Source organism: Vipera berus (assembly GCF_964194415.1).
Source record: "Vipera berus genome assembly, chromosome: W".
In the NCBI taxonomy this organism is placed as follows: Eukaryota; Metazoa; Chordata; class Lepidosauria; order Squamata; family Viperidae; genus Vipera; species Vipera berus.
Genome location: NC_138210.1, coordinates 73,256,658 through 73,320,406, shown reverse-complemented (window position 1 = coordinate 73,320,406; position 63,749 = coordinate 73,256,658). Strand labels below are relative to the sequence as shown.

General features: G+C 47.5%; 5 protein-coding genes across 17 annotated transcripts in view; 4 read left to right on the top strand and 1 right to left on the bottom strand.

The window, feature by feature from the left end:
• The first annotated feature begins 6,948 nt into the window (after positions 1–6,948).
• Positions 6,949–16,795, top strand: LOC308676197 (TERF1-interacting nuclear factor 2-like). 10 transcript variants are annotated; one of them, XM_081341971.1, is made up of 10 exons: positions 6,952–7,293; positions 7,802–7,906; positions 8,032–8,133; positions 10,313–10,423; positions 11,397–11,496; positions 11,594–11,738; positions 12,397–12,434; positions 13,564–13,613; positions 15,184–15,209; positions 16,527–16,795. In XM_081341971.1, the coding sequence occupies exons 1-10, from the start codon at positions 7,087–7,089 to the stop codon at positions 16,534–16,536; spliced, it is 894 nt and encodes a 297-aa protein (XP_081198097.1). In that variant the 5' UTR covers positions 6,952–7,086; the 3' UTR covers positions 16,537–16,795. The 10 variants fall into 10 exon arrangements, 6 of the variants coding, with proteins under 6 accessions (XP_081198097.1, XP_081198095.1, XP_081198098.1 ...); XM_081341969.1 differs by having other exon boundaries at positions 6,953–7,293; positions 16,475–16,670; XR_014028279.1 differs by having other exon boundaries at positions 6,955–7,293; positions 15,184–15,401; positions 16,475–16,670.
• A 78-nt stretch (positions 16,796–16,873) lies between these two features.
• Positions 16,874–32,600, bottom strand: LOC308676201 (GMP reductase 2). The gene is made up of 11 exons (XM_081341977.1): positions 32,429–32,600; positions 31,643–31,749; positions 30,184–30,279; positions 26,557–26,676; positions 25,097–25,180; positions 24,421–24,588; positions 22,783–22,864; positions 22,536–22,642; positions 21,824–21,866; positions 20,392–20,551; positions 16,874–18,731 (listed from the first exon to the last, which is right to left on the bottom strand). Exons 3-11 carry the CDS (start codon positions 30,268–30,270, stop codon positions 18,536–18,538), a joined length of 1,047 nt encoding a protein of 348 aa, XP_081198103.1. The 5' UTR covers positions 30,271–30,279; positions 31,643–31,749; positions 32,429–32,600; the 3' UTR covers positions 16,874–18,535.
• A 216-nt stretch (positions 32,601–32,816) lies between these two features.
• LOC308676200 (ubiquitin-like protein NEDD8) lies at positions 32,817–42,874 on the top strand. Its single transcript, XM_081341976.1, has 4 exons — positions 32,817–33,317; positions 37,353–37,400; positions 38,992–39,074; positions 42,396–42,874. Exons 1-4 carry the CDS (start codon positions 33,300–33,302, stop codon positions 42,481–42,483), a joined length of 237 nt encoding a protein of 78 aa, XP_081198102.1. The 5' UTR covers positions 32,817–33,299; the 3' UTR covers positions 42,484–42,874.
• Positions 42,875–46,337: 3,463 nt separating this feature from the next.
• MDP1 (magnesium dependent phosphatase 1) lies at positions 46,338–51,474 on the top strand (the record flags this gene model as incomplete). Of its 3 annotated transcripts, XR_014028283.1 has the most annotated exons (7): positions 46,338–46,374; positions 47,070–47,130; positions 47,919–48,029; positions 49,096–49,203; positions 49,840–49,925; positions 50,281–50,392; positions 50,833–50,913. XR_014028283.1 is itself a non-coding variant. In XM_081341974.1 (6 exons), 6 exons carry the CDS (start codon positions 46,338–46,340, stop codon positions 50,937–50,939), a joined length of 510 nt encoding a protein of 169 aa, XP_081198100.1. In that variant the 3' UTR covers positions 50,940–51,474. The 3 variants fall into 3 exon arrangements, 2 of the variants coding, with proteins under 2 accessions (XP_081198100.1, XP_081198101.1); XM_081341974.1 differs by lacking the exon at positions 50,281–50,392 and having other exon boundaries at positions 50,833–51,474; XM_081341975.1 differs by lacking the exon at positions 50,833–50,913 and having other exon boundaries at positions 50,281–50,775.
• Positions 51,475–56,221: 4,747 nt separating this feature from the next.
• Positions 56,222–63,749, top strand: part of LOC308676059 (charged multivesicular body protein 4a-like) — a 22,777-nt gene continuing 15,249 nt past the window's right edge. The window contains exons 1-3 of one of the 2 annotated variants that reach the window (XM_081341768.1): positions 56,222–56,317; positions 57,755–57,904; positions 63,507–63,594. In XM_081341768.1, the coding sequence (XP_081197894.1) occupies positions 57,884–57,904; positions 63,507–63,594 (109 nt within the window). In that variant the 5' untranslated portion in view covers positions 56,222–56,317; positions 57,755–57,883. The remainder of the gene's footprint in view (positions 56,318–57,754; positions 57,905–63,506; positions 63,595–63,749) is intronic. The other variant, XM_081341767.1, reaches the window with a different exon arrangement.

Below are 63,749 nucleotides of genomic sequence, written 5' to 3'. Positions count from 1 at the left end.
AATGGTGCAAAAACCTCTGGAGAAGTTCTGGAGAACTCCCCACGGAGAAGTTCAAATTATTGTTCCTCCTAAGATGAGCGGTGGGTGGTCTTCTCACTTGAGCCAAAAGGAATTATTTTCTAGGAATTTTTCCCCCACGTTTTTCCCCCTCTCTTTTTATTGGGACAGATTCAGAGGTGGGGGAGGTTGGGATTTTATTAGCTTTTTTTTTTCTTCCAAGATTTGCCCTGGAAATGTATTTAAAGGGGAAGTAAGTCGAAATCAGATTGCTGAGGAAGGTTAATGCAACATAAGTTGGCTAGCCACGCTTCTTCTGCCATTCACGCACTTAAAATATAGGCAAATTAAAAGTGTGAGCTGATCATGTAACCCTAAAGCGGAGTTGAGAAGGTTTTTAATTACTATCCAGATTCTTGCTCTTAATTATGTTTCTATCATCCTGCATTTAACCTATATGGAAAACGAATGAAGCAAAAAAAAGAAAGAAAGAAAGAAAAGAAAAAAATGCTGTATTTTTTTGTGTGTTCGTACTAATATAGGTATTTATTTGAAAATAAAATGATTTTTAACTCTTTAGCGTGCTTTTTAAATAACGGCGTGCTTTTTATGTTTTTAATGAGACCCGAGTCATTCTGAATTGTCGCTCAGCTGCGAAATTGGTGGGTTGCAGGTCGACCAAAGTCTTGAAATTGCTTGCCACAAACACTGAGAAGATTATTTTAGCCCGGCGTGCTAAAACAGGCCCCAAACTGTACAGGTAGATTAACGCCTTTTGACAGGCGATTTGCAGCAATTCATTTAGTGACCCGTTCAAAGTTACAAGGGTGCTGAAAAGAGGGACTTAGGACCGTTTTTCACACTTAGTGACCATTGCAGCCTCCTCAGGGGGATCAAAATTCAGACGCACGGCCACTGACTCGTATTTATGACAGTCGCCGTGTCCCCGGGTGGGTGTCTTGCGATCCCCTTTTGCGAACTTCTGACAAGCCAAGTTGAAGGGGGAAGCCAGCTTCATTTCACAACCGTGTTAAGAACTGCAGCGATTCACAACAGTGGCAAGAAAAGTCGTAAAGTGGGACGAAACTCACCTAACATTTGGGGCTCCATTGTGGACGTAAATTGAGGACTGACTGCGTTTATGCCTAAGCAGGGAGAGGGACCCCAAGGATAAGAGCCACTTTAATATGCATTTGAAACATATTGAGTTTAGAATGAGTTCTTTCATTAATCAGCATCCTTTGATGTGTCTCTGATGAAGCGCATGCGTGCTCCATAACGTTACATGTGCCGTGTAACGCTTCATAGCCCCCCACAACATCCTTAGTATGGTCTAGTTAACGTTCACCCTCGTATTCGGAGAGCGGGGCATTCACACTGCAATGAGATATAATTGAGTTTGCAAGTTACTAACGCAGGGGTCCCCAACCTGCGGTCCGTGGCCCACTACCGGTCCGTAGCCTGCTGACCACCGGGCCGCGGAACAGGCTGATCCGTGTGTGCACATGTGTGTGCGCACTCACGCCCCCCCGCTCATGCTAGCGCCGCCACTATGCAAATGGGGCGCCGCGTGGCGAGAACAGGACAGTACTAGTGCCCGCGCAGCAAAAATGGGGCAGTGCTAGCGAGTGTCACCCGGGTGCTGCCACCGCCCTGTTTGTGTCGCGCGTGCTCGCGGTCGCATTGGCGTGTGTGTGCGTGCGCAGAAAATGCTTCCCCCTCCCTTTCCCTCCGGTTCGCCAACTGAGAAAGGTTGGAGAGCTCTGTGCTAGAGTTCAAATCGACGCACAGGTAGTCCTCAACTCATAACACTTCAGTTAGCGACCGTTCAAAGTTACGACGGCACGGTTACGTCAACTCCCAGCGTTCCTCCGGCAGGGGGCTTCCAGCCCAGCGTGCTTAAGAGGGCAGCGTGACGTTTAAAATCAACTGTCGTGTTTTTGATGGGGCTTTCGCAAGGGTCAGAAACAGGTCCTTGACTTACAGTGGTTTGTTTAGTGACCGTTCGGATTCGATGGCCATCATAAGTTGAGGACTCCCTGTAACTTTGGCAAGTTTTAGCCAGTTTTTAATCAGACTCTACATTCTGTGGGGAATGTGCTTTGTGACTTCAAAGAATTAGAACACATTAATAAAAGAAAGTCCAAGTTACGGGGAATCATGCGTCATCCGAACTTTTCACTTGTCATTCCGGCCACTTTTAATTCTTTGTTGCACTATAAAATTCAGAATTGCGAGTCAGAATCCCGGCTGCTGCATTTTATCGGAATGGCACTGTAGTTGCTCGGCTACTGAACCACAACTTTGTGCAACTCTTTGTTAAAGCTGTTCTGTCTTTCGCAAGATGCTGCCTGTAAATGTCTGACTTCTACTTCCTTGATTTTATGATCACTGAACTAACCGTTTCTGAGAAACCTTGGCAGCGACTTGTCCAGACGGTCTTCAAGAATTGGAGACACAATTTAATGGAAAAATATATATACCAAACGGGAGGAGAGGTGTTACCTCCCGTTGATAGGGCGCGCAACTTAGGCGTCCTTCTGGATACTCGACTCAGTTTTGAAGATCATATAGGAGTTGTGGCCAGGGGGGCATTTGCCCAGGTTCGCCTGGTGCGCCAGTTGCGCCCCTATCTGGACCGAGATGCCCTACGTACGGTCACTCACGCACTCGTTACCTCCCGGATAGATTACTGCAATGCTCTCTACATGGGGCTGCCCTTGAAGACCACCCAGAGGCTCCAGCTGGTGCAGAATGTGGCCGCGCGGGTAGTGACGGGAGCATCCCGATACTCCCATATTACACCCCTCCTGCATGAGCTGCATTGGTTACCGGTTGCCCTCCGGCTGAGATTTAAGGTGCTGGTACTTACCTTTAAAGCCCTACATGGCTTAGGCCCGGGATACTTGCAGGACCATCTGCTGCCGGGAACAAATTCCCATCGTCCAGTACGCTCACACAGAGAAGGCCTCCTCAGGGTACCGTCGGCTAGACAATGTCGGCTGGCGACCCCCGGGGGGAGGGCCTTCTCTGTGGGAGCGCCAGCCCTGTGGAACCAACTCCCCCTTGAGCTCCGGATGGCCCCGGATCTCCGGTCCTTTCGCCGCGGCCTCAAAACACTCCTTTTCCATCAGGCTGACCTGGACTGACAGGGATTTTTAAAATGTTTTTAACTTATTATTGGGGCTGCTAGTTTAATTCTTTTTAACTTTTGTATTATTGTATTTTTATTGTTGTTAGCCGCCCTGAGTCCTTCGGGAGATAGGGCGGCATATAAGTCCCAAAAATAAATAGATAAATAAATAAATATAATCATATAATAATTGTCTGAAATGTTAGGTTCTCCTGCTTGAGCAGGGGGCTGGACTAGAAGACCACCAAGGTCCCTTCCAGCTTCTATTCTATTCTATTCTATTCTATTCTATTCTATTCTATTCTATTCTATTCTATTCTATTCTTTATTATTCTATTCTGTTCTGTTCTTTATTATTCTATTCTGTTCTATTCTATTATGTTCTATTCTATTCTATTCTATTCTATTCTATTCTATTCTATTCTTTATTATTCTATTCTGTTCTGTTCTGTTCTTTATTATTCTATTCTGTTCTATTCTATTCTGTTCTGTTCTATTCTATTCTATTCTTTATTATTCTATTCTGTTCTATTCTGTTCTGTTCTATTCTATTCTATTCTATTCTATTCTATTCTATTCTATTCTTTATTATTCTATTCTGTTCTGTTCTGTTCTTTATTATTCTGTTTCATTCTATTCTAATTCTATTCTATTCTTTATTTTTCTATTCATTGTTCTATTCTATTCTATTGTATTCATTATTCTTTATTATTCTATTCTATTCTTCATTATTCTATTGTATTCTATTCTATTCAACTGCAGTGATTCGCTTAACAACTGTGGCAAGAAAGGTCATAAAATGGGGCAAAACTCACTTAACAAATGTCTCGCTCAGCAACATACATTTTAGGCTCATTTGTGGTGGTAAATTGAGGACTATCTATATATGTAATAACTATTAGATGTCTTATAGGAGAGCAATCTTGCGTATTGCATTGAATTTTTGTTCGAGGCCCTGGCAAATGAAATTTCCTCTTGCAACAGCCTCAGCTGGGATGTTCTGTTTTTCTGCCGGACAATCTAAAGACCCAGAAACAGCTGCCCCACCTCAAAATAAAGTGAAATTGTCCAATGTAGCCGAAAGGGGGTGATTAAGACAAAAAAAAAGATTTTCTTCCCACGGTACAAAATGTCCGTTGGATCTCCAAGAACTGGAGAGAATTGGCAACTTGGTGGACTTTAAAAAGGGTTCTTGGTCACCATAGTTTGACTTACGGTAATTTATTGCTTCAGTTTTTTATAGCTGCCCAGCTCACCTCTCCTGACCCTGGGCAGCTTACAGTGAACACAAAACACAGTACCAAAATTGTGTAAAATCACCCTAGCAAAGAATACCACGCTCAAGGCAATCGAATGCCATAGATTTGAGGTGATGGGTTCTAGATTTCCCTTGCAAGCAAAGGCGCCTGGAGGTCACCAGTCCCGGGAAGAGAAGAGACCAGGTGGATGTAATCTCCAAGCGGAATCTGATTGAATCCTGGTTTTTGCTGACAAGGTTGTTGTTTTTTCTTTCAAAATTGGGTTGCCATTCCCTCCTTCTTAGGGCTGGGATAAGGTGACTGGCCCGAGGTCCCCCCCCCCCAGCTGGCGGATCCTACTCAGAACCTTTAAAAGGTTTTGTTTGGAATGCGGCTCATTTGGGATTCCAGGGACAGTTTTAATGAAGGAAAGCTTTTTGCAAAAAGCTGGTGGCCTCCAACTCACGTAGGAGGAAATTAAGCCACACACAAGTTTTTAAAAGCACATATTTCTATCCTCTCACAAAGCTGGTTCCCCCCCCACAACACCTATCGAACTCAACAGCCCACCCGCTCATCCCGATCAGCTAATCCGAATCTAAAGTTAAACATAATATATTTCAGTTCATCCCCTCCCGAGAAAAAAGCCCTTCTAATTTCATATACCTGTTAACCGTGACGTTTTGCTGGCATTGGCCTTAACTTTATTTTTATATTTCCTCCTGCTTGCGCTTACTTCTAGCTTCTTACAGAACCTACATATTTCAAAGTAATGATCCTGCACACCTCAAAGCCCCTACTTCTAAAAACCTAAGTTACTCCATTTTTGCCATTATTCGTTAAAACAGATGGGGTTTGTATTTTTTATTTATTTTTTTATTTTAATTCCATTTATATCCCGCCCTTCTCCGAAGACTCAGGGCGGCTTACAAGCTTAGCAGTAGCCTTCATTCTATGTATATGTATTTTCATATCGCCCACCTTACAAAGAATGTCGTTACACAATTTCTGATATTATCTCTTTTATTTCTTACAGTTTTCTCCAAATTGCCTATGTGAAAATGAAAAGGAAGACTTTGAGCCAGCAATTCTCAACCTTGGCAACTTTACGTTAGGTGGACTTCAACTCCCAGAATGCCCCAGCCAGCACAGCTGGCTGGGGCATTCTGGGAGTTGAAGTCCACCTAACTTAAAAGTTGCCAAGGTTGGAAAAATAGCACTCTGGACCAATTTAGTGCAATAAACCAGCTTTGCAGGTCAGTATGCCTGGGAGGGGGAGATTAGCTTTGGGAAATCCCTGGGAGGGGCTTTGGGCCCGCCCCTCTTTCAGCTGAGCCTGCCTGGCAGGGTTGTTGTTATGGGGAGAACTGTAAGGAGAGCCTGTCACGCAAGGCGCCCTGGGTTTTGGAATGGAAGGCAGACAGAAACCAAATAAAATGAAGAAACAAAAAACCAGGAGCCACGTTGGGGATGAATTTAGTCATCCCTAAATCCCATGAGCCTCAGACCCGCGGGACTACAACTCCCATCAGCGCCTAGGAGACCTGCAAGAGGGTGGAAGCCCTGTTGGTGCTATATCCCTCAAACAACCACCAGGGGCCGCTGACGCTCAAGCGGAGGAGGGAGAGAGAGTCCGTCCCACCCCCAAAACCGGAAGTGACGATGCCGGTGGTGGGAGTAACGCGAGGCGGGTTTCCGTGGCAACAGAGCGGAAGTTTGGCTGCGGGAGGAGCGGAGGTGCGGGATGAGTCCCGAAGGGGAGGCCTGTTCGAAAGTAGCTCGCCCTTCCGTGTGCGGAGAAGCGGGGCGGAGGCGGGAGGGGAGAGGCAGGGCGTAAGCCCCTTTTGGGCGTAAAGCTGTCGTTGAACGGTGAAGGCCCGGCGCCATTTGCTTTAGGGGCGGAGCCTCCGCTGATTGGACGACAAAGTGGCTGGACAACAAAGAAGGCGGGACCGGGCGCTCCAAGGGGCGTGGCCTCAGCTGGGGAGGGCGCCACAAAGGCGGGGCCTCCGCGCAGTGGAGCGCAAAAAAGGCGTGGCTTCGGGTTGTGCGGCCTTGACAGGACAGAGAGAGAGAGAGAGAGAGAGAGGGAGGATTGCGACGGGCGATGTAGGGGCGGGGCCTCCGCTGGGGCGGGGCGGGGCAGAAATTGAGCGCTTAGAAGGCGGAGCCGAGAGCCAGGGCGGTGCGCGGAGGAGGCGGGACGCCGGCAACGTAGGAGGCGGGGCTTTCGGAGAATGGCGCGCGAAGGAGGAGGCGGGACTGAAGGGGGCGGGGAGCGGGCGCGCGCGCGCGCGCGGGGAAGGCGTGGCTTCGGTGGGGGCGGCCTCCTGCCAGGGCTGGAGCGCCAATAAGGATTGGGTCCGCTGGTACGCGGGGCGTGGCTGCGGAGCCTAGGGGGGGCGGGACTTCAGGGGGCGCGGCCCGCGGGGAGGCTAGACGCCGGCAACGTAGGAGGCGGGGCTTTTGGAGAATCGCGCGCGAAGGAGAAGGCGGGACTGAAGGGGGCGGGGAGCGCGCGCGCGCGCGCGAGGGGCGGAAAGGCGTGGCTTCGGTGGGAGTGGCCTCCTGCCAGGGCTGGAGCGCCAATAAGGATTGGGTCCGCTGGTACGCGGGGCGTGCCTTCGGGGGTGGGCGTGGCCCGAGCCGACAAAAAGCAGCGCCCGGCCGCCCGGGCTCTCACTCCGGCGTCGCTTCGGCAGCCGGGCGGTTCTTCCTATGGGCGACGGCCGGGCGGGCGAGTTAGCCGCCACCGCCGCCGTCTCCCTTCGGGTGGTGGCCGCGGCCGCTTGGCACGTGGTCCGCCAGCGCCGCTTCTCGGATTTCCCGCGCGTCGTGACCTTCCTGCAGAGCGTGGCGGAGGCGGCGCCCGAGCTGGTGCCCTTCCAGCACCTGGCCAAGCTTCGCCTGGGGCTGCAGGCCAAGGTAGGCGGCCGCCGGGGAGGACAGGGACCCCCGAGGGGGCCGGGTGAGCTTCCCGATCAGGACCGAGCCAAAAGCTCCTCGGGGAAGGGGATCGTGGGCGCCGGAGGGAGCGATGGGTTCGTGAACCCTCTTTTGCCCCGTTTGGGGTCGACTAAGCAAGGAGGGCAAGCTATGAGCGGGGGGGGGGGGTCTTTCTCCATCCGGGCAACTTTGAAGCCTGCTGGACTTCAATTCCCAGAATTCCCCAGCCAGCTGTGCTGTGCTGGCTGGGGAATTCTGGGAGTTGAAGTCCAGCAGGCTTCAAAGTTGCCCGGATGGAGAAAGACACCCCCCCTCCCTGCTCTAGTTTGACGGATTGCACTCCCTTCGTTTTTGACTTTAGTGGGGAGCCAGTTTGAGACGCTTATTAATTAATTAATGTTATTAATTTTAAAAAATACACTCAGGTGGTTTTTAGGAAGAAATCGTCCTGCGCAGGCCCTCTTCTCGCTTTCTCTTTTTTGCCCAGATTGTCATGAACATGCTGAAGGAAGATGAGCCCCCGGGGAAAATCTACCATGCGGTGGACACCTACTTTCCAGAGAACGCGACGCCGCTCGGCCACACCACCGCAGTCAGTCTCCCTTCTCTTTGTAGAAAAGATCCTACCCTGGGATCCTCCACGCTGCCTTTGTGGAAAAGAGCCATCCCGTCTGTCTGTCTGTCTCTCTCTCTCTGATTTTTTTTTCCCATCCATAGACAGCCCAGGACCTGAAGATGGTACAAAAAGCCCACGAACAGTTCAGAAATCTGATGTTGAAATTGCTGCGTGACTGCGTAGAGAGAGAAATCTATGTGCAGGTAAGGCTGGGAGGACAAGGGTTATCTACAGAAGGCTGAACCCCTTTGTCTGTCTGTCTGTCTGTCTTATCTAATCTATCCATCCATCCGTTCAGCCATCTCTCTGTTCACCCATCCATTTATTCGTCTGTCCATCCATCCATCAACCCATCCATTTATCCATCCATTCAATTACCCATCCTTCCATCTATTCATCCATCCATCCCAGCTATCTAGCTGTCTCTCTAGCTATCTCTAGCTATCATCTAGCTATTATGTCTATCATCTGTCATCTAGTTATCTGTCAACTAGCTATTATGTCTATTATCATCTGTCATCTAGCTATTATGTCTATCTCTATCTCTATATCATCTGTCATCTAGCTACTATGTCTATCATCTGTCATCTAGCTATTATATCTATATCATCTGTCATCTAGCTATTATGTCTATATATCTATATCATCTGTCAACTAGCTACTATGTCTATTGTCATCTGTCATCTAGCTGTTATGTCTATCTTATCTAGCTATTATGTCTATATATCTATGTCATCTGTCATCTAGCTACGTCTATCATCTGTCATCTAGCTGTTGTCTGTCTACCTATTCTATCACTTATATCACTTCTCTATTTCTCTGTATCATCTCTCTCCCTCTGTCTCTCCCTTTCTTCTCTTTCTCTTCCTCTCTCTGTCTCTCCCGATCTATCTATGTCTCTTTTTCTCTCTCCCCTCCCCACCCCTGTCCTTTTCCTCCTCTATCTCTCCCTGTCTAATTTTTACTGAGATGATCAACGTAGAAATGAAATGGAAAAAAGAAGAAAAGGGTCTTATCATCCTGCCCTTTTCAGCCCAGCATAACCCAGCTAAGAAACTTGCAGCCTCAGCTTTTTTTTTAACTTTTGCCCAGTTAGTCTAGAACCACTTTCGATAGCAACAAATCTTGTCCACCAATCCCAAAAGTCAGAATTTCATTATTGTTGTTGTTGTTATTATTATTGTTGTTGTTATTGTTGTTGTTGTTGTTGTTGTTGTTATTATTATTATTATTATTATTATTATTATTATTATTATTATTATTATTATTATTATTTTGGTTCCCTACTGTCTCGAGCCCCAAAACCTACAAGCAGTTTGCAACCAGGGACAAAGCTGGATGTGTTCTTGGATGAAAGCAGTGAAATTTTGCCGCTGCCGCCATCGGTTTTCCCGGCCATTCCCCCATTCTGGGGCTTGGTGTCTTTTCCCACTTGGGCGCACGAGGCGTTTCTTGCTGCCGGCTGCAGGGCACCCTCGAACCACGCGAAGGAAAACAGGTCACAGCGAAGGCACCGGTTGCCTCTTTGGCCAGACGGGCTGAATTGGATAACACAGCTTCAAAGGGCAAATTTTAAGATGACAGAGACTGCTTCGGGGCCTGGACAGGTGTCTGGCTTTAAATTATAAAGCCCGGTGGGTCGGGCATCCCTTTAGGCCTGACACAGACTGAACAGACATTTGTCTGAAATGGTCTAGGGCAGGGGTAAGCAACCTCGGCTCTTTTATGACTCGTGGACTTCAACTCCCAGAATTCCTGAGCCAGCTACGCTGAGGAGAAATGGAGAGGTTTCCATGCTGAGCCATGCTGGCTCAGGAATTCTGGGAGTTGAAGTCCACGAGTCATAAAAGAGCCCCAAGGTTGCCTACCCCTGGTCTAGGGTCTCCTACCTGAGCAGGGGGTTAGACTAGATGACCTCCAAGGACTCTTCCAATCCTCCTCCTCTTTTTCAAGAAGAGAACGGACAGCCATTTTTCTGGACTGGTATCAGGTCTCCTGCTTGAGCTGGGGGCTGGACTAGAAGACCTCCAAGGTCCCTTCCAACTCTGTTATTCCTCCTCTTCCTCCTCCTCCTCCACCTCCTTTTCAAGAAGACAATGGACAGCCTCTTGTCTGAAATGGGCAGGGCTTTTTTTCTCATAGAACGCTCAGAACGGAGTTCCGGCACCTTTTTGGGATGGAACCTTGTAGGTGTAGGCAAGGGCGGGTTGTATGACGTGTGTGAGTTCCGGCACCTTTTTCTTTTACAAAAAAAGCACTGGAAATGGGATAGCTTCTCCTGCTGGAGCAGGGGGTCAGACTAGATAACCTACAAGGTCCCTCCCAACTCTGGTATTCTGTATTCAGTAAAGATGGTCCTGTTTGTTTGTTTGCGGCTTTTAGGAATTTCTGGAAAGGGATTACGGGGAAGCTTTCGTGGAAGCGATGGAGGAACTCTTCTGTGATTACCTCTGCCAGCTGGAACACCTTCTCCCGGAGCCCCAATTCCAGCAGGTACAAAAAAAGGGGGCTGGGGGGAAGAGCCGGAACGATAGGTGATGGGGCGAGGGGAAGGAACGGCGCTTCGGGCAGTGGCGTTGCTGCTTTGTGGCACCTGGGGTTTGCGGCCCTCCCACATCAAAAGCCACCAGCCTCAGCTGAATGAATTGCCGGCCTCAACTTACCCACCGTCGTCGAGCGCCACGTTTACGTTGCTAAGTGAAACATTGGCTCACTTGAGTTTTGCCCCATTTTACGATCTTCCTTCCCTACATTGTGAGGCGAATCCCTAGTTGTTAAGTTAGTAGTCACCGGGAGACTGGGAATTCCAGTGCCTCCTTTGCCATGAAAGGCGGCTGGGTGACTTTGGGCCAATCACCAGGAGATGGTGAGTTCTAGTCCCGCCTTAGGCGTGAAAGCCGGCCGAGTGACTTTGGGCCAATCACCAGGAGACGGTGAGTTCTAGTCCCGCCTTAGGCGTGAAAGCCGGCCGGGTGACTTGGGGCCAATCACCAGGAGACGGTGAGTTCTAGTCCCACCTTAGGTGTGAAAGCCGGCCGGGTGAGTTTGGCCCAATCACCAGGAGACGGTGAGTTCTAGTCTCGCCTTAGGCACGAAAGCCGGCTGGGTGAGTTTAGGCCAGTCCTTGCCTCTCAGCCCAACCCACCTCACAGGGTTGTTGTCCTGCGGAAAATAGGGAGGGGAAAAGTCTGCTAAAATACGCCAATCCCGCCTCGGAGTTCTTGGTTAAGACAGTAACGGCGAGCTACACACCGAAGTAAAAACCAGCCCCACAGATTTCTTTACGCAACTCTGGGCTCCCCGCACAAGGCGGCACCAGTGGACAGAATATTCCACAGGGCCGCGCCTGTCGGAGTGCTTTAACCGACGGGATCCGCACCACCCCTTCCTTGCCAGACCGGGGGGGGGGGCGGGAAACGGGGGGGGGGAGAAAAAAATCCCCTCCTTCTCTCCCTTTCCTTCCCAGCTGTTGGAGGCTGCCAGCCACCAAGCCCACCACCAGCTTCCCCAGCCCAGTGCCACCATTTTAAACCAGTACTTCACCGCTATGGGATACCAGCCTGCAGGTAACTCTTTTAATGGGAGCCCCTTTATGGGAGCCCCGGGGTGGGGTGTATGGGGGGGTCTTCTGTGGCCCCTTCACCTCTCCTCCCTCTTCTCTAGGCTTTGCTGAGCCCCCCTCCACCCCTCCCCATCCGTCACGCGCCCCACGCCAGAGCGAGGACGAGGACTCCCCCTCCTCTCCGCCTTTGTCCCCCCAGCCAGGCAGGAGCCGAGGAGAGGATTCCCTTTCCTGCATCTCGGAAGGGTAAGGGTCGGCCTGCGCGGGTGGTCCTCGGCTTACGACCAAACTCTGTCGGTAAGCGAGACAGGTTTTCTCCCCCGTTTCGCGACTTTTTTTTTGCCCTCCCCCTCCGCAGTTGTGGAACGAATTTGGTTCTCCCCGTTGATTTTGGCTCGTCGCAAAAAAGGGATCACGCCACCCCCCCAGGATGCTGCCGCTGTCACAAATACGAGTCATGTTGCCAGGCATCCAGATTTTGATCCCGTAACCAGTGGGAGGGTGGGGGAGGGCGCTGTGAAAAAGGACCACAAGTCACATATCGTAACTTCAAAACGGTCATTCAAGGAACGGTTTGTAAGTTCAGGATGACCTGTAACCCGGTCGTTAAGTGGATCCGGCTTCCCCCCACTACCACCACCATTAAGTTCGCTCGTCAGAAGGCCGCAAAAGGGGGATCACGTGACCATCGTAAATACGAGTCAGTTGCCGAGTGTCCCGAGTTCGATCACGGGGATGCTGTGACAGTTATGTGAAAAACGAGCCCCATTTTCCAGTGCCGTTGTAGCTTTGAACGGTCAGTAAAGCAATGATCGTAAGTCAAGGACTTCCCTTTATTATATTTCTCTTTCCCAGGCGTACCGCTTTTAAAATAGCTCACCCTATCCCCTTTTGTCACCTTCAGGGAATTCCACAGACAGTCCTCGGTCAACTCGGAAATGGGTAGGTTTCGAGATCCCTCCCTCAACAACCCTGCAGAGTTACACAAATGTACAAATCCAGTCCCACCTGAGGCGGTTGATGTTCCAATCTCCAAACCCGGCGCAAGAATCCAAGCGGATCTAACTCCTGACTCTGCAGGGCTTTTTCCTCATTCTCGACGTGCAAAAAAAAAAAGCTTGGTTTGGGCAGAGGGGGAAAAAAAAAAGCAGGGCTGGGGGAGGCAGGCTGGGATGGGGAGCGATGGGTCAGCGAGCGAGAGAATCGATACGCTTGTGATTTGGGGGTTGCGGCCGTCTTCCGTTTTTGAAAATCTATTTCCTGCTCGAGTCTCGTCTCTCTCCCATTTTGGGCCCATTATCCCCTGCTTCCAAAATAAGGAGAAATCGGAGCATCTTCGGTGAAAGGATGACGGCTCGGATCAGAGCTGTGCAACTTAAGTTTTGTGCGGTCTGTGTGTGTGTGTGTGTGTGTGTGTGTTAAAAGAGGCTGGGATTGTGAGAAACTGCCACGGATAGGGACGCTTTGTGTCTAATGGAAAACTCCCCGGAAAAAGATTTTGTCCAGCTGGCATTTCCAGAAAAAGGGAACTCCTGGGACGTGCTTTTTGCCGAGAGTGTAATACTTTACTGAAAGTTTATATTAGCAAAGAAGAAGCAAAACCACCTCCGGTTTTCCCACTCGAAAGCTTGCTTTATGAAACAATAAATTCCCTCACCCCCCACCCCACTGGGTGTTCACCACGTCCAATAGTAAGATTTCTTCTTGTTATGGGGACTGTCCACTTCTCCATCAAGCGCCTGCGTTCGTGGCCTTGGCGTTCCTGCGGGCTCTCAAAAGACACTTCTGCTGGCTGGGGAATTCTGGGAGTTGAAGTCCACGCATCTTCCAAGTTGATTTAGACCAGGGGTCTTCAAACCTGGCCCTTTTAGGACTTGTGGACTTCCAGAATTCCTCAGCCAGGCACGCTGTCTAAGGAATTCTGGGAGTTGAAGTCCACAAGTCCTAAAAGGGCCAAGTTTGAAGACCTCTGATTTAGACTCTAACCCTGGGTAAAGGCTTGGCCTCGGGGGTGTTCTGTTTAGGAAATAAATCTCTTGTTGTTGTTGTTGTTTTTCCCCCTTGGATGCAGCTGAAGATCTGGTGCCGGATTCAGAAAGCGAAAGAAGCACCTCTTTCCAGGTGAGGAAGAAGCGGAGCGATGGTTGGGTAGCGGGCGGGATTGAGACCAAGAGGAGGAATGGAGGGGCAAAAACGCTCTTGGCTCACCTGCTGAAAGCCTGGACTGCTTGGCATTAAAGCCAAGATAACCCCTTAAAATGTGGGGTCCTGGGTGCTCTCTGAGCTTGGTTGTTTTCTGGCGGACGTTTCATGACCCAACTAGGCAACATCATCAGTGCTAGGAGGAGGAGGGGAGGGGGTTGCTCTCTGCTTACATACTATTGGCTTGGCCTGCCAATGTTTGTGGGAATGTTCTTGAGGCCTCCTTAAGCCCCTAGCCTCCTGCCTCCTCCTACCTCTTCTCTCCCTTTGGGTTAGCAATTGCACTTAAGACTTATATACCGCTTCACAGCTCTCTTTAAGCCGTTTAAAGAGTCGACATATTGCCCCCTCCCCAAAAAAACACCAATCTGGGTCCTCACTTTAATGACCTCGGAAGGCTGAGTTCAACCGCGCCAGACCTTTGGAACCGTCTACCGGTTGAGTTCTGGATGGCTCCCGACCTTCGCTCCTTCCGACGGGACCTAAAAACACATTTATTTGAACAAGCCGTCCTGGTCTGATGGGTTTAGGGGTATTTTATAGTTTTGTATTAATTTATTGAATAGGGCTATAGTATTTAATATTTTTAATTTTTGTACATTGTATTTTATTGCATTGCCCTGTACACCGCCCTGAGTCCTTCGGGAGAAGGGCGGTATATAAATTAAATTAAATAAATAAATAAACCTTGAGCCGGTCAGGATCGAACTCCTGGCAGTCGGCAGAGTTAGCCTGCAATACTGAATTCTAACCACTGGGAAGGGAAGGGGAGGAAGGAAGGAAGGAAAATGAAAGGAGAAGGAAGGAGAGGGAGGAAGGAAACGAAAAGGAAGGAAAAACAGGCAGGAAGGGAAGGAAGGAGATGGAATGAGAAAGGAAGAAGGAAACGAGAAAGAAGGAAAAGCAAGCAGGAAGGAAATGAAGGAAGGAGATGGAATGAGAAGGAGGAAAGCAAGAAGGAAACGAGGAAGGAAAAACAGGCAGGAAGGAAAGGAGATGGAATGAGAAAGAGGAAGGAAGGAAAGAAGGAAAACGAGAAAGAAGGAAAAACAGGCCAGAAGGAAACGAAGGAGAAAGAAAAGAGATGGAAGGAAAAGGAGGAAGGAAGGAAAAACAGGCAGGAAGGAAACGAAAAGAGGAAGGAAGGAAAGGAGAAAAAGCATAAACTTATACTCTGCTTCACAGCCCCCCTCTAGGCGGTTTGCAGTCAGTGTCTTGCCCCCCCCCCCAAACAATCTGGGTTCTCAGGATGGGAAGGTTGAGTCCACCCCAAGCCAGTCAGGGTCGAACTGCTGGCACTGGGGCAGGGAGTTAGCCTGCAACCCTGCACTTTAACCACTGCGCCACACTGCCCCACCCCGGGGTGAGATGGCGTCTCCTTGAGGCCAGATGCTCAAGTGTTCCTCCCTTTTTCCCCCCACCCCCCCCCCCACCTCACCAGGGCGAGTACCAGGGCACCCATCTCCGCACCCTCATCCCCACTTTTCAGGAGCACCTCAGGGACGGCGGCAGCCCGTGAGTGACACCCGCACACCTTTCAAAATCGCTCAACTTGAGAAAACACGCAATCTCGACCAAAGTTTCCGGCCAGGCTGGTCCTCGGCTTACGCCATGTTTGCCCCGACGTGTGGGGCAGGAATCGACAGGGCCTCCTCCGCTTCCGACCGCCGCTGAGCCCATCACTTCCGTCGCGAAGCGCGACCCTCCGTGAGCTTGGCCCCGTTTTGCGACCTTCCTCGCTGCGCGGGGGCTAAGCGTGTCACGGTCATTAAAAATCAGCCGTCCAGTCGTTAAGCGAATCTGGCTTCCCCTGTTTGACCGTCGCTTGTCCAAAGGTCACAAAAAAGGGGATTGCGGGAAGCCAGGATGCTGCAACCGTCATAAATTCAAGTGGGTTGCGCGAGCGTCTGAATTTGGATCGCGTGACCGCAGGGATGCTGCACTGGTCGTTAGGTGTGAGAAACTTAAAACTTGCAGCATCCCTGCGGTCGCACGATCCAAATTTGGATGTCAACGCTGCTAACCTCAGACGTTTCTGCATTGACAACTGATGAAAATGTAGCCTTTTTCCCTTTTAGAGTTAGATGATGCTTGGGGGGGATGTGAATGAGAGTCCAACTAGAAATAACAACACTAAACCTAGCGTGAGAATCAAGGTTATTGAGTCCAGAACTGATAAAAGAATTGGCAGGCTGGAGAATTGGAGAGGAACCCCGGGATTCAAGCTAATTGGGGAATGTGATTGATGACTGTAAATTGGAGGAGGGAATTGTGCTTTGATACTATCTGTCCAGGGGAGGGGGAATTCAGGTTTTGGCTCCGATTATGTTAAGTGCCGATATTAAGCGACTCAAATAAAAAGATCCTTTAGGGTAAACGACGCCTCAAACGTTCTTTTTAAGTTTCATCTGTCAGAATGATGACATTAGAACGCTTGTGGAACCGACTCATATTTACGACGATCGCAGCACGGTTATATCTTTGAACACTCACTAAACGGACTGCCGTTAAGTCGAGGACTACCTGTATTTCAGCTGACGGCCACCACAGCTGCAGTGTCCCACAGTGGAGAACACTGACTTGAGGGACGGGGACAAAGATTTACCTGCTGTTATTTCCAGGCACTCCTGAAACTCAAAACGATGCTGTCCAATTCAGCGCCCGTTAATAACGAAGGGTGCCTGGGAAGGCTAGTTTGGGGACAAGGATAGGCCCTGGTGGTGGCTTGTCCCACCTCGTTTTAACATTCCGGCTTTTTTGATTTATTTATTTCCTTCAAGATTGAATAGTTCTCCGTTGTGATTTGACGTCTCTGGCTGTCCCCTCCAACAGAGACTTGTGAAGCCCAGCATGCGCCAACGATTTTAGGCCTTTATTCAGAAAAGACGATAAAAAGTTTGGACTTGGGTTTCATCTGGACGGCGGAAGAGGAAACGGACGGCGGAGTGCATTTTGTCTCCGGCCGAGGCGGCGCGTCGAAGGGCTCACGCGTTTCGTGCATTGGTCTCGGGAACGCGAAGGACAGGACCGTGAGCGGTTTCAAGGCGCCTTTGGGAACTGGAATGTTGGAAAGCACTGGAAAAATAAAAAGTGTTTGCAAATGCCTTTCTCGGCGGGGGTCCCTGGGGGTGGGGGAGGGGAACTCTGAGCTGGGTTACTTCCTTGTGGATGTTTCGTGACCCAACAAGGGAACATCATCAGGACTAGGAGGGTGAGGGGAGGACTGATGGGTCCTTGGTGGTCTCTGAGCTTGGGGGTTTTCTTGCTGACGTTTCAGGACCCAACTAGGGAACATCAGTGAAAGAAGGGAGGAGGAGGAGGACTGTGGGGGTCCTTGGTGCTCTCTGAGTTGGGTGGTTTTCTGGCAGACGTTTCATGACCCAACTAGGGAACGTCATCAGTGCTAGAAGGGAAGGGGGATTGTGGAGACAGGAGGAGGAGGAGGACGACGACGACTGTGGGGTCCTTGGTGCTCTCTGAGCTTGGCAGTTTCCTTGCAGACGTTGCATGACCCAACTAGGGAATGTCATCAGTGCTACAAAGGCAGTAGTGTTTGCGGAGGAGGAGGAGGAGAACTGTGGGGTCCTTGGTGCTCTCTGAGCTGGGTTGCTTTCTTGCAGATGTTTCGTGACCCAACGAGGGAACATCATCAGGACTAGAAGGGTGAGGGGAGGACTGATGGGTCCTTGGTGGTCTTTAAGCTTGGGGGTTTTCTTGCTGACGTTTCAGGACCCAACTAGGGAACATCATCAGCGCTAGAAGGGAGTGTGGTAGGAGGAAGAGGAAAAGACAGGAGGAGGAGTGTGGGATCCTTGGTGCTCTCTAAGCTGGGTTGCTTTCTTGCAGATGTTTCGTGACCCAACTAGGGAATATTATCAGTGCTAGAAGGGAGTGTGGGAGGAGGGAAAGGCAAGAGGAGGACTGTGGGGTCCTTGGAGTTCTCTGAGCTTGGTGGCTTTCTTGCAGGCATTCTGACCTAAGCAGGTAACATATCAGTGCTAGAAGGGAGGGGGGTTTTGCGGAGAAGAGGAAGAGTCAGGGAAGACGGTAGGAGGAAGAGGAGAACTGTGGGGTCCTTGGTGCCCTCTGAGCTTGGTGGCTTTCTTGCAGGCATTTCATGGCCCAACTAGGGAACATCATCAGTGCTAGAAGGGAGCGTGGGAGGAGGAAGAGTAAGAGGGAAAGACAGGAGGAGGAATGTGGTATCCTCGGTGCTCTCTGAGCTGGGTTGCTTTCTTGCAGACGTTTCATGACCCAACTAGAAAACATCAGTGTAGGAGGGGAGCTGGTTTTGCATGGAGGAGGAGGAAGAGGAGGAGGACTGTGGGATCTTTGGTGCTTTCTGAGCTTGGTAGTTTTCTTAAAGACCTTTCATGACCCAGGTAGGTAATGCCATCAGAGCTAAAAAGGGGGGAGGTTTGAGGAGGAGGACTGTGGGGTCCTTGGTGTTCTCTGAGCTTGGTTGTTTTCTGGCAGACCCAATTAGATAATATCATTGGTGCCAGAAGGGAGTGTGGTATGTGGAGAGGAAAAGGAGGAGGATTGTGTGTTCTCTGAGCTTGGTGGCTTTCTTGCTGGCGTTTCATGACCCAACTAGGGAACGTCACCAGTGCTGCTGGCAGGGAGTGTCTTCCACGGAATGGAAAAGGGTGAGAAACTGAGGTTGGTGGCTCCCCTCGGAACCAGAAGCAGCAGCAGCAGCAGCCCTGGCTTCACCACCACGCAGGAATCCGCGTGTTTCTAAAGGAAAGAGCTATCCTGCCTGGCTTGGCGTTTGGGGATTAGCCGAGAGCTTTGATTTCTTTCCCCAGCAGCCCGGATGGGGAGGGAGCAGGGCCCCCTCAAAGCTGATCCTCCCCGCCAAAGATGGGGTTCACTTGCTGGGTGACCCGGATGAAGGTGGTCCGTCGGCTGAGCTCCTTCAGCTTGGCGGCGCCCACGTAGGTGCAGGTGGAGCGGATCCCGCCCAGGATGTCCCTCACGGTGTGCTCCACGTCCCCCTTGAAGGGCACCTCCACCACTTTGCCCTCCGAGGCCCTGCGGGGGGAAGAGAGAGGGGGTGTTGCAAGGAAGGCCTTCTCCCGGCGGACCTCCGGGGTCTCTTCCAGCCCTGTGGCTCTATGATTGTGCTCTCTGTGAGGGCAGGGGTCTGCAAATTTGGCCACTGGAAAACTTGTGGACTTCAGCCCCCAGAATTCCCCAGCCAGCATGGCTGGCTGGGGAATTCTGGGAGCTGAAGTCCACAACTCTCTTAAGTGGCTGAGATTGGAGACTCCTGGTTTAAGGCTACCAATGGGATCCTGGGTGAAAGTTAACCCTCCCTTTCTCCTTCCCATTTATATTTTCTATGAACTCTTTTATTTATTTTCTCTTAAGCTTTGCTTTCTCGGGGGCGTCTGGAATGATTTCCCGCCAGTTTTAGATTGATTTAGTTGTGGGTTTTTTTTGGCAAAGTTGGAAAGGAAAGGAAAAGGGGCATTGTAGGATGGTCCTCCACTGGCTGACCTCCATGGTCCCTTCTAGCTAGGATGGTCCTCCACTGGCTGACCTCCATGGTCCCTTCTAGCCCTAAGACTCTATGATCAGCTAGCTGTGTCTGTGTATATATATACATACATATATACACATACACGTTACGCACACATATATATATATACATACATATGTACACATACATATATGTATGTGTGTATATGTGTATGCAGGGACGTGGTGGCTCAGTGGGTTAGGACGCTGAGCTTGTCGATCGGAAGGTCGGCAGTTTGGCGGGTTGAATCCCGAGTGCCACGTAACAGAGTGAGCGCCTGTTACTCGTCCCAGCTTCTGCCAACCTAGCAGTTCGAAAGCACGTAAAAATGCAAGTAGAAAAATAGGGACCACTCCAGTGGGAAGGTAACAGCGTTCCGTGCGCCTTTGGCGTCTAGTCATGCCGGCCACATGACCACGGAGACGTCCTCGGACAAGCGCTGGCTCTTCGGCTTTGAAACGGAGATGAGCACCGGCCCCTAGAGTCGGAAACGACTAGCACACATGTGCGGGGGAACCTTTACCTTTTACCTTATATGTGTATGCATATGTGTGTGTATATATATATATATATACACACACACATATACACACACATATTCAGGTTGTACTGTGGAATGATTTTTTTTATGAATTTTAGGTTTTTCGTGTGTTTTTTTTGCAAACCTTAAAAGGAGAAGTCTTCCACTGGCAGACCTCCAAGGTCCCTTCCAGCCCTATGACTCTATGATGCTGGCTGGGGAATGCCGGGAGTTGAAGTCTTAAAGGGGCCGAGTTTACAGACCCCCGATCTAGTCTAAGCCCCCTGATCTGTGCCAAAATCCAAATGAAGCAGAGGGGAACTGCCTGGAAAACCCATCTCTTCGTCACCTGGGAGTGGATCCTACTGTCCTACTCCTCCTGTAGTAGATGGAGAGAAGCAGGGATCCTTCCCAGGGGAAAATCCACCATGGGGGCGGAAGGGATGGGAATCCAATGGCACAACGATCCCGTGGACCGTTTCCTGCTATCGTCGAGGGAGGGGTGCTACAGGGAAGTCCTCCGATGGCAGACCTCCAAGGTCCCTTCCAGCCCTATGGCTCTGTAATACCAGTTGGGGAATGCTGGGAGTTGAAGTCCGCAAGTCTTAAAAAGCGTAACCATTAACGTTAACCGCTTCCGTCTTCCGTACCGATAGTCCGCTACTCCTCCGGCGTATTTCTTCATAGACACCTCGGAGCTCATGCCGTAAAAAAGCTTGTATTTCTTGCCTTCCTTTTCAATCAGGTCCCCCCCAGATTCGGTGTGTCCAGCCAACATGCCGCCCACCATCACAAAGTCTGCCCCGGCGCCTGTGGGGCAAAATTCAAATTATACAGGCAGAGCCAGCAGCAGCTCTCCCGCACAAGAGAAGAGGCACCAGGTCTTATTTTCAGGATAGGTCTTACCTCACCTCCAGCACTGACAGCTCCACCCAACCGGTCCACTTTTTCTGGGGCCAAAGTTCTGCAACTGTATTCGGGCCTGCGTCTTGCAGTCAGGCCTTTCCGCAAAGGCCTAAGCAGCCGAGTACCGAGCTATGGATTCGATCCACAGCTTGGTGCTCAGCTGCAGAGATCTTGCAGAACCGAACTACGGATTGAACTCATAGCTCGGTTCTCGGCTGCAGAGGCCTTCCGGAAAGCCCCGTGACTGAGAAATGCAGGCCTGGCTGCAGCAGAGGCCTCAGAAGGAGAAGTGGGTTGGCGAGGAGAGGCCTGGCCACCAGGTAAGTGGGTGCAGGGCAGATCCACACCCCCATCCCTGCCCTAGCTTGATTGTTAAGTGTGTGCCTCACCCCAAAACTAGGGCTTATTTTGGGGGCAGGGCTTATATTAGGCCCACCCCACCCCCCCACAAAAAAATCAAGCTAGGGCTTATTGTTGGTGAAGGCCTTACTTTTGGGAAAACAGGGTGAGTCTGACAACCTTTCTCGCCGCAACTGTTAAGTGAACCGCTGCAGTTAATTTGGTAACACGGTTGTTAAGTGAATCTGGCTCCCTCCACTTCACTTTGCTCGTCAGGAGGTCCCAAGAAGGGATCACGTGACACTCCCCCCCCCCCCCCGGGACGCTGCAACCATCCTAAATATGAACCAGTTTGCCGAGCGTGGCTTCTGGCAAGCAATAGGGGATTCCGGATTCCCTTAACTTTAATTTAATTTAATTTATTATCATTTCTATACCGCCCTTCTCCCGAAGGACTCAGGGCGGTGTACAGGGCAAGAATAAAACACAGAAATTTACAAAAATTAAAAAATAATTAAATGCATGCCCGATTAAAATACAATTGATACATAATAAAAACCCCAATAAAAATGATAAAAACCCCACCAATCCCCCCTCAGGCCAGGCCGGCTTGCTCGAACAAGTATGTTTTCAGATCGCGGCGAAAGGAGCGCAGGAACGACCGCCTGACTCACTTAAAAACTGCAGAAAAGGTCATAAAGTTGGGCGTGCTTAAACTGCCCTGCTGAACGGCAGAAAGCATAGTCTCAATTGCTGTCGTAAGTCGAGGACTGCCTGTAACGCCCCAGCACTACCTCAACAAACCGAACTGGCCGAATATGGAAAATGGGATTTTACCGAAAGCTTTGGCCACATCCCCTGGGCAATGGCAGCCTCCATCCTGCAGAAAAGAGAGCAGAAAGTTAATCTCAGCCTGCCCGTATTTTATTTCAGGCCTCCGTCCTAAGCAGACGTCAATTCCTGCAAAGGCGTGCAAAGAAACAGGCAGAGCAAGATTCTAGTCCTCAAGGGCAGTATAAATATGAGCCAAACAGAGAAGCAATGATTGCGCTGGACTTCTGAGAATTATACTGTTTGCCCAGATCAACAAGGATTCTTAAACCGGCTTGTTGGGTATGGCAACAGAGAAGGAAACTGTGAAAATCATGTCAAAAGACAAAGAAAGCAACTTGATTCCAATATAAACATGTTTTTTCCTTTATCCAACACTTTTATCCTATAAAACGTTACTAAAGTCTCTGGTAACTTCTCCCCTTCCCGGAACAACTACGGATCTCCAATCTTGGCAACTTGAAGAACTGTGGACTTCGACTCCCAGAATTCTCCAGCCAGCATACTCATCGTGGCCCCGCTTACTCTCTTATAATCCCTTCCTCTCCAATCTCCCCGCTTCAAGGGATAGGAGGGGAGGGGGGGAAAAAACAGGCATGGCTGGCTGGGGAATTCTGGGAGTTGAAGTCCGCAGGTCTTCAAGTTGCCAAGACTGGAGACCTCGATCGACAGATTGCTGTTCCTAGAACTGAAATACCGTAAGGTTTCGCTTTCTCACCGAGATGATGTGTCCCCCGAGACCGTGGGCAGCGTCCGCACACTCCATGACGGCGCTGAGTTGAGGGTAGCCCACTCCGGTCTTCTTCCGGGTGGTACAAACGGAGCCTGAAACAAGCCAGGATTAAGCCAGGCAGATCCCTAGCAAGAATCTAACGGCCCCCAACTCTTTAGAGGGGGCAACCTAGCTTGAAATTTTCCGCCCAGTTATAAGCGGAAGGCCGACTTCTGCTGGGATCCAACATTACCTGGTCCGATCCCCACTTTGATGATGTCGGCGCCTGACAAAATGAGTTCCTCCACCATTTCGCCCGTTACGACGTTCCCGGCCTTTGGAGAGAGAAAAAAAAAGAGAGAGAGAGGGGCAAGAAATGGGTGAGACCCACATGAAAGCAGGTAGGTGACTTTGGGCCAATGACCTGGAGATGGTGAGTTCTAGTCTCCCCTTAGCCAGGAAAGGCAACTGGGTGACTTTGGACCAATCACCAGGAGACAGAGTTCTAATCCCGCCCTAGGCGTGAAAGCTGACTTTGGGCCAATCACCAGGCGATGGGGAGTTCTAGTCCAACCTTACACATAAGAGCTGGCTAGGTGGTTTTGGGCTAATCACCAGGAGGTGGTGAATTCTAGTCCTGTCTCAGGCACAAAAGCTGGCTGGGTGACTTTGGGGCAATCACCAGGAGACGGTGAGTTCTAGTCCAACCTTACACATAAAAACTGGCTAGAATGATTTTGGGCTAATCACTGGGAGGCAGTGAATTCTAGTCCTGTCTCAGGCACAAAAGCGGACTGGGTGGGGCAATCATCAAGAAGCTGTAACTTCTATTAATGCCTTAGGTGTGAAAGCCTAAGTGGCTTTGGACCAATCCCTCTCTTTCACCCCAGCCCACCTCACAGGGTTGTTGTTCTAGGAGAAAGAGAAGGAAAGCATGTTGGAGATATCGGCCACTTTGATTTATTTGTAAAAATAAAGACGAGGGAGAGGGGAGGAGAGAGAGATGGTAGATAGATAGATAGATAGATAGATAGATAGATAGATAGATAGATAGATAGATAGATAGATGATAGACGGATGGATGACAGGATAGATAGAAAGAAAAAAGATATAGACACAGAGAAAGATGATAGAGAGGATAGAGATAGGGAGATGAGAGAGATAATGAGAGATGAGAGAGATGATAGAGATAGATAGATATAAAAATAGGATAAAGATGGATAGATAGATATAGAAAGAGAGAGTAGATAGATAGATAGATAGATAGATAGATAGATAGATAGATAGATGATGATAGATAGATAGATAGATAGATAGATAGATAGATAGATAGATAGATAGATAGATAGATAGATAGATAGATAGATAGATGATAGATAGATAGATAGATAGACGACAGGATAGATAGAAAGAAAAATAGATATAGACACAGAGAAAGATGATAGAGAGAGAGGATAGATAGAGATAGGGAGTTGAGAGAGAGATGAGAGATGAGAGAGATGATATAGATATAGATAGAGAGATGAGAGAGAGATGAGAGAGATGAGAGAAATGAGATATAATAAGAGAGAGAGAGATGATATAGAGATAAATGATAGAGATAGGGAGATGACAGAGATAGATAATAGATGAGAAAGATGATAGATAGATAGATAGAGTAGATAGATAGATAGATAGATAGATAGATAGATAGATAGATAGATAGATAGATAGATAGATAGATAGATAGATAGATAGATGAGAGAGAGAGAGAGCGATAGCCAACTCAGGACCAAAAGCAGCGACAGACCACGCAGCCGAGTCTGCAAAGGGGAAAACTTAAAAATACTTTTTAAGAAGTCTTAAAATCTTCCCTGCCGGCCTCAAGCGGAACCGTGGGGTGTCCACATACCATGATGGTGTGATCCGGGTACCGCTTCCTCAAGTCCCTCAAGAACTGGACGAAGTGTTCGGAGTAACCGTTGGCCACATCCAGACAGATATACCGGATCTGCGGCACAGCCTCCAGGACTTGCTCCAGCTGCTCCAGGTCGGAAGTGCCAGTGCTGGCCGCCACGTTCTAACGGCGGGCAGCGAGCAGGGAATTTGTAAACACGAAAGGAGGAGGAGGAGGAGGAGGAGGAGGAGGAAAAAAAAAGCTAGGAAAACTACTCACTCAAGTACAGTGGACTGAGTTGAAAAGTCAGGCAGAGCCATTAACAAGACGTTAACAGAATAACAGAGGTGGAAGGAACCTCAGAGGTCTTCTAGTCTAGCCTCTTGCTGGAGCAGAAAACATTGTCATGCCATTCATGAATGAATGAATAAAAGTCAGACAAGTGTGACTGGGAATTTGGAGATTGGACCACGAGTTATAAATCGATCAGTCAAATACATTTGAGCCCCATGGCCAAGCGCAGGCGGGGCCGGCAGTCGTAACTCTGAGGAGGGGTCCTAAGTAGCATTTCCGAAGCCGGTCACAGGTTTGAACGGTCGTTAAACGACCCATCAGTCGCAAATGGAGGACTAGGGTGTGGGGTGGAGACGAGAGGGGGAAGCGAAGGCGAAGGGCAAGATCGCACGCCTACCTGGAGACAATCTGGATTCTGAGCGGCAAATTCCTTCCAGTCCTCCACCGTGCAGTGTTTGTGGATGGCTGTGAAGAGAGAGAACTGGGGGAAGGGGACAAAGTCGAAAGAAGAAAGCTAGTGGTTAAGGCACTTGGCTAGAAAGCGGGAGGCTCTGAGTTCAAGTCCCGCCTTAGCACGGAGAGCCAACGGGGTGACATTGGACCAGTCCCTGTCTCTCAGCCCAAGGCACCTCACAGGGCGGTTGTTGTCGGGAAAATAGGAGGAGGAAGGTGTGATGGAGAAGAAAGAAAAGAGAAAAGAAAGAAAGAAAGAAAGAAAGAAAGAAAGAAAGAAAGAAAGAAAGAAAGAAAGAAAGAAAGAAAGAAAGAAAGAAAGAAGAAAGAAAGAAAAGAGGGAGGGAAGAAGAAGGGAGGACGAGCGAGGCAGGAAAAGATAGAGAAAGTTGAAAGAGAAGAAGGAAGGAAGGAAAAGATAGAGAAGTTGAAAGAGGGAGGAAGGAAGGAAGGAAAAGATAGAGAAAGTTGAAGGAGGAAAGAAGAAGGAAGGAAAAGATAGAGAAAGAAGTTGAAAGAGGGAGGGAGGGAGAAGGGAAGGAAGGAAGGAGGAAGGAAAAGATAGAGAAAGAAGAAAGTTGAAAGAGGGAGGAAGGAAGGAAGGAAAAGATAAAGTTGAAAGAGGGAAGAAAGAAGGAAGGAAGGAAAAGATAGAGAAAGAAGTTGAAAGAGGGAGGAAGGAAGGAAAAGAGAGAAAGTTGAAAGAAGGAAGAAAGAAGGAAGGAAGGAAAAGATAGAGAAAGAAGAAAGTTGAAAGAGGGAGGAAGGAAGGAAGGAAAAGATAAAGTTGAAAGAGGGAAGAAAGAAGGAAGGAAAAGAGAGAAAGAAGTTGAAGGAGGGAGGGAGGAAGGAAGGAAAAGATAGAGAAAGTTGAAAGAGGAAAGAAGGAAGGAAGGAAAAGATAGAGAAAGAAGTTGAAAGAGGGAGGGAGGGAGAAGGGAAGGAAGGAAGGAAGGAAGGAAGGAAGGAAGGAAGGAAGGAAGGAAGGAAGGAAGGAAGGAAGGAAGGAAGGAAGGAAGGAAGGAAGGAAGAGATAGAGAAAGAAGGTTGAAAGAGGGAGGGAGGGAGGGAGGAAGGAAGGAAGGAGCAGCTTGCAGATGAAGTTAGTGACAACCCACTTGGACAATCCGTGAGTCTCCCTCCCTTGTTTCTAAGAAGATCCATCAAGGAGAAGAGGTCAAGTGACAGAAGTCTCAGCAGCCACCAGTCCAAGCCAATTCATGCCTTTGTCAACCTTGGATACTTTTCAGGCAGGGGGAACTCTGCTCCCAGAATCCCCTAGCCAGCTATGCTGGCTGGGGGATTCTGGGAGTTGGACGTCCACCCGTCTGAAACTACCCAAGGTTGACAAACGCTGCCTAATTGGCGTTCTTTGTTTTTGTTTTTGTTTTTGCAGAGGCGTACCTTGCCCAACACCTTGGCCATCTCAAAGGTGCCCACCGTATCCATGTTGGCGGCGATGATGGGGATCCCCCGGTAGGTCTGCTTGGAGTTACGGAAGGTGAAGGACCTCAGGAGATCCACCTAGACGAAAGGGGACCCAATGCAGAGAAGAATCACTCCCCCCAAACCCTTGAAAAGCGGATTCTCCCGGCCTCCAGCCAGCAGGAAGGACAGCCTGTCAATCACCCGGCACACCTAATGCTGGCTGTAAGGAGGAGAAATATCTCAGCCTTACGACGGGCTTTGTACCGGTCGTCCTTCACTTATGACCACCTCAGAGACCGGAAATTTCCATTGAGGTGATTAAGTGAGTGGAGCCCGGCTTTCTTTCTTTCTTTCTTTCTTTCTTTCTTTCTTTCTTTCTTTCTTTCTTTCTTTCTTTCTTTCTTTCTTTCTTTCTCTTCCTCTCTTTCTTTCTTTCTTTCCTTCTTTCTGTCTGTCTTTTTAAAATATGTTTTATTGGAGGTTTTTTTCTAAATATCACCACCAATATTTGGTAAACAGTGAATTAATTGCAAACAATAAGTAACAATTAGTTTCTATAGTCCCATATCCCACCTAGTAGCTTTCCTTCTTTTTTCTCTTCGGCCCAGAATATTCTCTTTCATCACCCTTAAATTAGGACACGTCTTGATGGTTTTAGAAGATAACAATTAAATGCCTACGAATACCCTCCACCTCATTATGAAGCTTCTATTCTAATCAACCGTAGGTTCTCCTACTTGAGTAGGGGGCTGGACTACAAGACCTCCAAGGTCCGCTCCAACTCTTGTTATTCTGAAAAAAAAAGGACTACAGGAGACATGATAGTAACGTTCCAGGGGACGGGGGGGTAGGTGTCAAGCTAGTTTCCAAAGGACCTTAAGGCGGGACAAGAAACAACGGTTGGAAACTGACCAAAGAGAGAAGCAACCTGGAATTAAGGAGAAACTTCCTAACAGTGAGGACGATTAGCCAGTGGAACAGCCGGCCACCAGAAATCGTGGGCGCTCCATCACTGGAGATTTTTAAGAGGAGGCTAGACAGTCGCATGTCTGAGATGGTATGGGTTCTCCTGCTTGAGCTGGGGGGCTGGACTAGAAGACCACCAAGGTCCCTTCCGGCTCTATTCTATTCTACTTCTTCGCCCGCCTACTGTTCCATCCTCAAGAAAGAGCTACAGGAAGCCGTCCACTTACAAGAGCTTGCTTAGTGACGGTTCAGAGTTACGACGGCATTGAAAGAAGGGACTTGGGACCGTGTTTTTTTTTTACAGTGATGCCCTTTCCGGCATCCCCATCGTCACGTGATCCAAATTCAGACGCTGGGCCACCGATTCATACTTATGACCGGTTGCCGTATCCCGGGATCACGTGGTCCCCTTTGGCGACCTTCTGACCAGGAAAGTCAACGGGGGAATCCAGATTGACTTAACGATCATGTGACTAAGTGCGGCGATTCTCTTAACAACGGAGGCAAGGAAGGTCATAAGCTGGGGGCAAAATGTCCCATTGTAGCTGCCTAAAAAAGCCAACACGGTGCTAGGCTGCATTAACGGAGGGATAGAATCAAGATCACAGGAAGTGTTAATACCGCTTTACAAGGCCTTGGTAAGGCCACACCTGGAATACGGCGTCCAGCTTTGGTCACCACGATGCAAAAAAGATGTTGAGACTCTGGAAAGAGTGGAGAGAAGAGCAACAAAGAGGATCAGTGGGCTGGAGGCTAAAACTACGAAGAACGGTTGCTGGAATTGGGTATGTCTAGGAGTAGGCAACCTTGGCTCTTGTATGACTCGTGGACTTCAACTCCCAGAATTCCTGAGCCAGCCACGCTGAGGGGAAAGGGAGAGGTTTCCAAGCTGAGCCATGCTGGCTCAGGAATTCTGGGAGTTGAAGTCCACGAGTCATAAAAGAGCCAAGGTTGCCTACCTCTGGTCTAGTAGTTTAATGAACAGCAGGATGAGGGGGCACGTTATAGCAGTCTTCCTGTAGCTCAGGGGTTGCCCCAAAGAAGAGGCAGTCAAGCTATTCTCCAAAGCACCCGAAGGAAGGACAAGAAGCAACAAATGGAAACTAATCAAGGAGAAAAGCAACCTAGAACGAAGGATAAAACAGAAAGATCCATCAGATCAAATTGGAGGGCCTGCTGCCATTTTCTCTTGTGGCTTGAAACTACAATAGTTTCCTCTCTTATGTGGACGTGGCCAACAGACACACACCAACACACACATGTCCATGGGATATCTCTAGACCAGGGGTAGGCAACCTTGGCTCTTTTATGACTCGTGGACTTCAACTTAAAAGAGCCTTGGTGGAGCAGTGGGCTAATGCCTCCTTAAGTAACACCTGCTGCCTGCAATTAGTGCAGGTTCGAGTCCCACCAGGCTCAAGGTTGACTCAGCCTTCCATCCTTCCGAGGTAGGTAAAATGAGGACCCAGATTGTTGGGGGCAATAAGCTGACTTTGTAATAATGCCGCTTGGGGGGGGCGAAAGCCCTAATAATAAGCAGGCATATACATAGAATGAAGGCTACTGCTAAGCTTGTAAGCCGCCCTGAGTCTTCGGAGAAGGACGGGATATAAATGGAATTAAAATTAAAAAAAAATTAAAAAAATAGAACAATTAACCAGTGGAACCACCTGCCTCCAGAAGCGGTGAATGCTCCAACACTGGACGTTTTTAAGAAGAGACTGGACAGCCATTTGTCTGAAATAATATAGGGTTTCCTGCCTGAGCAGGGGGTTGGACTAGATGACCTCCAAGGTCCCTTCCAACTTTATTATTGACAATAGAAAATGTTGTGCTCCATTGTGGTCGCAAGTCAAAGGACTCCCTGTGTCCTCTCAATCAACAGAAACATTAGCAGCTGCATTGCCGTAGCAGTTTTTGTTAAAGCACAGAGGTAGTTTCATACTGCTGAGTGATACATTTGCTAAGTGAGTTTTGCCCTATTTTATGACCTTTCTTTGCCCCATTTGTTAAGTGAATCTCTGCCATTGTTTACGTTGGTAACACGGTCGTTAAGTGAATCCAGCTTTCCCCCCCTTTGACTTTGCTGGTTAGAAGTTGGCAAAAGGGGGACCACGTGACCCCGGGGACGCTGCAATCGTCATAAATACGAATCAGTTTCCCGAGGATTTGAATTTTGACTGCAGCGGTTGTTAAGCGTGAAAAACAAGTCATGTCCCTTTTTTCCAACGGCGTCGTAACTGGGGTCACTATATAAATTGAGAACTATCGGCACATAACAAGGTTTGAAAAAAATGGGAAGGATATTTTAAGCATATTTTAAGCCCCCTCCCCAATCTTGACAATCTCTCCTCTGCTTTTTTGCTTCGGTCACTAAATGAAGTGTTGTAAGACGAGGACCCGCCTGTGTTGAGAACCGAGGATTTCAAGGTTGCCTCATTTAACGCACACATTCCTTCTGCCTTTCTACCTTGCTAGCACACTCACCTTTCATCCTCGCAAACCCTTATTCTCAAGTCCCCTCTGGGAAGAGGCACGCGCTATGTAAACATGCCTTTCTCTGATTTAAGAGCCATAGATACATTTATTTATTACGATTTACATTTATTTATCTGTAAATAAACGAGGTCCCTCTACCTCACTCCGGGATTTGAGCGTACTCCGTTTTGGTCTCAAAAGAACGTCCTTGAAATCCAGCTTAATGTCATTATCTATGTGGGGCATTTTGGATTCCTGTAAATTAAAAAAATAATAGTAATAATAAAAAGCAAGAGTCCCGAAAATGTGAGACAAAATCAGGGACAAAATCCCAACCTTTTTCTTCTCTAAACCTTAAAGTTAAACGATCTCTAGTGCAAACAATTTTCAATAGGACTTGCCAGCTAAATATTTATTCTCTTAAGAGTGCAGACATTTTACAAACAAGCTTTCTTAGAACGCTCATTGATATTTTTTTCTCTCTTCCAAATAAACATCCATTCACGCACGCAAACGCTGTGCGGTGTTTTTGTTTCCCATATGCAACAAGTTGTGCTTCTCTTCAATCCATTTTCCTGTCTTGCGCTTAGAGCTGCCATATTGAATATAGATTGCTTAGTTATTCAATTTATACGCTAATCCATTGTTGCAGACTATGAGCAGCTACTCAGACATGTGGTGTGTGTTTTTCCAAAAGTCAACTGGACTTTTGCTTTTCCTGAAATATGTGTCGCTTCTCATCCAAGAAGCTTCTTCAGTTCTGACTGAAGGGCGGAGGTAGAAGGATTTATATTTCTTTGCAGTCATCTGGTTATTAGTACTCTCTGTGAGAGCTCTTAAAGCCACTGGGAGGTTTATTTGGGCCCTCAGGGATACCTGAATAGTCCAAATGGTGTGGATGAAATGTGAAATGTCTTCAAGGAAAAAACAAAGTCCAGTTGCCTTTTTAAAAAAAAAAACCCGGTTGTAAGGCTTTCCACTTAGCCTCACAATTGTCCCAGCCTTACTCAGGAATTTAAAAGAGCCAAAAGGAACTCCTGAGCCGAGGTTTCAGCAAAGAATTACAACTTTATTTTGATCAAAACAGAGAGGGGTGACCATATGCCTCTTCGTGGCTGGTAGAGGAATGAAGGCAACAACCAGGAAAGATGTCTTCCACCTTTTACACCTTTCCAGAACAAAAAGATCAGGTCCTTGTATCAGGAACGAAAAGGGTACAGAAAAATAATTCCAAGATGATGACTCATACACAGCAATCCAGGCTCCATCCGTAATCACTTTTTCCCCTCCCCTTACCGTGCTCTTTTCATGTAAGCCATCTCCTGTATATTGCTTTTATGTAAATAATTTCCCAACATAAGGCACTTTGCAAAGCTGCTCGCCCTTGAACAGTTATATATAAAAGGATTACAAAATATCACTGCTAATGTCAAGCTTAAGCATCATAAAATCGTAAGCATACTAAAATCCCTTCACACTTTTGGGACAACTATGTCCCCGGATGGCCGAGAATCCCCATAGATATTTTCCATAGGGTTGCAAGACTTTATTGCCCAAGGTAATTAACGATAATTTTCAGCTTACACTGTCAACTTTGTGACCCTTTCATTTCTCTTACTGTGGGTGAATTGTGTTGCTTTCCGGAGCCAAAGGTTGCTGCCAATGAAGATTTACGATCTCTGTGTCACCATCAGCCTCGACTTCCCTGTGAGCGTTCCCGTCATTCTAAACACACACACACACAAATTGAATTTCAAAAGTTCAGCTTTAGCACAGGTGACTCTCTCCCTCTCGTAAATCCCTTATCAGCCCTCCTCCTAATCTCCAATCTCTCCAAAATGCCATTACCTCAATGCACAGAGTTACAAGTTAGGGCTCTTTTAAACGTCCTCTGCCCATCATGCTAAGACTTCCTCTGCCCATGTTAAGAGTTCCACCCTGGGGCGCAATCGCTTCATCCCAAATCGGAGAAGCTTTTAAGTGGGCTTGGACCACTTAAGACTCTCGAGCGTCTGTCTCTTCCATCTAGGGAAGCCCTTGGCTTCGCACTTTACCTCTCCAATCCGGCGGGACTCCCATGCACCCCAGCCAGCGTGGCCTATGGGAGTTGTAGTGCTAGCCCACCTGGAGAGCGTGAGATTGGAGAATGACAGATTAGCCTAAACCAGCCAGCCTGACCCAACCTTGGTCGTTTGAAAGAGAGTTGGACTTCAACTCCCAGAATTCCCCAGCCAGCGATGCTGGCTGGGGAATTCTGGGAATTGAAGTCCACCCATCTTCAAGTTGCAAGATTAAGGAAACCCTTGCACCCCCAATCCAGGATGCCCAGTTTGGATTTCAAAGCTTGCATCACATCCCAATTGTCCAATTTTAGGGTGCGGAGCATATAGGGGAGCGCACGAACCCCACTTCCGGTTCCCCGTTTTCGCTTTCCGCCAGCTTCCGGTCTTTGGCGCTCACCGACCCGGGGTGGGGAGGTGGGCGAAATAGGCGACTGCGACCACCTCTCGGCCTCCAAGGGCTCCGCTAAACCCCTCGCGGCTGGCTGCCGTTCGTTTTTTAAAAAAAAAACAACAGCGGAGCAATGCCTTGTGGGAAACGTAGTTATCTCTCCAACCGTCTACATTAAGCCCACGAGAATTATAACTACAGCTCCCATAAGGGAGCGCGCTCAATCGGGATGACGTCACGCGCAGACGAAAAGGCGGATCGGCCTGCTACAAAAGAAAAACTACAACTCCCAGAGGTCAAAGCGTCATAACTCTCTCTCTCCGAGCGGCCATGTTAGTTTTCTTTTCAGTTCAAAGGTACTGTCAGGTACTATCTTTAAGTCAGCTTTAAATAATTATGTAGGAACAGAATTATAGCTCCTTCCTTCACGATATCGGCGGTTCTGTCTCTCTCTCTCTCTCTCTCTCTCTCTCTCTTTTTTTTGGAAAGGAGCCTATTCGAAAAGAAGAGCCGTGACAGAACCGCGGGGCGTGCTGGGAAACGGAGTCAGCCGCTCCATTCGTCACGGCGACTCTAGTGAGGGAAAAGAAAAAAAAAAGACAGCGTCTCCCATAGTGCACCGCGACAGCGGCGGAAAGGATACGGAGCACGCGCCCCCCTGCTTGGGAGTTCGCTGACTGAAAGGGAGGGGAAGCCGGAAGTGACGTCAGAGGCGACCGGAAAGCATCCCGGGAGGCTCTCTGCGAAGCCAAGTTCCGCTTCCGAGGTTGGAGGTCGGGCGGCGCTGAGGCACCCGGGCGAGCGAGCGGAGCCGAGCGGCCACGATGCTGATCAAAGTGAAGGTGAGGCGAGAGGCTCCGGCGGAGGCAGCCGAAGGGCCCCTCCAGGTGCGCCCAGGCACGGCGGCATCCCTAGGGCAACGCCGGCCGCGGTGCATTATGGGCGGCGGGAATTGGCTGGGAGGCCGCAGCAGCAGCAGGCAGAAGTCAAACCGGCCGAGCTGCTTCTTCGCCTTCGGCCCTGCCCTGAAGGGCGGCCTGCCTTAGGGGGACACAGTCAACACAATCCCCACGAAAAGGGTGGTAGCCTCCTTCAGTCGAAGCCCGAGGGATATTTCCCGTTTCAAGATATTTCTCAATGAAAGCTCAGCTCATTTGAGGCGACCCTTTGATCAGGGGTCTTCAAACCTGAGCCTTTGATGACTTGTGGACTCCAACTCCCAGAATTCCTCAGCCAGCGTGCCTGCCTGAGGAATTCTGGGAGTTGGAGTCCACTCCTCTTAAAGTCTATATCAAGGGTCTTCAAACCTGACCCTTTGATGACTTGTGGACTCCGACTCCCAGAATTCCTCAGCCAGCATGCCTGGCTGAGGAATTCTGGGAGTTGGAGTCCACTCCTCTTAAAGTCTATATCAGGGGTCTTCAAACCTGACCCTTTGATGACTTGTGGACTCCGACTCCCAGAATTCCTCAGCCAGCATGCCTGGCTGAGGAATTCTGGGAGTTGGAGTCCACTCCTCTTAAAGTCTATATCAGGGGTCTTCAAACCTGACCCTTTGATGACTTGTGGACTCCGACTCCCAGAATTCCTCAGCCAGCGTGCCTGGCTGAGGAATTCTGGGAGTTGAAGTCCACTCCTCTTAAAGTCTATATCAGGGGCCTTCAAACTTGGCCCTTTCGTGACTTGTGGACTCCAACTCCCAGAATTCCTTAGCCAGCGTGCCTGCCTGAGGAATTCTGGGAGTTGTAGAGTCCACAAGTCATCAAAGGTCCAGTTTGAAGACCCCTGACCTATCTAAAAGTTGCCAAGATCGAGAAACACAAGGTTGGCTGGGGAATTCTGGGAGCTGAAGTCCACCCATCGGAAAGTCCCCAAGGTTGAGCTAGACAAGTCTGACTGGGGAATTCTGGGAGTTCAAGTCCATCTATCTCAGGGGTCTTGAAACCTGGCCCTTTTAGGATGGGTGGACTTCAACTCCCAGGATTCCCCAGGCAGGCACGCTGGCTGAGGTATTCTGGGAGTTGATATCCACGAGTCATCAAAGGGCCAAGTTTCAAGACCCCCCCTGCCTTGGATGATCCAACATAATTAGTATCGGCCCTCCAAAGAATGGGGTGGGTTTGGATCTTGCTGATGATCCTTGTCACTTGTCCCGCTTTGCTTTTCATGTGCAGTTCACCCCGGATCTCCCGGAAGGTCTAAATTTGTGTAGAAAGAGAGGAAGGTCTGCGTTTTGTAGCTTCTGTGCAAAAGGATGCGGGGGGGGGGGTCTTCCTCCACCGTGCCCCCGCCCCTTCTTTCTACAATTTCCAGACAACTTCAGAGAAGGGAATTAAGCCAGGATCACAGAGAAATAACCCTTTCCGTAGAGAGAGAGAAAGATTCGGCCGCTCTCTACATCAACGGTCTTCAAACTTGGCCCTTTGATGACTTGTGGACTTCAACTCCCAGAATGTGTACCGGTCTAGTACACCTTGGTTTTTAACTGCTATATTGCAGTTCTACTATTATAATCACTTTTGCCTTGCAGCCCCAGCCTACTCTAGTCTGCCATTTAAAATCTTTAACTCTTTGTCAGCAAAAAGAAATTTGAATATATGTGTGTGTGTGTGTAAAATTGATTTTTTAATACAAACACCTTGATATTGGTAAACACCTGGTTGTATGATGGATTTCTACGTCTACCCATCTGGCTGACTGCGACCAACCACAGTAACAATAATAATAATAAATTATAATCTTGCATTCTCCGCATATATTTTTTGCATACGTACTGCTTTTAAGCTCTGCTTTGTTTATTTATCAAATTTATTTGCTGCCCATCTGGCGGGTCACGTTTCCAGTTTTATCACCTAAAATTTGTGGGCTCGGACCAACCACTCTTCACCCCTCTTGCGAGAGGACCCTCTTACAATTTAGAAGACGGAGGATTCTCCCTCTTTCTACCTTTTAATCGTGCTTTGATTTTTCTCCCAGGCTTGAATGAAACCCCTCTCACTTCATCGGCCTTGTCGTCTTTTGTCTCTTTTTTTTTTTTTGCTAAAAAAAAGATTTTGTTATACTTGTTGGGAACAAATCCGGAGACACTGAGTGTCAGGCAGAATACAGTTTTAAATTTTTATTATTATTATTATTGTTGTTGCTGTTGTTGCTGTTGTTGCTGTTGCTTTAGTCTCTGACATGCTGTTAAATCCTCACACACTTTTTGAGTTCAGATAGATTGTGTGTACTTTGCTAGCCTTTTCATCATATGAGCATCCTTTGTAATCACTACAGCTGGAAAACATAGATTCCCTCCAGCTGAGATGACGCTTAGCTTCTTTATATCCAAAGCAGCCTTCCAGAGGGGCTGCCCTCCAGAAGAGGGAATGAAAAGAAGGACTTAATTAAAAAAAATTGTTTAATGAAGAGCAGGACTAGGGGCGACACGATAGCAGTCTTCTAATATCTCAGGGGCTGCCCCAAAGAAGAGGGGGGTCAACTTATTCTCCAAAGCCCGCCCGAAGGCAGGACAAGAAGCAACGGATGGAAACCAATCAAGGAGAGAAGCAACCTGGAATTAAGGAGAATTTTCCTGACAGAACAATTAAATCGGTGGAACAGCTTGCCTTCAGAAATTCTGGGTGCTCCATCGCTGGAGGGTTTTGTTGGTTTTTTTTTTAAAGAAGAAATTGGGACAGCCGTTAGTCCATTGTGCTGCAGGATCTCCTCGAACAGGGGGTTGGACTAGAAGACCTCTGAGGTCCCTTTCAACGCTTAATGCTATTATTCTGAAGACCGACTCACTAAGTTCACAGCTCGTTGAACTTCTGTTCAGTTATTTGAATTCGAAATATTAGCCACTGCAGCGTGCACTAAATTAAAAGATCACGCAAGCCTGGCAAAGTCTTGAGGCCTAACTCTAATTAACAGCTTGGAGACAGACAGTCATTTTGGATGTTAATTAGAAGCCGGCTCTTCTTGAACCCGCAGCTGGCAACTAGAAGGTGGGAAGACTTCCTCTGTTAGCTGTAAACCCCAGCAAGGGTGAGGGGTGACATGATAGCAGCCTCCCAATATCTCAGGGGCTGCCCCAAAGAAGAGGCAGTCAAGCTATTCTCCAAAGCACCTGAAGGCAGGACAAGAAGCAACTGATGGAAACCAAACAAGGAGAGAAGCAACCTAGAATTAAGGAGAAATTTCTTGAAAGTTAGAACAATTAACCAGTGGAACCACCTGCCTCCAGAAGTGGTGAATGCTCCAACACTGGAAGTTTTTAAGAAGAGATGGTACAACCATTTGTCTGAAATGGTCTAGGGCAGGGCTAGGCCACCTTGGCTCTTTTATGACTCGTGGACTTCAACTCCCAGAATTCCTGAGCCAGCCCCACTGAGGGGAAAGGGAGAGGTTTCCACGGTGAGCCATGCTGGCTCAGGAATTCTGGGAGTTGAAGTCCACAAGCCATGAAGGGGCCATAGTTCCCTCATGCTGGCTCAGGAATTCTGGGAGTTGAAGTCCACAAAACAGCCTGAGCAGGGGGTTGGACTAGATGACCTCCAAGATCCCTTCCAACTTATCATTATTATTATTATTGTTGTTGTTGTTGTTATTATTATTATTATTATTATTATTATTATTATTATTATTATTATTATTATTATTATTATTATTTGTTAGCCTGGTGTGCCTTGGTCCAAGTGAGATTTAAGCCGGAAATGTAGATTCACAAAATACCTTTTTTATTTCTACGTAAGCAAGGAGAGGTCCCCACGGATATGAGGATTGCAGACCCGGCCCCCATCTCTCTCTGGGACTGAAACATGGGGGTGGGATCTTGCAAGAGGGAGCGGACGATGCTGGTTTGAAGAACCATTGTTGTTTTTTTCCTTTCGTTGCAGACGCTGACTGGGAAAGAGATAGAGATTGATATCGAACCTACGGACAAGGTATCGGCCCTCAAAAGAATGGGGTGGGTTTTGATCTTGCTGATGATCCTTGTCACTTGTCCCGCTTTGCTTTTCGTGTGCAGTTCACCCCGGATCCCCCGGAAGGTCTAAATTTGTGTAGAAAGAGAGGAAGGTCTGCGTTTTGTAGCTTCTGTGCAAAAGGAGGCGGGGGGGGTGTCTTCCTCCACCGTGCCCCCACCTCTTCTTTCTACAATTTCCAGACAATGTCAGAGAAGGGAATTAAGCCAGGATCACACAGAAATAACCCCTTCCGTAGAGAGAGAGAAAGATTCGGCCGCTCTCTACATCAACGGTCTTCAAACCTGGCCCTTTGATGACTTGTGGACTTCAACTCCCAGAATTCCTCAGCCTGCGTGCCTGGCTGAGGAATTCTGGGAGTTGAAGTCCACAAGTCGTCAAAGGGCCAAGCTTGAAGACCCCTGGTCTGGATGTAAGCCCGCGGTTTCATCAAAATGGCCGACTGAGGAATTCTGGGAGTTGAAGTCCACAAGCAGGGGCCTTCAAACTTGGCCCTTTTACGACTTGTGGACTTCAACTCCCAGAATTCCTCAGCCAGTGTGCCTAGCTGAGGAATTCTGGGAGTTGAAGTCCACAAGTAGGGGCCTTCAAACTTGGCCCTTTGCATGCCTGGCTGAGGAATTCTGGGAGTTGAAGTCCACAAGTCATCAAAGGGCCAAGCTTGAAGACCCCTGGCCTAGATAGTAGCAAGCTTTGAAAAGCAGCCCTAGGTCGGACAGAAGATGGTTGGGTTTGGGCCGCAGTTGGCTCTCCAAGCTTGTTTCATCATAGCTTCTGAATGTTTTGTCACCAAACTAGGTAACGCCATCAACAGGATTGCCTTGCCCTATTCTCCCTAGCTTATAAGCGTCTTGTGATGCTTGGGTGTTTCCCTGGAGCAGAATCAAACCTGATAGCAGTGTTTCTCGACCTTGGGAACTGGAAGGTGGGTGGGCTTCAGCTCCCAGAATTCCCCAGCCAGCCTTGGGAATTCCGTGAGCTGACGTCCACCCATCTTCCAGTTCCAAGGTTGAGAAACGCCTCCTAGGTTACAGGGGCGCCCGAAGCTTTGTGCGTTTCGAAGCTTCGCGAGTTTGCCTTACGGTCCTCCCAGCCACGAGTCAAAACATCCCAAACTGTGTTTTCAAACATGGCCGCTCGAAGATAACGGGCTGGCTGGTTAGCTGGGGAATTCTGGGAGTTGAAGTCCAGCCATCTTCAAGTCGTCAAGGTTGAGAAATACACCGTGTGGCAGGGGTGCCGAAGATTTGCGAGTTTGCCTGTTTGCCTCCGAGGCATGAGACAAACATTTAAAACAGTGGGGGGGGGGTTGTTTTGTTTTGTTTTTTCAAACAGGACAATTTGAAGATGGCTAGCTGAGGAATTCTGGGAATTGGGAGTCCACCCATCTTGACGTTGCCAAGGTTGAAAAACGCCGGTCTAAAAACCATCCTGTGTTGTTTATGATGATCTTCCTTCCCTCCCTTCTTCCAACGGGTGGAAGTGAGAGCCCTGTTCCCAGGAGGAAATGATGTTTACTCTCCTTTTTTCCCCTTTCTCTGCTTCCTTTTAGGTGGAAAGAATAAAGGAGCGGGTAGAAGAAAAGGAAGGCATCCCGCCTCAGCAGCAGCGACTCATCTACAGCGGCAAGCAAATGTAAGTTTCAACCAGGGAGAGTATTGTCACGACAGCCCAATTTTTATCCTGATCTCTTTTTTTTTTTGAGGGGAGGGGCACGGAAACATTTGAAACAGTCCATCCAACAAACACCAGGCCGAGATCGCCTTGAAAAACAAATCACAATCGCAGCTCACAACCTTCCCTTGCCAAAGAAGCAGCGTCATTGGGGAAGCCGGTGGGAAGTCAAAAGTCGCTGTCACGTGAGGTCCTCACTTAATGACCCGTGTGGTCCTCACTTAACAAGGACAACCAGGGGGGCTCCCAGGATTGTTGTCTTCCAGCCATGCAGTCACGTGACATCCCATTTTACGACCACATTGCTTAGTGACAGAAATTCTGGTCCAATTTCGGTCACTATGTGAGAACCGCCTGAGTGTAAGGGAGATGTCTGGGATTGATTGATTTCCTGAGCCATTGAGCTTGTTTCCTTGGCCATCGAAGAAAACGATCCATTCCTCCTTTATAAATAATTTCCCCTAATCCACTACGTTTTAACAAAACACTGGAGGGAGTACACAAACGAAAATTGAAATAATAGGAGAATCTTTTTTTCTTGCGTGGCCATAAACCAATATTTCTAAATGCTGGCAGGTCTCCATCACAGTCACTTGTTGAGGTCTACCTCAATGTGTTCCATAAGATCAATGGCATCATCTGTGCAAATTCTTTGATAATAATAAGTTGGAAGGGACCTTGGAGGTCATCTAGTCCAACCCCCTGCTCAGGCAGGAAACCCTATACCATTTCAGACAAATTGCTGTCCAGTCTCCTCTTAAAAACTGTCCAGTGTTGGAGCATTCACAACTTCTGGAGGCAGGTTGTTCCACTGGTTAATTGTTCTAACTGACAGGAAATTCCTTCTTAGTTCTAGGTTGCTTCTCTCCTTGATGAGCTTCCATCCATTGCTTCTTGTCCTGCCTTCAGGGGCTTTGGAGGATAGCTTGATAGATTAGATGGATGGATGGATGGATGGATGGATAGATGGATGATAGATAGATAGATAGATAGATAGATAGATAGATAGATAGATAGCTAGATAGATAGATAGAGATAGATGATAGATAGATAGATAGATAGATAGATAGATGATAGATAGAGAGATAGAGATAGAGATAGATAGATAGATAGATAGAGATAGATAGATAGATAGATAGATATAGATAGATAGATAGATAGATAGATAGATAGATAGATAGATAGATAGATAGATGGATAGGATAGAATAGATATGATATGATATGATATGATATGATATGATATGATATGATACATACATATACATAGATATGCATATATGTATATATAAACCCCCACCATTTCAAAACTACGAACTACCTGTATTTCCATTTAAAAAACAACCAAAGTCAAGGAAACAAGCCCCCCCCCCCTCCAAGGGGCCTTCTCTCTCACTGCCAACGCCCAGCTACAGAGTAAACAGGACCAGATAAACAATTAGGAAAGACACCATTTTCTCATCACGGAATCCACCTCGCCCCAATCAAAACTGATAGGGCAACCAGCCAACTACTACTTCTTCCATTCCTGATGATGACGTTCCCTAGCTTGGTAATGAAACATTTGTAGGGGGAAAAAAAACAAGCTCGGCAAACACCCAACCGCGCAACTCCCGAGCTGCAGATAATCCTCAAAATAATCTACGGCTAACTCCGAAGATACATTCTGAATTCTTCGTGGCGCATTCAAAATTATGTCTCGTGTTAGGCTTTCTTTTCTTTTTTTTTCTTTTTCTTTTTCTTTTTTTTAAGATAAGACAATTGTTCTTTTTAACATTTTCTTTGTGGTGTTTCTTTTACACGTTCGTCTTTTTTTTAAAAAAAATGACATATATCCCGGTGGGTTTCGTATTTTAACTTTCTTTGAATGAACTAAGGTAGGTGAAGAATAATACGATATATTATATAATACAACATTTCCAGATAAATATTGTTATGAGCTGCATTATTATGTCATGGGTTATGCCGTAATATCATTATTACGAGTTAAAATGTGCCTAAATGAGGGTGAAGGTTTGTTCAGCAACTCGTGTTTACGACGGTTGCTATGTCCCAAGTCCACATGATCCCCCTTTTAAGACCTTCCGGCCAGCAAACTCAATGGGGAAAGCCAGATTCACTTAACATCCGGGTTATTAACTTACCAACTGCAGTGATCCACTTAGCAACGGTGGCAAGAAAGAGGGTAGAAATGGGGCAAAATTCACTTCACTGTCTCACTTAATCACAAATTTGGGGTTCACTTGTGGCCGTAAGTCAAGGACCACCTGTAGATCTTTTTTTTTTAATAATAATATTTTATTAATTTTCCATTTGAGTATTTGAAAAGCAACGCAGTGGCTGGGTAATCAGTAGTTCAATAACAAAATCTTTAGTGCAAATCTCAGGTTACAACATCCAATATTTCTTCTCTTTTCCCCTTAACGCTTACTATCTCATACTCAACCTAGTGCAGTTCTAATTATATCAACCCAATAAAAACATCATTATTCCACCGATCAATAAATGTTTGGCTTATACGTCTCTCGATTACATTCAATCTTCACAAACAGCCCGTATCCCGTTAATTTTTACCCATTTTTTAGTTTCTCATCAATATTCCCATTTAACCTTTGATATTTATAATTTTCTGTGGGACGCGGTGGCTCAGTGGGTTAGGACACTGAGCTTGTTGATCAGAAGATCGGCAGAGTGAGCGCCTGTTACTCGTCCCAGCTTCTGCCAACCTAGCAGTTCGAAAGCACGTAAAAATGCAAGTAGAAAAATAGGGACCACTCCGGTGGGAAGGTAACAGCGTTCCGTGCGCCTTTGGCGTCTAGTCATGCCGGCCACATGACCACGGAGACGTCCTCGGACAAGCGCTGGCTCTTCGGCTTTGAAACGGAGATGAGCACCGGCCCCTAGAGTCGGAAACGACTAGCACGCATGTGCGGGGGAACCTTTACCTTTCCCTTTTATTTATAATTTTCAGAATTTGGGTATCCAAGATTTCCCCTCTCTCACTTCATAACAAAATAGGATATGCAGAACACGCATTTTATCCATTTGAGTATCATCTTGTTCTATTTCCTAAAAGTTACGTATTTCCCGCCACATTTAATCATCCACTTAATAATGCAATATCCCCTTTAATCAATCAAAACCATTATATCTTTTTTTTTATAAGACCACCCCTTCCCAGGCACCAGACTCTGAATATACCCAGGCGATGCTCTGGGTCTGGAAGTTAGCCCGCCCACCCTGAAATTGGGGTTCACCCCATTTTTTGGTTTTCTCCCCGCAGGAACGATGAGAAAACGGCAGCCGACTACAAGATCCAAGGCGGCTCGGTCCTCCACTTGGTCCTAGCCCTGCGTGGAGGCCTGCGATGATGGCGTTCCCCCGGCCCCGTCATGCTCCCCCTTTCCCCAAAGCCACCGGATGTGGGTGACCCTCGCCCCTCGAGGCGTCCGTGGGAGGCCCGTCGGAATTCAGCCCCTCTCACAGCTGCCCGTTTCTTCCGAATCCCGGGAGGACTGCCTGCCAGATGTCGTGTTTCTTTGCAAGCTGTCCTTGGAGAGGGTGTGTGGGTGGGTGGGTTGTGTTTTAGGAGAACGGGATGCTCTTTAAGTTATTGGGGTGCAGCATCCAGCTGGCTGCGTGTGGATAAGGGTCCATCTGCTGCTTTTCGCCCCCACCCACCCCCGGGTTGAAAAGTTTCTCTTTTCCCCCCGTCGTCCCCTGTCGTGGCTCATCAATGTCCAAATAAATGTTTCACAACCATCACGGTGTCGTCGTGTCTCCTGGGGTCTGGAGGTTTACTTTTGGGGGTGGGGGGGCTTGATTCGGGTCGACTCTGCCTTTGCTAAGTCCTCGACTTACGACCCGGCCTTTAGTAAACCGTTTGAAGTTGAAACAGACCCCCCCCAAAAAAAGGTACTTAAGGCACGGATTCAAAGATTTGATACACACACACACACACCTTGTCGCATTGCAGTTTTTGCACTCAACAACCAGCCTGCCCTGACTCATTTTTTGCATCCCGTGGTCACGTGACCACTATTTAGGACATTTTTTTGGCAGGAAACTTGACTTTTTTTTTTGCAGCGGTCGTTAAACAAATCGTGAGGTTAAGCCAACTCGTGTGCAGTGGATGTTTGTCGGAAACCAGGCATTTATTTATGTCTGGTTTCTGACAAACATCCATTGCAGGCAATAGTCATTTAACACTGTGATTCGCTTAACGGCCCCTGCAAAAAAAATAAATCACAATCATACGGTCCTATGGCAACCTGCTTAACAACCAGCAGTCCTAAGTGGAGGACTGCTAATGTTTGAGTTAAGAAAGTTAATCTATTCATATTTCCAATATCGGGCTGATAAATATTTGAGGAAGAACCACATCCAAGTTTAATTTCTCTTAAAAAAAACGACAGGTTGCTTTATTTTTGGAGTTATATCCTGCTTTTGCTTGGTACAATTTGGGGCGCTTTTATTGATTTGTGTAGCCTGGGTGACATCACCCAATGACAACATGCCTGTGAGGTGGGAGGGGCTGAGCGCCTGGTCAAAGGCACCCAGTTGGTTTTCGTGCCTTAGGGACTAGAACTCGCCGTCCCCTGGTGATTGGCTTGAAGTCACGCAAGCGGCTTTCTTGTCAGAAACTAGAATTCCCCCTTTCCTGGTGAATAGCTCAGGGGCATCCAGCTGGCTTCCATGCCTAAAATGCTAAGCTTGTAAGCCGCCCTGAGTCTTCGGAGAAGGGCGGGATATAAATGGAATTAAAATAAAAATAAAGTGGAACTAGAACTCACCTTCCCCTGATGATTGGCCAGTCACCCAGCTGGGTTTTGTGCCTAAAGGGAGACTAGAACTCACTGCCCCCTAGTTGTTGGCCAAAGTCACCCAGCTGGCTTTCTTGTCTAAGGCAGGACTAGAACTCACCCTCTCCTGGTGAATGGCTCAGGGGCATCCAGCAGGCTTCCATGCCTAAAGTGGAACTAGAACTCACCGTCCCCTGATGATTGGCCAGTCAACCCAGCTGGCTTTTGTAATCTCAGTTACAAGGACCCTACAGTCCTCTCCACAAACCCCACTTCCTTTAGCACTGATGATGTTCCCTAGTTGGGTCATGAAACGTCTGCAAGGAAACCCCCCAGCTCAGAGCACAAAGGGACCCCACAGTTGTTGTCCTCCTCTTCCTTTTTCCTCCTCCTCCTCCTCCTCCACACAAACCCCCTCCCTTCTAGCACTGATGATGCTACCTAGTGGGGTCATGAAACGTTTGCAAGAAAACTACCCAGCTCAGAGAGCACCAAGGACCCCACAGTTGTTGTTGTTGTTTCTTCTTCTTCTTCTTCTTCTTCTTCTTTTTCTTTTTCTTTTTCTTCTTCTTCTTCTTCTTCTTCTCCTCCTCCTCCTCCTTCTCCTTACTCCTCCTCCTCTTCTCCTCCTCCTCTTCTTCTCTTCTTCTCCTTACTCCTCCTCCTCTTCTTCTTCTCCTCCTCTTCTTCTCTCTCCTTACTCCTCTTCCTCCTCCTCCTCCACCTCCTCCTCTTCTTCTCCTTACTCCTCCTCTTCTTCTCCTTACTCCTCCTCTTCCTCCTCCTCCTCTTCTTCCTCCTCCTCCTCCTCCTTCTCCTTACCCTCCTCCTCCTCTTCTCCTCTTCTTCTCCTCTTCTTCTCCTTACTCCTCCTCCTCTTCTCCTTCTCCTCCTCCTCCTCCTCCTCCTCCTTCTTCCTCCTCCTCCTCCTCCACCTCCTCTTCTTCTCCTTACTCCTCCTCTTCTTCTCCCTTACTCCTCCTCTTCCTCCTCCTCCTCTTCTTCCTCCTCCTCCTCCTCCTTCTCCTTACTCCTCCTCCTCCTCTTCTCCTCCTCTTCTTCTCCTTACTCCTCCTCCTCTTCTCCTTCTCCTCCTCCTCTTCTTCTCCTTACTCCTCTTCCTCCTCCTCCTCCTCCTTCTTCCTCCTCCTCCTCCTCCACCTCCTCTTCTTCTCCTTACTCCTCCTCTTCTTCTCCTTACTCCTCCTCTTCCTCCTCCTCCTCTTCTTCCTCCTCCTCCTCCTTCTCCTTACTCCTCCTCCTCTTCTCCTCCTCCTCCTCCTCTTCTTCTTCTTCTTCTTCTTCTTCTTCTTCTTCTTCTTCTTCTTCTTCTTCTTCTTCTTCTTCTTCCTCCTCCTCCTTTTCTTCTTCTCCTTACTCCTCCTCCTCTTCTCCTCTTCTTCTCCTCCTCCTCTTCTCCTTACTCCTCTTCTTCCTCCTCCTCCTTCCTCCTCCTCCTCCTCCTTCTTCCTCCTCCTCCACCTCCTCCTCCTCTTCTCCTTACTCCTCCTCCTCCTCTTCTTTCTCCTCCTCCTCTTCTCCTTACTCCTCCTCCTCTTCTTCCTCCTCCTCCTCCTCTTCTTCTTTTTCTCCTTACTACTAGTACTACTCTTCTTCTCCTCCTCCTCCTCCACAAATCCCCCTCCCTTCCTGATGATGTTACCTAGTTGGGTCTGCAAGGAAACCAGCCAGCTCAGAGACCACCAAGGACCCCCTCAGTCCTTCCTCTTCCTCCTCTTCTCCACAATCCCCCCTCCCTCCTAGCACTGATGACGTTCCCTAGTCGGGTCACGAAACGTCTGCAAGGAAGCCACCCAGCTCAGAGAGCAGCAATCAAATCCCCCCACCACCACCCGCCCATCATTTCTTTCGCCCCCGTTCGAAGTTACGACGGACGTGCTGGCGAGGAGGGGAGGGCTCCAGCAGCCCAGCCCCCCCAAAGCCCCCCCAAAGCCTCCCCCATCTCCCATTAACCCTCTCCAGCCCAACAAGGGAGGTTGCAGCTCCCTGCCAAGTTGCGAGCTGGGAGGCAAAGCGGATCTCCCGCGAGGCCGGATCGTTCCCGATCCCGGATTCCTGCGCGGAGCTAGCCAGCTCCCCTCCGGGAGGATCGGGGTTAACCGTCAAAGGAGGCGGGCAGGAACCCGGCTCGCTGCGGCTGCGCTGGCTCCGCTTGCGCGCTTTCCGGCCGGCCGGGGCAGGAAGATCGGGGACTTCCCAGTTTGGATTCTGAGGATCGGCTGAGGATCGCCCCCGCCCCCCGCTCCGCCCTGCCCCGCGCCTGGTGCGTCCATCGCAACCTGCATTTTTTTTTTTTTGCGCCCAAACCGGGCTCTGCGCGCAGGTCTGGTGGCCAGGGAGCTGCGCCGATCCTATGCCCCTACACACACACGCCTCTCCTCCTCCTTTCGGACAGGCAGGCGATGAGTAGGAAACCCGCCTTGGTGGTGTTTGATCTGGGTGAGCGGATTGGGTTGCGCGCCCATCGTCCTGGGCTGTGGGTGGGGATTAGGGGAAGGGGAGTGGTTGACTTGCCTTGGTTTGGGGGGGGGGGTTGGGTAGATTGGGGAAGCCAGGAGGGTCTTCCTCTTGCATTTGGGGGCAAGAAGGGACCCCCCCCCAAAAGAATCAGTCTCTCTCTCTCTCTCTCTCTCTCTCTCTCTCCTCCCTCCTCCATCTCTCCCTCCCTCTCTCCCTCTCTCCCTCTCTCCCTCCCTCCTCCATCTCTCCCTCCCTCTCTCCCTCTCTCCCTCCCTCCCTCCTCCATCTCTCTCTCTCTCTCTCTCCCTCCCTCCTCCATCTCTCCCTCCCTCTCTCCCTCTCTCCCTCCTCCATCTCTCCCTCCCTCTCTCCCTCTCTCCCTCTCTCCCTCCCTCCTCCATCTCTCTCTCTCTCTCTCTCTCTCCCTCCCTCCTCCATCTCTCCCTCCCTCTCTCCCTCTCTCCCTCCCTCCTCCATCTCTCTCTCTCTCTCTCCCTCTCTCCCTCCCTCCTCCATCTCTCCCTCCCTCTCTCCTTCTCTCCCTCCCTCCTCCATCTCTCTCTCCCTCTCTCTTTCTCTCTCTCCTTCCTCCATCTCTCCCTCCCTCTCTCCTTCTCTCCCTCCCTCCTCCATCTCTCTCTCCCTCTGTGTGTGTGTCTCTCTCTCTTTTTCAGATTATACCTTGTGGCCTTTTTGGGTGGACACCCACGTGGATCCCCCCTTCCAGAAAAAGAGGTGAGAAAGAAAAAGGGGGGGTCTGTTGCTGCAGAAATGGTGGTGGTCCTCTTTAATTTTTCCGTTCCCCCCCCCCTTAGAAACGGAGAAGAGGAACTGGATCAAGGATCTAAAACAGTTTTTCTCAATCACAGAAACTTTGAAAGGGATGGACTTCAACTCCCAGAATTCCTCAATCAGCAAAACAAGCAAAGAAACAAGCAAACAAACAGCCTGAATTGAATTGAATTGAATTGAAAAGTTTACCTATTGAACTCTGGGGGTTGACGTCCACCCGTACTGGCTAGAGAATGCTGGGAGTTGAAGTCCATCTGTGCTGGCTCAGGAATTCTGGGAGTTGAAGTCCACGAGTCACAAAACAGCCAAGGTTGCCTACCCCTGGTAGGGTTTCCTGCCTGAGCAGGGTGTTGGACTAGATGACCTCCAAGGTCCCTTCCAATATTATTATTGTTGTTGTTGTTGTTGTTTATTGTTTATTATTTTTATTGTTTATTGTTTATTATTATTATTATTATTATTATTATTATTATTATTATTATTATTATTATTATTATTATTATTATTATTTGAATTTTGGGCTTGCTTGTGGTCCTAAGTTGAGGAGTGCCTGTAAAAGAGTTGTAGAATCAGGTCCGGCTTGATTGACGACCATGAACTCGTGATGAAAATTCCCATGCCAGTTATGGTCGTAAGTCAAGAACTACCTGTAATTTTTTTTATTTTTATTTTTTGGTCTTCTGATTGACTCGGAAACGAGCTAAACCACTTCCTGTCCGAATTCTTCACAGCGATGGCTCGGTCCAAGACCGGAATAAGCGGCCTGTGAATCTCTACCCCGAAGTGCCGGAAGTCCTGCAGCAGTTGCAGAGCAAAGGGATCGCCATGGCAACTGCCTCTCGGTAAAATCTGGGCCTGGTTCTCTGAAAACTTTCCTCGTTGATATAGGCCGCACACCCCTCTATACACACCCGTTGTGGTGAATTAAGGCCCCCTTGGGGTCTTTTTCTAGTTTGCAGGGAGCCCTCGACTTTCAACCGTTTGTTTAGCGACTGGTCGTTCAAAGTGACAAGGGCGCTGAAAAAAATGACTTAGAATCAGTCCTTGCACTTACAGTCCATGCTGGCTGGGGAATTCTGGGAGTTGAAGTCCTTAGCTCTTACAGTGGCCAAGACTGGACTCCCTTGTTTTTCACACCAGGGTGCGTGCAGGGAGCTGCATTGTTCATGACCAAGAAGCTTTGAGAAGGAGAATAGGAATAGGAATAGGAATAAGAATAGGAATAGGAATAGGAATAGAATAGAATTATAGAACAGAACAGAATTGAATTATAGAACAGAACAGAATTGAATTATAGAATAGAACAGAACAGAACTGAATTATAGAATAGAACAGAACTGAATTGAATTATAGAATAGAATAGAACAGAACAGAACAGATAGAATAATACAATAGAATATAGCAGCGTTTCCCAACCTTTAGGAACTTGAAGATGCGTGGACTTCAACTCCCAGAATTCCCCAGCCAGCTATGCTGGCTGGGGAATTCTGGTAGTTGAAGTCCACGCATCTTCAAGTTCCTAAGGTTGGGAAACGCTGGAATATAGAGTAGAGTAGAGTAGAGTACAGTAGAATAGAATAGAATAGAATAGAGTCAGAGTTGAAAGGGACCTTGGAGGTCTTCTAATCCAACCCCCTGCTCAGGCAGAAAACCCTATTCCATTTCAGACAAATGGTTCTCCAATCTCTTTTTAAACAACATGCTAGCACGCCTTAGGTTGACCTCAGCTAGTTTTAGGAGGAGGGCTTCTGCTGTTCCCAGCTTATTTGCTGAGTGCAGGTGGGGATTCAAATCAAGGCTTCCTTTAGCAAACCGAGGTAAGTCATAGTGTTGTGAGAACATGCCCTATTTGGGGTGAAAATTGGTCCCTGTTGTGGGACCTCAAGCGTCTGGTTTTTCACCTCTCAGGACAGGCGAGATCCAAGGAGCCAGACAACTCTTAGACCTTTTCGGCTTGAATCGCTACTTTCGGTACACAGAAATCTACCCCGGCAGTAAAACCACCCATTTCCAAAGGTAAAAAGAAACTTTGGGGTCTTGATTTATCCCCCTGGATGTTGGAACCGGCAGTGGGGGCAGACTGGTGTAAAATCCCAAATCCATCTTTGCCTTTTCTCACATCTCCTCTCTGGCCTTCTCAAAATTGAGTAAAATTTTTTTTAAAAAAAATAATCTTAACCGTGATTATCAGCTTCTGGCATGTAAATCTTATTTGTGGCGTCATCTATTTCTGTGGGTTTGTGGTGTTCCCCCAGATCTGACGAGGGTGGTCAGGCACTAGATCCCTTTGGAGGATCACTCTTGAAGGATCAAGCAAGCGTGCCCTGTCTCTTGCAGGGCCTGCCCTATGAAATACACATAGTCCTTTGACTTACAACCACTTGTAAACGTTGCTGGCTGGGGCATTCTGGGAGCTGAAGTCCACCCGTCTTAAAGAAGTTTGGCAAAGTTGGCAAAGCACTACTCCAAAGAATGGGAAAGCTTAGCTGGAGGGTGGGATAGTGGTTGAGGACCTTTTATAGACCGGACAACCATTTAAACCAGGTTTGTGCAAGGTCTCCTGCCTTGAGCAGGGGGTCAGACTAGAAGACCTCTGAAGTGCCTTCCAGACCTGTGATACTCTGATCTATGTTCTGCTTGTCTCCTCTCCAGGTTGAATCGGCAGAGCGGCATCCCGTTTCATCAAATGCTCTTTTTCGATGACGAAAGCCGCAATATTCGCGACGTCAGCACGCTAGGTACCCTTAAAAGATTGTGCATGATGGGACTTTAGACCCTTCCACTCTCTGAGCATCCCCTGAGTTTAAGGATTCCAGGTCTGGGCCTGAAGGAGGGTAACTAAAAGGATCAATTGTCCCTGTTCACACAACCCATTCAGTCAAGCTCATCTCCTTCGGTCGAGTAAGCCAATGGCCGCAGCCAGGTTAAGCTGGGCTGGTAAGTTCTGGTCCCGCCTTAGTCATGAAAGCTGGCTGGGTGGCTTTGGGCCAGTCACCAGGAGACGGTGACTTCTAGTGCTACCTCAGGCATGAAAGCCAGCTGGGTGACTTTGGGCCAATCACTAGGGGACAGTAAGTTCTAGTCCTGCTTCAGGCATGAAAATCAGCTGGGTGACTTTGGGCCAATCATCAGGAGATGGTGAATTCTAGTTCCGCCTCAGGCATGAAAGCTGGCTGGGTGACTTCGGGCCCATCACCAGGAGACGGTGAGTTCTAGTTCCACCTTAGACATGGAAGATGCTAGGTGCCTTTGGGCCAATCATGAACAGACAGTGAATTTTAGTTCTGCCTCAGACATGAAAGTCAGCTGGGTGACTTTGGGCCAATCATCAGGAGACTGTTAGTTCTAGTCCCACCTTAGACATGAAAGATGCTGGGTGACTGGGCCAATCACCAGGAGACTGAGAGTTCTAGTCCCACCTTAGGCATGAAAGCCGACTGGGTGACTTTGGGCCCATCACCAGGAGACAGTGAGTTCTAGTCCCACCTTAGGCATGAAAGGTGGTGGAAGGAGGAAGGCGTACCAGGCATGTTTGCCTCCTTACTTATAGAGTAATAAAAGTGGAATAAAAAAAACAAATGAATATAAACATTGCGATACGCAAAGGTGGCTGACGTACAACTTGTTCCTGTTGTTTTGTCTTAGGAGTTGTGTGTGTCGCTGTCCCAAGCGGCATGACTCTTTCGCTCCTCCAGGAAGGCATGGAGAGTTTCGCACGCTGTTCTGACGCTCTTCCAGCCAACAAAGTTTAAACCTCAAACTTCCGGGAACTCATTCTTCTGTTTTCCCGCGTGGGAAACACCGGTTGGGAATTATGGACCCTATCTAATTATCTGTTAGACGGAAAGTGATGGAGCATCTGCCTCCACTTTCCTTCTTAAAGAAATTTGTTTTTGTCCTGTGGTTAGAACAGACCGGGATTCTCCAAACGTGGCCCCTTTAAGACTTGTGGACTTCAACTCCCAGAATTCCCCAGCCAGAATGCTTTAAGGCGGATGGACTTCCAGAATTCCACAGCCTGCCTACTTTAAGATGGGTGGACTTCCACTCCCAGAATTCCCCAGCCAGCAAGGGTTTACCAGAATTCAGCATGGATAAGAACAAATGTGGCTAGACTACTCCATTTTTTTTTGACAGGATAATTGTCTTAATAGACAGTGGGAAAACGGTCGACGTAATATATGGCCTGGGAGTTGAAGTCCACGAGTCTTAAACGGTCCACATTTGGAGACCCCCTGCATTAGACCCGCAAAGGGTTCGTGTTTGTGACTTTCATCCCAATAAAACATGGAAAATAAATCTTTTCTTTCCGTTTATCAATTAGTGCAGTGACTGCGGGCAATTAATCAGGTTTAAATGGTGACTTAGACGGGTGGAAAAGAGGCAAAGTCACCCGGGATCGCATAGCTAACATCCAAAAGATAAGAAAAACAACCAAAAGTTTCCAAAAAGATTTTTATTTTTTCTTCCCTGGTTCTACTAATGGCCTTGGCGTAGTAGACTATAAACCATTGTTTCTCAAACTTGAAGACATGTGGACTTCAATGCCCAGAATTCCCCAGCCAGCTGTAGACTACAGATAGTCCTCCACTTACAACAATTCATTTAGTGACCACTCAAAGTTACAACGGCACTGAAAAAAGTGACTTATGACCGTTTTTCCACATTTACGACCGTGGCAGCATCCCCAGGGTCATGTGATCAAAATCCAGAGGCTTGGCAACTGACTCGTATTTATGACGGTCGCAGCGTCCCCCGGGGTCAGGTGATCCCCTTTTGCGACCTTCCAACAAGCAAAGTCAATGGGGAAAGCCGGTTTCACTTAATGACCGTCTAGCTAGCTTAACAATTGTAGGGATTCGCTTAACAACGGTGGCAAAAAAAGATCATAAAATGAGGTAAAACCTGCTTAGCAATCAAAATTTGAGGCTCAATTCTGATCATAAGTCGAGGACTTACCTGTGTAACAAATGGTAGGAGACCTCTAAAAATAGGGGCGCATGATGGCCAGGAAGCAGGAATTAGAACACAGAGCCACAAAATAATTCAAAATCCTTCTTTTGTTCAATATTTTAAAAAGTAGGGTGACGTCAGCAGGCGTGACGTCCAACCCAACGTGAATTGGTGGAAGAGAAGTTGAGGTAATAATACACTTTTTGTATGTGTACACTTTGAGAGGAAGCAACTAAATTTCGTTTTCAATGCATGCCGTTGATAAAGGTTATCTACTGTAATCTAATCTTTTTCCAAGCATAGACATTCCCCAGGTTGACCTCTCTATCCAGGAAAACTGGAAGGCAACAAAAAATGAGTGAATGGAAGCCAAAGGAGGTGAAATGTTATCACCAATGATACTATAGATAGAAAAGATAATGACCTGTAAGGAGATAACCAGGATCTATTCCTAAGCAAACGGGCTGAAGTATTTTTTTTAAGTCTAGTGCAGTGCAGGCAACTTTTAAGAGCTGTGGACTTCAACTCCCAGAATTCCTCCTGGCTGAGGAATTTTGGGAGTTGAAGTCCACAGGCCTCAAAGTCACTGAGATTGAGAGACAGTGGTCTACAACCACAAAGTCACATTCAGAAGCAGCTCACACCTTCCTAAGTCACCCGGGTACAAGAAGGGGTCCAGCCAATGGTGGCATTCAAATAGGTGAACAACCGGTTCTCTGTGTGGATGCCGCTTCCGGAAGTCCATTCTGGGCCCGGGCAACAAAAAATTAGCTACCGGTTCTGCCGAAGCGGTGCAAACCGGATGAATCCCACCACTGGGTCCAGACCAATCGGCCTTGCAAGAGGAATGAGAAGAAGGCTAGAACAGAATAATAACTTTGTTGTCACTTTGAATGTGCACGAATCGGCATACGTTATAATGAAATTTCGTTGCATACAGCTCTCAAAAGGGTCACCGCCTCCCGATATACCCTACATAAACATGACCAAAATGACAGCAGTGTTCCAATATCTCAGGGGCTGCCCCAAAGAAGAGGGGGTCCATCTATTCTCCAAAGCGCCTGAAGGCAGGACAAGAAGCAACAGATGGAAACTAATCAAGGAGAGAAGCAACCTGGAACTGAGGAGAAATTTCCCAACAGAACAACGAATAATAATAATAATAATAATAATAATAATAATAATAATAATAATAATAATAATAATAATAATAATAATAATAATAATAAGAAGAAGAAGAAGAAGAAGAAGAAGAAGAAGAAGAAGAAGAAGAAGAAGAAGAAGTTGGAAGGGACCTTGGAGGTCATCTAGTCCAACCCCCTGCTCAGGCAGGAAACCCTATACCATTTCAGAATAAGTGGAAGGTCTTCAGAAGTTACAGATGCTCCATCACTGGGTGTTCAATAATCCTTGGGGGGGAATAAAACACCCAGACACAAACTGAGCAATGTGGTACATGCAGTACAACGCAGTGAGCCATGTGCAGCTCTGTAAGTTGGGGAAACAAAACAACCCCTTCACAAACACATGGCACACCAGAGGAGAACAAACCCACCAGGACCAGATTCAACCATCCAAGGCTGCTCTTTTGGAGACGGCAAAGTCCACATTCTGGACAGAGAGGACCGCTGGCTTGAAAGAGGGGTCAAAGAGGCCATCTAGGTCAAAACTGAGCACCCCTCTCTCAACGGGGGGAGGGGGGAGACACAACACCACCTATCTCCAGTCTACCACACAGTCCTTTCAACAGTTCCAAGAAGGATCCACGCCCGTTTGCACCGGTCAGGGGACCCTGAGGACACAGATAAACCTCCAAGTGGCCTCAACAATCCTCTAAAAGAATACAAATGACCAGATGACTGCAAAGGAGTATAAATCCTTCCGTTCCCCATCGTCCAGTCAGAGCTGAAGAAGCTTCTCAGATGAGAAGCGAAACGTCTTCAAAGGAAAAACAAGAAAGCCCAGTTGCCTCCTGAAAAAGCATCTTTGGGGTATACAGGTAGTCCTCGACTTACGACCACAATTTCACCCCGAAATTTCCATTGCTAAGTAAGACAGCCCACGAAGTGAGCTTTGTCCCCATTTGATGACCTTTCTTGCCACAATTGTTAAGCGAAACACTGCAGTTGTTAAGTTAGTCACACAGTCGCAGAAGGGGCTCGCGTGGCCCCGGGACACTGCCAACGTCATAAATACGAACCAGTTGCCAAATGTGTGAATTTTGATCATGTAACCATAGGGATGCTGCAATGGTCATAAGGGTGAAAAACGGTCATAAGTCCCTTCTATCAGTGCCATTGTGACTTCAAATTGTCACTAAATGAATTGCAAGTCGAGGACTACCTGCACAGGATCTGGGAAAGCGATGGGTAACAGAATGTAGAAAGAAAAATGTTCCACAGGGTCCAGTCCAAGCTGGGAATAAACAAAATGGAGGCTGCTTTAGAAAGAATGTTGCAGTTTATTGAAGAGAAGAGCCAGACAGGAAGATGGCTCTGGGAAAAGTGACTACATGTAGCTGGGAGTGGTGGGTTTTTATACCTTCTGAGGCTCTTGAGGTTGTTTCCTGTTCCTCTTTGAGGCTTTGTATTTCCTGTCTCATGTACTTTGACCTGAGTCTGAGTGGATGCCGGTGCTCATCTCCGTTTCAAAGCCGAAGAGCCAGCGCTTGTCCGAGGACGTCTCCGTGGTCATTTGGCCGGCATGACTAGGCACCAAAGGTGCACTGAACGCTGTTACTGTCCCACCGTAGTTGTCCCTATTTTTCTACTTGCATTTTTACGTGCTTTCGAACTGCTAGGTTGGCAGAAGCTGGGACGAGTAACAGGCGCTCACTGTTACGCGGCACTCGGGATTTGACCCGCCAAACTGCCGACCTTCTGATCGACAAGCTCAGCATCCTAACCCACTGAGCCACCGCGTCCCTGTTAGTTTGGGTGGGAGTAAGTAGATTTTAGGGGTCTTTGTCTTCCTAATTCCGTAGCTTCTAGCTTCCTGGCCCCAACCTTCCTGAATGGATGATTAAATTTGCATTTTTAAAAGCTGGCCTCTGCCTAGGGCAGGGGTCTTCAAACTTGGCCCTTTTATCACTTGTGGACTTCAACTCCCAGAATTCCTCAGCCAGCATGCCTGGCTGAGGAATTCTGGGAGTTGAAGTCCACAAGTGATAAAAGGGCCAAGTTTGAAGGTTCCTGGCCTAGGGTTAATTTCTAGGGGCTGGTTTCTGTCTTTTTTTTTTAAGATCTTCATTATTCATTTGGGGAAATATATTCTGCCTTTTTAATATTTCCCCAAATATTTCTTTCTCTGGATTCTTCCCACAAGAATATCAGAGTTGGAAGGCAGCTTGGAGGTCTTCTAGTCCAACCCCCTGCTCAGGCAGGAAACCTTATACCAGAGGTCTTCAAACTTGGCCCTTTGATGACTTGTGGACTTCAACTCCCAGAATTCCTCAGCCAGCGTGTCTGGCTGAGGAATTCTGGGAGTTGAAGTCCACAAGTCATCAAAGAGCCAAGGTTGCCTATACCCCTGCCTAGCCTAGACAAATGAATTTGACTGGATTTAAAAGGTTCAGCCCCTTTAAGGTCTGGGGAAAAAATTGGGGGGTGGGGTGGGGGGGGGTTATGGCTCCTTTAAGAGAGACAGAGAAGGGCGGGGCAGTGACGTCACAAAGCATATGATTGACCGGCTCTCCTAAATCCTCCTCTTCCCCCTTCCCCCCACGCTTTCATCACATGCCTCTAGCCGGCCTCAAGAGAAAAAAGCCGGAATGTTTCAACGTCTATTTCCGGTTTCGATTAGAATTAGCACTAGAGGGATTTAGAAACCCCCTCCACCCCCAAAATGGGGGCATTTCAAGACTCTCCATCCGAAAGGCACCTTGTTCCGTTGCTTTTAGCTTATCCTTCACGTTTTAAGGTTGCCATTTCGACGTGGACGGTGGAAATTAATGCCGTTCCGTGGCCGTTTCCCCCTCTCCTCCCACGCTTTGCTCCGCTCGGGAGCCGGAAGCTGATGGGCGCAAACGCAAAGCCCTGCCACCTCTTTAGGTCTGTTTCCAGCCTCCTGGCACGTGACGGGGCGGGGCGACGCTGGTAGGTGGGTGAAGCCGGAAGAGGAACCCCAGTGAATTTCCCACCAGGCGAGATGAGTGGTTTAGGGAAGCTGTTTGGGAAAGGTGAGGCTCCTATCTCCATCTCCCACCCCCGCCTGAGAGTTGGTATCGCCCGAACCCCCATAGGGGATCCCTAGACTTGGGAGCAACCAAGTGGCGCGAGGGGGGGGGGAAGAAAGAGAAGCGGGGAAAAGAAAGAAAGGATGGATAAATGAAAAGAGAGAGAATTAGGGGGGGTTTATTATTTCCCCCCCCTTTAAAAAATGGGGCCTTATTTACAGGAAACGTGGCTTGGAGACACTGGATGGTTTTAATTGCTCCTCCTCTCCGGTCTTCCGGGGCTGGGTGAAGGGGTGCAGCCCCTCCCCCCCAAAAAAAATGCAGAAAAGGATCTGCTCATTATTTGGGGAGGGGGGCGGGGAAGATTTATGTGCGAGATTTGATAGCCCCGTAGAAAGATTCTGCTTTTCTCATCTTCTTTTGATAACATTTTTTTTTAAAAAAAAACCTGGAGTGAACTAAGCTGAAGGTTAAAGATGCATGCACCCCCCGCCCCCCAAAATGGTGTATTCCAGTTATGCATTGGGTTGGGGCTGGGATCAGGCTGGGGGATGATGGGACCCCCCAATCCAATAGGGGTGATCGGAGGCCCAACCCAATGGGGATGGTGAGACCCTCAATCCGATGGGGATGATAGCAGCCTCAAGTCAACAAGGATGATGGCGTCCCCAACCCAATGGGCATGATGGAACCCCAACTCATTGGGGATGATGGGGCCCCCAACCCAATGGGCATGATGGAACCCCAACTCATTGGGGATGATGGGGGCCCCAACCCAATGGGCATGATGGAACCCCAACTCATTGGGGATGATGGGGGCCCCAACCCAATGGGGATGATGGAACCCCAACTCAATGGGGGTGATGGGACCTCAACCCAATCGGGATGATGGAACCCCAACTCATTGGGGATGACGGGGGGCCCCCAACCCAACAGGGATGATGGGAACCCAACTCAATGACGATGAGGGAATCCCCAACTCAATGGGGATGATGGGACCCCCCCCCCAAACAGTGGAACAGCTTACCTCCAGAAATCGTGGGTGCTTCATCCCTGGAGATTTTTAAGAAGAGACTAGACATTCACCTGTCTGAGACGATATAGGTTCTCCTGCTTGAGCGGGGGGGGGCTGGACTAGAAGACCTCCAAGGTCCCTTCCAGCTCTATTCTAATTCTAATTTATCCCAGCGGCACTGATGGGACCTCCAATTCATTGGGAACGATGGGATCCTCAACTCAACGAGGATGATGGGACCTCCAACCCAAAAAGGATGGGACCCCCCAACTCACTGGGGATGATGGCAACCCCAGCGCGAGAGGGATGACACCATTTTTGAACAAAGCCGCTTCACGGCCATCAACTTGCGATGGCTCTTCCCTGGTAAATTTCTTTGATTTGACGACTCCACCCCCACCCACCCCCGTTCTCCTGTTCTCCAGGCAAGAAGGCCAAGGCCCCCACCCCACAGGAGGCCATCCAGAAACTGCACGAGACCGAAGCAATCCTGGTCAAGAAGCAGGAATTCCTGGAAGAGAAGATCCAGCAGGAGCTACAGTCGGCTAAGAAACATGGCACAAAGAACAAAAGAGGTAGGAGAAGAAGGGGGAGGGGTTCGGGGAGGGGGAGCAGCCAAACCTGAACCTCCCCCCCCAAAAGGAATAAGGAGGAGCCAGAAAAGATAAAGGGGTCCTTGAAGGGAAAAAAATAAATAAGAAAAGTTCTCCCTATCCTAAGCAAATATTGGCGTTCCTGTTCTCTGTATTATCAGCTGTGGTGTTCTTTGAAATACAAACGTGTGAATGCACTCCCGTAGGGGGTACTTTGATTCACGCATTCAGTTTGTATCCTGACTTCAGTTCAAGGAAAGCAGGATTTAGTGGGGTCCTCCATGCTCTCTCAGCTGGGTTATTTCCTTGCAGACGTTTCGTGACCCAACGAGGTAGCGTCATCAGTGCTAGAAGGGCGTGGGGTTTGCGGAGTGGGGGAGAAAGGGAGGAGGAGGAGGAGGGAGGGGAGGAAGAGGAGGAGAAAGAGGAGGACTGTGGGATCCTTGGTGCTCTGAGTTTAGTTGTTTTCTTGCAGATGTTTCACTATCCAACTAGAGAACATCATAAGTGCTAGAAGGGAGTAGGGTTTGTGGAGTAGAGGAGAAAGGAAGGAGGAGGAGGAGGAGGGGGAGGAAGAGAGGAGGGGGAGGACTAGGACTGTGGGGGTCCTCGGTGCTCTCTGAGCTTTGCTTGTTTTCTTGCAGACGTTTCATGGCCCAACTAGGTGACATCATCAGTTATTACCTTGATGATGTTAAGCACTGATTGTTACAGTGATGTTAGGCGCCGATGACATTGCCTAGTTGGGGCTTGAAACGTCTGCAAGAAAACAACCAAGCTCAGAGACCACCAAGAACCCCTCTTTTCCCTCCTGAGCTACATTGCTCTACATTGCACCCCATTTCCCTTCTAGCACTGATGATGTTCCCTAGTTGGGTCAAGAAACGTCTGCAAGAAAACAGCCAAGCTCAGAGAGCACCGAGGACCCCACAGTCCTCCTTTTTCTTTCTCCTCCTCCTCCTCCTCCTCCTCCTCCTCCTCCTCCTCCTCCTCCTCACAACCCCCCTCCCTTTTGGCACTGATGATGTTCCCTAGTTGGGTCATGAAACGTCTGCAAGAAAACACCCAAGCTCAGAGAACACCGAGGACCCCACAGTCCTCCTCCTCCTCTTCTTCCTTCACCTCCTTCTTGCACTGATGATGTTATCTAATTGGGTCATGAAACATCTGCAAGAAAACCACCCAGCTCAGGGACCCCAAGGACCCCACAATTATCTTCCTCTTCCTCCTCCTCTTCCTCCCTCCTCCCCTTCTAGCACTGATGACGTTCCCTAGTTGAGTCACGAAACGTCTGCAAGAAAACCACCCAGCTCAGAGAGTACCAAGGGCCTCACAATTGAACCTTGAGTTATAGATATTCTCTTCTCTAATTTAGGGGGCCAAAAATCAGGGATTTGCTAGCACCATTTTGATAATAATAATAATAATAATAATAATAATAATAATAATAATAATAATAATAATAATAATAATAATAATAATAATAATAATAATAAAGTTGGAAGGGACCTTGGAGGTCATCTAGTCCAACCCTCTGCTCAGGAAAAGAAAGAGTCTTTCCTGAGTGCAACTCGATTTTATCAGGGACATTTTTAAAAAATCGCCTCTCTTAATAAAATTCAAGCAGTCAGAAAAGACACTACCGGACTCCTGATATTATTTACGTGTCCTTTGCTGGGCCAAATTTAAAGGCACATTATAAAAAAAAGGTTCAAAAACTGCCTATAATCAGTTTCAATCCTGAGTCCTCAAATCTCTGTTTTACCCTATCTTCTTTATACATGCTGGCTGACCTTGTCTGGATTTAGCTAAACAAGAGTCGGGCTGATTAGTAACTGAGATAGCAAAAAATCTTAAAATCCTAGAGCAGCGGTAGGCAACTTTGGCTCTTTTATAACTCATGGACTTCAACTCCCAGAATTCCTGAGCCGGCCACGCTGAGGGGAAAGGGAGAGGTTTCCAAGCTGAGCCATGGCTGGCTCAGGAATTCTGGGAGTTGAAGTCCACGAGTCACGAAGGGGCCAAAGTTTCCCTCATGCTGGCTCAGGAATTCTGGGAATTGAAGTCCACGAGTCATAAAAGAGCTCAGGTTGCCTACCCCTGGCCTAGGCCTAGGCCACTTTATGACTCGTGGACTTCAAGTCCCAGAATTCCTTTTTTTTATTGAAAAGTTTTACAATACATTTTTGAATACAAAAAAAAACCCCTCCTCCCCTCTCCCCAAACCCCCCTCCCCTCCCCTCCCCCCTCCCCGACTTCCCAGAGCTGAATACAGGGTATAATAATACAAACAAGCATAATCTAAAATATGCTAACAACAATAATAAAACATTAAATTCTATCACACTTTAACTCTCCATAGTCAAAATATTAATTAAATAACTACTAACTAATTATACGTCATAAAAATCCGCTACTTATTCAAATGCTAAATGATAATTTTTAGTCCCATATTTATTCTGAATATATTCAATCCATCTTCTTCATTCCACAATGTATCTCTGTTGCGATTGATCTTTCAAATATGCTGAAATCTTTGCCATTTCCGCCAAGTTAGAAACTTTCAAAGTGCACTCTTCTATAGTCGGCAATTCTTCCTTCTTCCAATATTGCGCAACTAAAAGTCTCGCTGCCGTAATTAAATTCAACATCAACTTTGTATCTATAACAGTAGTATCTGTAATAATACCCAATAAAAACAATTACGGAGAAAACTTTATCCTTTTCTTAAATATCTTTTGCACATTCCACCAAATTTTAATCCAAAAAGCTTTAACCTTTTTACAAGTCCACCATATATGAAAAGGATACGTTGCATCCTCACAACCACACCTCCAACATTTGGGCTGGCAGTTCGGATACATACTTGCTAATTTTTTAGGGTCTAAGTGCCACCTATAAAACATTTTATAAAAATTCTCTCTTAAATTTTGGGCCTGTGTAAATTTTACATTTCTAACCCAAATCTTTTCCCAAGTGTGTATTGTTATAACTTCTTGAAAATTCTGGGCCCACTTTATCATACAATCTTTAACAAGTTCCATTTCTGAATCAATTTCTATCAATGCATTATATATCCTTTTTATATGTGCTTGACCTTGATCTCTAATTTGTTTTACCAAATTTTCATCAATCATCGAGAAACCAATTTTCTGGTCCTCTTTCCATCTTGCCTGTAATTGCCCATACTGGAACCAAGTTTGTACAATCTTTTCTTCTTTTAAAATATTATATGGCTTTAATTGCCATACATTCCTTTCTAAACTTAAGATTTCCTTATATGTAGTCTCATCATGTTTAAATCCCACATTTATATTTTCTATTGCATGTTTAGGTATTGCCCAAATTGGTATCTTATAATTTAACTTATGTCTATACTTTTTTCAAACTCGCAACAGAGCATACCTTAAAATATGTATCTCAAACACATTATCCACCTTCTTATCATACAATAAATATGCATGCCAACCAAATAACAAATCATGACCCTCAAGATTTAGCATACAACTTAGAATAAAAATCAACAAAAGTCTTTTTAATAAGATTCTGCTGATACACTACTTTACCCTTATGTTCTATTCTATCTATATTACAAGCTCTTTGCTTCTTCCTTAACAAATAAGCTAACCATCTACCCGGTTTATTAGCATTACAAAACGTGTTATGTCTAGCATACCGTAAGTTAGTTGCCACTTGATCTGCCATTAACGTATCAAACTGACCCCTTAATAAAGTAATTACCTCTTTAATCTTCCCATCAGATGGATTCAGAATTAAAGCCTTTTCTTTTTCCTTAATTTCATCCTCTAATTCTTTCCTCTTAAATTCCAGTTTAGGTCTATGTTTATTATTCAAATATATTAATACACCTCTCATATAAGCTTTACTTGCATCCCAAACCATCTCAATAGAAGTACCTTTATGCAAATTAATTTTAAAAAATTCTTTCATCTGTTTTTTACACTCTTCCACATTTTCCTGATATCTAAACAAATTTTCATTTAAACGCCAAGACCGTCTATCTCCATTATCTTTTTCTATCTCCAACCATACTGGACTATGATCAGATATAGTTCTTGGACAAATCTTGATCTTCTTAATCCTAGGAAAAAAATCATTAGTAATTAATACAAAATCGATCCTGGAGAAAGATGGATGCCTGTCGGAGAAAAAAGTAAAGTCTTTTTCTTACAAGTTCCTTTCTCTCCAAACATCTCTCAATTCCAAGTCATCCTTCATCTCAAAAAAAGATTTAGGCAGTTTAGCATGACTTGGCGTGCTTTTAAAAAGGCCTCCCTTGTCCATTTGTACATCCAAGACGCCATTCCAATCTCCCATAAAAATACAAGATTTATAATCCCACTGAATAATCTTGCTGTGTAGTAAATTGTAAAAATCTCCTTGCTGTTGATTAGGAGCGTATAGTCCAACCAAAAGCCTTTTCTTGCCTTCTATTAATAATTCAATTATAACATATCTTCCTTGTTTGTCTGCTTCAATTAAACTCGCTGTTAAAGTATTCTTAACATAATTAACAACTCCATTTTTCTTATCAGGCGCGGAAGCAATAAACTGTGTGCCCAACCTAAAGTTATTTGATCAGCTGCTCGAATATTATATTTTATATTTATATTTATTAAATTTTTATACCACCCTTCTCCCGAAGGACTCAGGGCGGTGTTTCCTGTAAGCAAATAATATCGTTTTTTCAATTGCTTTAGATATTGAAATACTTTCTTTCTCTTATGTGGTGAATTTAGACCATTAACATTCCAGGTTATAAGCTTTGTCGCCATCTTTTGCGACCTGAAGCTTTTGGAGCGCCTCTTCCCACTCCCAGAATTCCTGAGCCAGCCACGCTGAGGGGAAAAAGAGAGGTTTCCAAGCTGAGCCATGCTGGCTCAGGAATTCTGGGAGTTGAAGTCCACAAGTCATCAAAGAGCCCCAAGGTTGCCTACCCCTGGCCTAGAGTGTAGCAGTTTCTCAACTCCGCCCTCTTTAAGATGTGTGGACTTCAACTCCCAGCATTCCCCACCTTCTAAAGTGAGGTTGAACGGTAAAATCCTAGAAAAAGATTACAGGTCGTCCTCAATTTGCGACCACAACTGGGCCCAAAATTTCTGTCGCTAAGCGAGACATTTGTTCACTGAATTTTGTTCCATTTTACGACCTTTCGTGCCACAGTGGTTAAGTTAGGAACACAGTGGTTAAATGAATATGGCTTCCCTAAATGACATAATAATAATAATAATAACAACAACAACAACAACATAATGTCGCCCATAATCCGTTTTATTTATTTATTTTATTTATTTATTTTTGGGACTTATATGCCGCCCTATCTCCCGAAGGTTTTAAACTATTGGGGGCGGGAGAAACCCAAAAGGAAGTAATTTTAATGGTGTTATATAAACACATTTGAAAATTACTTCCTTGTGGCTTTTATATCAACACACAATCTTAATAGCTGCCTTGGATGATTTTCCTTAATCTTCCCTGAGTGTGGCTAATGCCGGTTGATAATTATTATTTTTTTAAAGACTTGTTATCTGTTATCTATTTTTCTTTGTAACCGTTTGGTTAGCTCTATCAATCAATCCAACACAATTCGTCCTTGCCTTACAACCACAATCGGGACCGGAATTTTCTTTGCCAAGATAGCTGGTTGCTAAGTGAGTTCTCTGTCCAGTTTTACCACCTTTTTCGGCCACAGTTGTTTAAAGGAATCTCTGCGGTCGTTAAGGGAATCAAGCCGTTGTTAAGGGAAGCCGGCTTCCCCCATTGACTCCGTGTGTCGGAAGCCAGCTGGGGAGGTTGCAATTGGCGG

Bases quoted from the DNA above. Each gene is read 5' to 3' on its own strand.
- LOC308676197 (XM_081341967.1), top strand. From the start codon at position 7,087: ATGGGCGACGGCCGGGCGGGCGAGTTAGCCGCCACCGCCGCCGTCTCC. The intron at 11,497-11,593 runs GTAACTCTTTTA...CCTCTTCTCTAG, and splicing joins TATGGGATACCAGCCTGCAG to GCTTTGCTGAGCCCCCCTCC. The intron at 13,614-15,135 runs GTGAGGAAGAAG...CCACCTCACCAG, and splicing joins AAAGAAGCACCTCTTTCCAG to GGCGAGTACCAGGGCACCCA.
- LOC308676200 (XM_081341976.1), top strand. The intron at 37,401-38,991 runs GTATCGGCCCTC...GCTTCCTTTTAG, and splicing joins ATATCGAACCTACGGACAAG to GTGGAAAGAATAAAGGAGCG. The intron at 39,075-42,395 runs GTAAGTTTCAAC...TTCTCCCCGCAG, and splicing joins ATCTACAGCGGCAAGCAAAT to GAACGATGAGAAAACGGCAG.
- LOC308676201 (XM_081341977.1), bottom strand. From the start codon at position 30,270: ATGCCCCACATAGATAATGACATTAAGCTGGATTTCAAGGACGTTCTT. The intron at 25,181-26,556 runs GTACGCCTCTGC...CCCTTCCCCCAG, and splicing joins TGGCCAAGGTGTTGGGCAAG to TTCTCTCTCTTCACAGCCAT. The intron at 20,552-21,823 runs GTAAAATCCCAT...TTTGCCCCACAG, and splicing joins GGATGTGGCCAAAGCTTTCG to GCGCCGGGGCAGACTTTGTG.